At 54.0% G+C, this 67,402-nt stretch overlaps 4 protein-coding genes across 8 annotated transcripts in view; 1 reads left to right on the plus strand and 3 right to left on the minus strand.

The window, feature by feature from the left end:
* The window catches only part of RIOK2 (RIO kinase 2), a 17,277-nt gene extending 8,974 nt beyond the window's left edge, over positions 1-8,303 (minus strand). The window contains exons 1-5 of one of the 2 annotated variants that reach the window (XM_051617195.1): positions 8,183-8,303; positions 6,855-6,993; positions 5,876-5,992; positions 3,830-4,005; positions 2,430-2,518 (exon numbers count right to left, since the gene is read on the minus strand). In XM_051617195.1, the coding sequence (XP_051473155.1) occupies positions 2,430-2,518; positions 3,830-4,005; positions 5,876-5,992; positions 6,855-6,993; positions 8,183-8,248 (587 nt within the window). In that variant the 5' untranslated portion in view covers positions 8,249-8,303. The remainder of the gene's footprint in view (positions 1-2,429; positions 2,519-3,829; positions 4,006-5,875; positions 5,993-6,854; positions 6,994-8,182) is intronic. The other variant, XM_051617196.1, reaches the window with a different exon arrangement.
* Positions 8,304-8,561: 258 nt separating this feature from the next.
* On the plus strand, positions 8,562-17,485 carry LOC127383760 (uncharacterized). Of its 4 annotated transcripts, none has more exons than XM_051617201.1 (3): positions 8,562-9,007; positions 9,536-9,780; positions 9,889-17,485. In XM_051617201.1, exon 3 carries the CDS (start codon positions 11,382-11,384, stop codon positions 13,551-13,553), a length of 2,172 nt encoding a protein of 723 aa, XP_051473161.1. In that variant the 5' UTR covers positions 8,562-9,007; positions 9,536-9,780; positions 9,889-11,381; the 3' UTR covers positions 13,554-17,485. The 4 variants fall into 4 exon arrangements, with proteins under 4 accessions (XP_051473161.1, XP_051473159.1, XP_051473157.1 ...); XM_051617199.1 differs by lacking the exon at positions 9,536-9,780 and having other exon boundaries at positions 9,889-10,137; positions 10,236-17,485; XM_051617197.1 differs by lacking the exon at positions 9,536-9,780 and having other exon boundaries at positions 9,889-9,968; positions 10,476-17,485.
* A 13,988-nt stretch (positions 17,486-31,473) lies between these two features.
* Positions 31,474-38,556, minus strand: FGF5 (fibroblast growth factor 5). The gene is made up of 3 exons (XM_051618210.1): positions 38,268-38,556; positions 35,702-35,805; positions 31,474-31,819 (listed from the first exon to the last, which is right to left on the minus strand). Exons 1-3 carry the CDS (start codon positions 38,554-38,556, stop codon positions 31,478-31,480), a joined length of 735 nt encoding a protein of 244 aa, XP_051474170.1. The 3' UTR covers positions 31,474-31,477.
* A 7,723-nt stretch (positions 38,557-46,279) lies between these two features.
* On the minus strand, positions 46,280-50,318 carry PRDM8 (PR/SET domain 8). The gene is made up of 4 exons (XM_051617857.1): positions 50,196-50,318; positions 48,399-48,619; positions 47,937-48,168; positions 46,280-47,703 (listed from the first exon to the last, which is right to left on the minus strand). The coding sequence occupies exons 2-4, from the start codon at positions 48,615-48,617 to the stop codon at positions 46,310-46,312; spliced, it is 1,845 nt and encodes a 614-aa protein (XP_051473817.1). The 5' UTR covers positions 48,618-48,619; positions 50,196-50,318; the 3' UTR covers positions 46,280-46,309.
* Between the last annotated feature and the right edge of the window lie 17,084 nt (positions 50,319-67,402).

Genomic DNA, 67,402 nt, shown 5'->3' on the forward strand with positions numbered 1-67,402 from the left:
TGGAAAACAGCTTGGCAGAAAAGGATCTGCGGGTCCTGGTGGACACCAAGTTGAACATGAGCCAGCAATGTGCCCTTGCTGCAAAGAAGGCTAATGAGATCCTGGGCTGCATTAGACAAAGCCTTGACAGCAGGTCAAGGCAAGTGATGCTTCCCCTTTCCACAACACCACTGAGGGCACACCTGGTGTGTCCAGTTCTGGTGTTTCCAGCACTGAAGAGACAAGGGAATACTGCAAAGAATCCAGAAAAGGGTCACAAGGATGATGAAGGGACTGGAGCGTCCCTCCTACATGAAAAGGCTGAGAGCTGGGACATTTTAGCCTGGAGAAGAGAAAGCTCAGGGGATCATAGAATCACAGAATCATAGAATGTTAGGGGTTGGAAGGGACCTGTAGAGATGGTCAAGTCCAATCCCCCTGCCAAAGCAGGACCACCTGGGGCAGACCACACAGAAAGGCATCCAGACGGGTTTTGAAAGTCTCCAAAGCAAGAGACTCCACAACCTCTCTGGACAGCCTGTTCCAGTGTTTCATCACCCTCTCAGTAAAAACGTTTATTCTCACGTTGAGGTGGAATTTCCTGTGTTCTAGATTATACCCCTTGTTCCTTGTCCTACTACTGGGGACCACCAAAAAGAGACTGGCCCCTTCCTCTTGGCACCATCCCTCAGACATTTAGAAACATGAATAAGATCTCCTCTCAAGACTAAACCCCCCCAGCTCTCTCAGCCTTTCTTCACAGGCGAGATGTTCAAGTCCCTAAATCATCCTCATAGGTCTCTGGTGGACTCTCTCCAATAGATCCCTGTCTCTCTTGAACTGGGGAGCCCAAAACTGGACACAGCATTCCAGGTGTGGTCTCACTAGGGCAGGGTAGAGAGGGTGGAGAACCCCCCTAGACCTGCTGGACACAGTTTCATGAATGCACCCCAGGATACCATTGGCTCTCTTGGCCACAAGGGCCCATTGCTGTCCCATGGATATAACTAGCTGAAGTGCCAAGTGACAGGACAAGAGGCAATGGGCACAAACTGAAACACAGAAGGGTCTGTTCTGACCAGAGGAAACACTTTTTGCACTGTGAGGGTGACTGAGCACTGGCACAGGCTGCCGAAAGAAGCTGTGGAGTTTCCCTTCTTAGAGTCATCTGGACAGAGTCCTGGACACCCAGCTCCAGGCTGCTCTACTCAAGCAGGGAGGTTGGACCTCCAAAGATCCAACCTCAACCATTCTGAGATTCTATGAAATCATGAAGGTAGACCAGGAAAACCTAACTCTAATTTGGCAAGAACTTTGGATAACCCTGCACTTGTTACAAGAGAGCACAACAACTGTTTACTCTAAGTCATCAGCCCCACACCAGTTTTTCAACTCAGGCAATGGACAAGAAAAACTGCCAACAGGCTCTAGGTGGCCCTGCTTGAGTAAGGTTTTTGGACCAGATGACTGCCAGAGGTCCCTTCCAACCTCAGCTATTTGGAGATTCTCTGAACTTGGCATCTTGGACCTAAGTCTCATCCACTACTTTTTTCCTGAAGGTTAGAATCACAAAACAGGGAGAGCATGGTAAACTTCCACTGCAGATGTCCAGATGGAACTTGAGGTGCTCCATGAAGATGATGGATGTGGAATTATTTCACAACTGAAGGTGAGGAGACAATATAGTGAAGTCTCTTCTGTGTTACTCTGAAACTGTTATACTTTGGGATGAATTGCCCTCTGATTAAACTTCCCAACTTAGATCTTGATTACTATACAAGCTCATGGACTGGCTTGTTCTAGAACTAGACACTTTAAATCTCTGGACTAAACACCCAAGTTCTTCTACATTGTATCAAGTATATAGGAGTTTTGCATTCTGCTCTGCAAACAAAGCAAACCTTCCCTTTACCTACAAACTTCAACAATGTTTAAGGTTTCTAGAGGTTGAACAACTCAAGCAAAGTCTTGCTTGAAGAAGCAAAACCAGATTCCATGTGGTGCTCTATGTAAACACAGCAGAAGTTCTGGCATAATCTTACCTGAATCACCAGAGCAAGGATCACCAGCTGGAGCTCAGAACATCAGGGCTATGAATATTCAACACACTATATATCCAATAACATAGAGAATAGGCAATTTCTGTGGAGAAAACAGCTGCAGTACTAACCTGTGCCACACTGGTCTTTTGATGTAATCCTTCCTTAAAAACTAGTCTATTTTATCATGCTTTTTTGACTCAAAAAAAACAATTTCTCTGAATAAAGAGGTAAGAGAAGGAAGACACTAGTTAAGTAGGATGCTAGTGAGTGTGGGCTAGAAAACATTATTCAGCCTGGTGAAGTCAGAATTCACTGCTAGGACAAGGAAAAACCCTAATCATGTTACCTGACTGGCCCTAACACTGTTGAGGTTTCTGTAACACAGAGAATTCCAACTTCAGTACTTACAAAGGATAGCCATCAATCAGCTCCATCACAACTGCATGCCTGTTGTAGTCCACAGGTTTTGGAACAGGAAATTTTCTGTCGTGCAAAGCCTGGAAAAAATTGAAACACTGAAAATTCACACATAGAAAAATGCAATAGTTAAGAAAACATGACATTGACTGACCAAGTCCCTTCTAAGATAAGCAATAAGTATTGCTCTGGAAGCTGCACACGTGACTCAAATGTACTGACTGGAAACAACAAATCCTGTGCTTAAGAGTGAAGACAGAATAACAGGCATTTGAACTTTCTCTGCAAAGAAAATAAAATTGCTAAGTGTAGGCACCAGAGCACACACACTGCTGTATTTTTGATAGTTTAACTATTGTGCACCTGGAAGAAAAACAGAGCAGAATGGAAAAATGACAGAATTGTATCTTGGATGTTAGCCCAAGCAGTCAATAGCAGGGAACTGGGAATGGGGTGTCAGGCACTAGAAAAAATCCTGCTCTACATTCTGCCTGGCTAGTTACTCCACACTCAGTTGCTGCAAGACAGAAGTTCATTCTTAAATATTAATAATCAGCATTACATCACATTCAAGGTTATCCAAAGACAGGACAATATTTTGAAGCTCTCCTATTTATGTTTTCTAATGCAAATTCAGTCATTCACTTGATCCAGTCATTTTCTTTATGGGTTCATCCCCTTTTTACTCAATTCTCCTGTTACCAGTGAATTTTTCTAAGAGTTCCCAGTTAAAGCAACATAAATACAGCTTTTGTTCCACAATTACTGTCACACTTCAGCATGCAATTAATCCTCCCCCAACTCTCATTTCAGGGAAACTGGCCCCTATGATTACATTCCTACAGGTCCTGACCACAGAATGCTTTACCAATTGGACCAATATAAAGGTTTTAATTTCTAGTAGTAGTTCTTCCTCTTTCTGTCAAGGCAACTGGTAGAACCTATCAAGGTTTTCTAAAATGGTGAAATAATATCTAATGTAGATAGTACTGCTGAACAAGACAAAAGGAAAGAGGAAAACTAATTTTATTATAAATTATTCGTTTTCCACTATCAACTTTCAATCACTGTATAACATCTGCATTTGTTTAAAGCAGGTCAAAAAAAAACCTGGAGCCCTGACAGTAGCAATATATGCTTGGAAATGAAAATTATTCCCACAGGAGAAAACAAAGTGTGCCTTTTAATTTTGTCATGGGAAAGTCCACCAAACATACAGCATTGACATGCCCTGAAATGTGTAATTTAAGTCCTAGAGTAAAGAAAAACCAACCCAACAACCAACAAACCCAAATGTAAACTCTAGCAGTACTGAATAGCACAGAAGACAGTCTGAAAAGTACCTTCCAGTCTCTTCCACCATTGCTGGCACTGTGGGAACAGCCACCTACCTTCATGTAGGCAAACTCCTTCATTGCTGCTAGTCGGGATAGATACAGCCATGACATCTTGTGCCTGTGCTTGTGGTAGTCACGTTTGTTTTTCAGGCTGCGGAAGGAAGTTCTTCCCAGCCTGTGTAACTTCAAGGCAAAGTGCTGCTCCTCTTCATCTGCAACAATGTAAATGTCTGGAAGAGACATAACATACATCTCAGAAAGGAGTTACATCTGATGGCCAAAGTTTTTTGCTTTGTTTCTCACTATTTGCTGCATGGCAAGTTCTAAGACAGTTAGAAAAGACAGCCAGATTTACATATTCTACATTAGAGTTCTGAACAAGACAAAATTATTGTTAAAGAGATCATGATATTCCATTACAAAAATCACAGAACCATAGAACCCTTCAGGTTGGAGAAGCCCCTTGGGATCCCCGAGTCCAACCACCATCCCTGCTCTACCAAGTTCTCCCCTAAACCATCTCCACCAACACCACATCCAAACAACCTAACAACCTTTAAACACATCCAGGGATGGTGACTCCACCACTTCCCTGGGCAGCCTATTTCAGTGTCTAACCACTCTTGCTGTGAAAAGATTTTTCCTACTGTCCAGTCTAAACCTGCCCTGTTGCAGCTTGAAGCCCTTCCCTCTTGTGCTGTCACTAATGACCTGTGAGAAGAGACCAGCACCAACCTCTCTACAATGACCTTTCAGGCAGTTGTGGAGACTGATGAGGTCTCCCCTCAGCCTCCTCTTCCCCAAACTAAACATTCCCAGCTCCTTCAAGGGTTCTTCATCAGATTGATTCTCTAGGCCCTTCCCCAGCTTTGTTGCCCTCCTCTGTCCTCACTCCAGCACCTCGAGATCTCTCTTGAATTGAGGTGCCCAAAACTGGACACAACACTCAGGTGTGGCCTCACCAGTGCTGAGCACAGGGGGACAATCACCTCTCTCCTTCTGCTGGTCACACTATTCCTGATACAAAACAGGATGCCACTGGCTTTCTTGGCCACCTGGGTACACTGCTGGCTCATGTTCAGCGACTTGTCAATGAGAACCCCCAGGTCCTTTCCTGCCACACTTCCCCAAGCCTGGAACATTGCCTGGGGTTGCTGTGGCCCAAGTGCAGGACCTGGCACTTGGCCTGGCTGAAGCCCAGACCACTGACATTAGTCCAATGTTCTAATCTATCCAAGTCTCTCTGTAGAGCCTCCCTATCCTCATGCAGATCAACACTCCTGCCTAGCTTGGTGTCATCTGCAAACTTACTGATAATACACTCTATGTCCTTACCAAGATCATCAATAAAAATGTTTAACAGAAATATCCCAACACTGAGCCCTGAGGAACACCACTAGTGTTATACAAGAAATAAGAAACACTGGTGTGATGTGAAACTGCTTTAGGAGTAAGAGATCTTAAGGTTCCTGTATTCAGGTTAAGACCCCCAGGGCTCTCTGCACAGCAAAGAACAAATATAAGCTATCCTTGAGGGAAGCACAGGGTAGATGCTGGTGGAAAACTCTGATGCTCTGGAAAAGCCTTTTACTGAGCAGACAGACAACTCCTCTTAACTTAAACAGGGTTAACAATTAGCCTGTATTTCATTGCTACCATTTATCCCCAGTAATCCTCTTCTCATTCTTCAATTACACCAGTTACATGCTGCATCAAATGACAATCTATGTGAGTGGAAGAGGAACCAAGATAGTAAAGTAAAACAGGCTCAAAACTATCTTATCATTAAGTGGAGTGAAAAAGTTGAAATTATTGTTTTGCTACAACAGTTCAAAACTCTACACAAAGCAGGAGACAAAAAGCATCTGCCTGCAAAGCACCTCCTAAAGCAATGAACCAAGGATCAGACAAAGTGGATGCAGCAGAACAATGCTCCTATGAATGCAGCCAGAGGCTTCACACAGCGTTTCAGCAAATGACTCTGATGTTTATGTGGCCACCTGGAGGACAACCTACTTTCTAGCAAAACATTTGCAATATTACAGCTGCGTTTGCTTAAAAAAAAAATTATATCTATCTATACATATTTAAATAAATCACCTGATTCTTTGCCAACACCCATCTGGTTTCCAACAGAAGTTATGACCTGTCGGGCAGACAGAGCTTTCAGAGCAAGGTAATCGTACCCGGCGTTAGTTAAGCGGTAACCCTGGACAGCTGGGTAAAGAATAAAAAGCAAAACGTGTCACTCATCATCATCACGTGTTCATTACATCCCACTCATTAAGCCCATCCCACTCATTAAGCCCCCATTCAGTCTTGTTTCTTCTTTCAGCTTCCAACACGCAACACCCAAGTTACCAGGTGGTTCCGCTGGCTGTTATCGGCCTGATTTAACAGAATGGGAAATAGGTTTCAATTCCTGCAAGTTTCATGAAAATTGGGCAGAAGACAAACAGCTTCTCTGCAGTAGAGGCAAGGGGAGTACTTTAAATAGCCTGGAAAAAGCCAGGGATTGGAAGACACACAGAAAGGAGACAAAGCAGGGATCTGGGATTGTTGTGGTGTCCTGACATGACCCAGCAGAGGAGCAACAAATGACTGGGGGGTTGGAGCATCTCCCTGATGAGGAAAGGCTGATGGAGCTGGGGCTGCCCAGCCTGGAGAGGAGAAGGCTGAGGGGAGACCTTATCAATGCCTGGAAGCATCTTAGGGTGGGTGCAGGGAGGATGGAGCCAGACTCTGCTCAGTAGTGCCCAGGATGAGGGGCAATGGGCACAAGCTGGAACATGGGAAGTGCCACTAAATACGAGGTAAAACTGCTTTATTAGGAGGGTGACAAAGCCCTGGAACAGGCTGCCCAGGGTGTGGAGTCCCCTTCTCTGGAGACTTTCAGAACCCCCTGTGGGATGTGGTCCAGGGGATCTTGCTGAAATGAAATCCACACTCCCAGGGTAAATCCCAGAGGACATCAGGCCAGCAAGTGCTCTGCATGGTTCATATCAAGCTGTGGTACTTTGGAAGTACCACTAGTGAGGCACAGAATGAGAGAGGGAGCCTGACAGGAACTCAAACTCACTTTTTGTTCGCTCATAAGCCAGAAGTTTGTGCTTCACCAGCTCTCTCAGTATTTTATGGCAGCCCCCGTGTTTCAGGCTGGCAATGGAGGCAATCAAGCTAGCAGGAACTATCTCATGGTTCTTCATGCCCATCTCCACCTATGAATAAATACAAGCAGTTTTGTTAGCCCCTGTGCTCAACAACAAAATAACAACAGACCCTGCTTGAGACCAAAACTGCTTCTCATAGATGCGTTTACTTTTTTATTACTCAGCCAAACATTTAAGGTGCTTCACTGCTCCTCTGTGTAATTCAGGCTTGAAACTTCTCCAGTAGTGGCCTGAAGAGGAGTGGCTGATTAGACTTTGGGAGCAGACAAAGGAGTTTTTTCCACGTTTCTGCAACGAGACTCACACTCCCCCAACCGTGGCTCAGCTAACACCCCTTTCCCCCAGGGAATCACCAGAATCCCAGGGGTTGGGAGGGACCTGGAAAGATCATCCAGCCCAACCCCCCTGCCAGAGCAGGGTCACCCAGAGCACATCCCACAGGAACGTGTCCAGGGGGGTTTGAATGTCTCCAGAGAAGGAGACTCCACAGCCTCTCTGGGCAGCCTGTCCCAGGGCTCTGTCACTCTCACAGGAAAGAAGTTCTTCCTGATATGCACATGGAACCTCCTCTGCTCCAGTTTGCACCCATTGCCCCTTGTCCTATCACTGGACATCACTGAACAAAGCCTGGCTCTGTCCTCCTGACACTCACCCTTAACATATTTCTAAGCACTGATGAGGTCACCCCTCAGCCTCCTCTTCTCCAAGCTCAAGAGACCCAGCTCCCTCAGCCTTTCCTCATCAGGGAGATGTTCCACTCCCTCCATCATCTCTGTGGCTCTGCCCTGGACTCTTTCCAGCAGCTCCCTGTCCTGCTTGAACTGTGGGTCCCAGAACTGGACACAATACTCCAGATGTGGCCTCACCAGGGCAGAACAGAGGGGGAGGAGAACCTCCCTTGACCTACTAACCACTCCTTTTCTAACCCACCCCAGGATGCCACTGCCTTTCTTGGCCACCAGGCCACATTTGCTGCCTCATGACCACCCTCCTGCCCACCAGTACCCCCAGCCCCCAGGACGGCTTCTGCTTCCCTGCAGCCTTCCTTCCGCCGCCCTTCGCCACGCAAACGACCCGCTCTCCCCGCGGGGAACCTGCCCAGCCCCGCTCCACCGACCGCTCCGTGCTGAGGGCCGGGCAAGGCAAGGCCGGGCAAGGCCGGGCAAGGCCGCGCAGGCCTCCCCGCCTCCCCCCCGCTCGCCTGTCGCCCCCAGGCAGGTCTCCCCGCCGGGCTCACCGCTGTCAGGACCCTGAAGTGCTCCTTGGAGAGGTACCGAAGCATCACCGCGTTCAGCTTCCCCATCGCGCCGCGGTCGTTCCGTCCTCAACCCCCCTCCCCCCCAACACCCCGCGCAGCCGCCGCCGCCGCCGCCTCAGGCCCTGCGGGCGGTTTGGGTCCTGGCAGGTCTCTCGGCGCTTCCATCCTCGGGTCGGATCTCGGTGCGTTTTCCGATTCACCGCGGCGTCGTTATCGTCTAGAAAAAAAAGAATAATATTAATTAAAAAATCGGGTAACAGAACGAGGCGCTATCCCCGGGGGTTGGCTTGGTGGGGGTCAGAAGGGGTGGGAGGAGCGTGCATCTGCCAGGACCCTCCGCCTCAGAGGGAGGCGCCATCTTGGGCCCGGCGGAGCGGCCGCCGCTTGTGGCTGCTGCCCCGGGACGGGCCCCGGCGACCGGCAGCCCCGGCACCGCCCCAGCCCCTCCCGGGACGGGCCCCTACGGCTGCTCCTGCCCGGCCTCCCGGCGTGGGAAGAGCCCCAGGGCGGTGGGATGCGCCTGGTGAGCCCGCGGCGTGGGGCGGGTCTGGCCCGCACCGCCCCCCCGCCCCTGCTCCTCGCGTGCTGCTGCGGGGGGGAGATGGTGAGAGAGCTGGGAGAGCTCGGGATACTGATGCGACGACAAACCCCCCCCCAGCTGTTCCCGGAGGAGGTGGGGATGGGTCTGTGAGAAACGTCTGTCGCGACAGCGAAGAGGCCCACACGGATCCTGCAGCCGGGCACAGGTTATTGACGCTCTTGCCAGAACGGGTGACCTAAACAAGCAGGCACACCCATAGCCAGGTGAAGAACGGTTCATATTCCCTATTCCCAAAGTTCCCTCCCCCGTTTCCCCACGGGCTGGGCACTCCAGGGTTTACAGCCCATCCTAGAAGTTTCCCCCCAACTGTTGACACATCCCATTCCAGCAGGTGCTTTTTACCTTTTAAGGTCTAATTCTGACCTTTCTTGCCCTCTTGGCTGTCTTCCCAATCACCACCATGATCTGCACCCACTGGTGCCATCCTGCCCCGAGGAGCAGGGCAGAAGTGGCTTCGTTGTGTCTGATCTTGGCCATCAATCCTGCTCCATGTTCAGATCCCCCAGATGGAGCCCAATTCAGTCCCTCAGTTTCTTGGCCCATAAACCACTCCTGGTGTCCTTGGAATGTGCAGAGATCTCGCTTCTCTTAAACAAACTATTATATTCCTAACACTAGGATATATATATACATATATATATAAAAAACCAAACCCAACACTATGTTTCTAGCACTGGAATGCAAAAACATTACATTTCATTTCTAACAGTTCTTTTCCCCTGCTCCCCCAGCCCCTTTCAGGAAGAGGCAATGGTCCAAAACTCGTGTGTGTTTACTGGGAGAGGAAATAACTTCTGCTGCTTTGCTAATTCCTTGTAGACTGCAGCAGTGAGAGGTGAATGAGTTTTGTCCCCTGGCACTGATGCAGTGCTGGGCACTCTTTCCCTCACTTGCTTGGAAATGCAGTGATGAAAATATTTCTGGTGAACTTCTTGTCTGCTGCATTTTTTAGATTCGTTCTCAAGGTCTTTGAGAGGTGAGAAAGCTGGATTGCTGTTGGCTGACACCAGTAAATCCTTGATACTTTTTTAATTTTCAGAATTTCAACATTGCTTTTACTTTTTGGTTTTTTTTTCCTTTTTAGGTTTTCAGACCTGCCAAGTCAGAAAGACACTGATTACTGATCAAGCATCTTTGTGAAGACTTCTCAACGATGACTGCAAGGTCTGCGTGGGGGTTTTTTGGTCTGTTTTTCCTGTGATAAGTTGCCTTCAGCACAGGCAGAAACCAGCCACAAAGATCTGAAATAAGTGTCCCAGGCTGTCCAAGCGGTGAGGAAGACAGATGATGTGGAGGAATGGCACCTGCTGTGTTGAAGTCCTGCACTGCAGAGGTGCTTGCACAAGTCTGATAGGAGCATCAGGCCCCTCCCATAAGAGTGCTCCTTGTGCCAAACTCCTGATCACTTTTGCCTTTTTTGAAACCCCACAGATCTTACACAGTTGCCTCATCTCTTGAACACCCACCAGCCCCGGCTCCATACGGAGTGGTGTATTTTACCACAGAACAAGGAGTTGCACTGATCAGCTGCAGGTTTCCAAACACAAACCATCCTGTGGTTCTATGAACTTCTTTTTTGACACCTGTTGTCTGAGCTCAGCAGGCTTTGCAAAGGAAGCCAGGAGTGTCCATGACTTGCCACTTGATGAGAGAACCCATTTTGTCTTTCAGATCTTAAGCTGGAGAGAAATCCTCACTGAAGCAGCTTTTCTCATCAAGTGAGCCACGTATATATATATTTTAGTAAGGACATCAAGCCCAGCCTGTTCAAACAGACACTTCTTCGTGTGCCAGACCCTGCTGCAGTTCCTGAAACTGCCTGCAACGCCAGCACAGCTGCCCGAGAGGGAAGGAGGGAGGGATTGCTGCCTGCCCAGCCTGAACCCAGCCGGCCCAGGAGCTTGCCCAGCCTGCCCTTGCCGCCTGCCCCAGGACTAGAGCCGTGCTTGCCGCAGCTGCTGCTGCCGGGAGGGGTCGCCCCAGTTCCCGGGAATCCCCTCCCCCCGGATCTCCTGCCGAGCCTGCAGCCGCATCCCGGGAACCACGCGCTGCGGGAGGAGGGTAAACGTGCACACACACACTCAGCTCCTGCCCTCCCACTCCACTGATTCTACCCCTCTCCCTCGGAGCCTGCATTTAATAAGACCATAGCACCTTGGAATCACCTTTCTGATTTACACCCGGACAGCCTCTCCTGAACCTTGGCCCCTCAGTTGGTGCTGAGCCTTAATAAAGCGATTGATTCCTCGACTCACCCTTGGTCTCAGTAACAATTTGTGAGTGTGGTGAGGGGGTGTCCTGACCTACCCTCTAAGGTAGGGTCCCGCAGGGGCCGTTCCTGTGGGAGAGGCCACGTGTGACCCTCGGGCTCATCCACAGAGCTCTCCACGCTGGGGGGGGAAGGGGCAGAAGCCCCTGACAGCCGGGAGCCCCGATACCTGCCCGTGACATCTGGTGTCAGGAGTGGGATAAGTGAGGGTCTTTTGGAGTCCCCACACCACGCTCTCAATTGCTAAATTAATATTTGGGGGAAAAAAAAATAATATTTAAAAAAAAAAAAAATCCACCACAATCAAAATGAGCACCAAGAGGACTGATGCTGAGGCTGCTGGTGCAGAAAATACCGAGGTTCAGGATGGGCCATCTTCATCATCCTCTCTGTTCAAGGAGGAACTGCACAAATACACCTTTGGGCAGCCCTTCTGGGACCACCTTAAAAAGCGTCAGCACCGTCCAACCTGTGCACAGTATGTGTGGATTCAAGGGGCCTACATGAGGGAGGAGGATTTTGGGGATTCCTTGGACTCCTCAAGTTCCTCAGACTCGAATAGCACAGACCATGAGCCCCAGGAGTACCTTAAGACAACAGAAAAATGCAAGCCCGTGAGTTCACCCCGGGTGCCCTTCCCTGATGAGTTGGTTAAGAAACATGTGTCTTTTAAAGACAAAACAGAAGAACTCAGTCCTGCCCTTTGGAAATCAGTAGGGCAGCAGTTAAAGCAGCGGGGCCCCACGCAGCCGCTCCCCTCCCCAGCCCAGAGCAAGCAGGAGAGCTCAGCAGCTGAGATAAAGGCACTGTGTGAGTTCTTCATTAAAGAACTGAACCACCTGAAGAAGAAAATCAACGAACTCTCTGTTAGGGGGAAAGGCATTTCAAGCCAATCCTCTTCTTGCTACAGTTCTGAGGATGAGGAGGAGGGAGTGGAACATCATAAACACCAGCACCGGGGTGTGAGAACTTCCTTTTCTCACAAAGAAAGTACTGGTAGGAAAAGAGATGTGGTAATTAAAGAAGTATCTTGCACGCCTCTAGAATTGGTCAAGATTAGAAAACTGTTCAGCAGGCTTCCCTCTGAGACGGAAACTGAATATGTGATGAGAGTGTCCCTCACAGGAGGAGACCATATCATGCTAAGTGAACAAAGAGCTAGAGGGTACTGGGGACCTGGGATTATTCTAACGACTGAAGATGAGTCGCACCCCTGGACCCTAACCCAGCGAGCAGCTTTTTATGTTGGTTCCATTGATCCCATTGTCAGGGGAGAGCCGAGGGTCCTGGGAGGGGACCTCTCTAATCTCCTGGCCAACGTCCACAAGGCTGCTGCAATTCAAATGATTTATGACCGTGATTTAATACCGGGTCAGGATAGTCCTGTGACTCTTCGAGTGAAACCCGAAAGACTGAATGTCCTCATCAGGGGACTCCCTCTGTCACTTAGAGATATCGTCATCCAAATTAAAGAGAAACTCCAAAATGGAGATATGCAAGGATATAGGTGGTCTGATTTGGCCAGAGAATTGCTAACTTATAGAAGGGATTATTATGCATCTGATTTGGAATCTTCTCGCAAGCCTTCTCCAGTCAGACAAGTCACTCAACCTTCGTTGAGGAACCCCCCTCCTCCTCAGCAGCCAGAGAAATCACGGGGTGACTGGGCAGTTGTGAGTAGAGGTAAACGAAACAGAAAACCAAGCAGCACACACAGAAACCAACACCCTGAAAATCAAGGTGCTGCATCAGAAGATGACATGGGGCCGTATGCTAAGCTTAAGGAGGAAGCCAGGCGTGTGGGCATCCCACCGAGGCTTTTGTCTCGGAATTATTCTTATCAGCACCTGAAAGACCTAGTAGAAAGTTGGCCTAAAGAGCCCAGGTCAAGGTCTAATTCCAGGGAAAGATCCTGTAAGTCGGATCTTCTGCCAAGCCCTCCTTCTGCCGAGAAAAAGAAGTCAAGAAGAAAGTCAAAAAGACAGCAGGGGGAGGAGGAAAGACCAAATCCCGATGCAGAAAACAAAAATGGTCAGCAGGACAACGATAATGAATCAGGCCCTGAAGTTTCCAGTCCTCCAAAAGATTGGCAAAATGTACTAAGATTAGTTCGAAACAAAAACGGGGACTTGGAGCTCACCTGTGCTGTTGGGCCAAGACGTTACCCTGTGACATTTGTGGTGGACACAGGAGCCCAGATTTCCACGCTGAAAGCTGAGGTGGCTGAACGATGTGGCGTCACCTTATCTCTGAAACCAATGTTTGTCAGCGGGGCATTTGGTAACTCTGCTTTACAAAGAACAGCTCGAGTCACTTTAAACCTACCAGGAGAGGAAAAACCCATTCAGACTGAAATGATTGTGGGTCACATTCCTTTCAATTTGTTAGGGATGGATGTTCTCATGGGCCGAGCCTGGAGGGATGAAGAAGGCCAGTGCTGGAGTTTTGGCACACCCACACCAAAGATGAGATTGTTATAGTGTGCTCTGCACCTGCCACAAAGCAGGGTGACCAGTGTGAGACAATATTCCATCCCAATTGCTGCAAAGGAAGGCATTAAAGAAGTAATTTCTGATTTAAAACAAAAGGGCATGACTGTGCCACCATTTAACACTCGATCTGGCCCGTAAGAAAAACCAAATGGTAAATGGAGAATAACAGTTGGTTACAGGAAATTGAATGTTAATACAGACACACTCACAGCTGCTGTACCTAACATTGCTGATGTGGTGCTAGAAATCCAGGAAGCAGCACACCCAGTGCTGGCCTCATTGGATGTAAAGGATATGTTTTTCCAAATCCCTGTTGATCCTGAGGACCAAAGATATTTTGCCTTCGCTTGGGATGGGGTGCAGGACACTTCACAAGGTTGCCCCAGGGATATAAACACTCACCCACACTGGCCCATCACACGCTTGCGTGTGAGCTGGAAAACATTCCAGAAATCAAAAATAACCCCAATGTTAAGGTCTGTCAGTACATAGAGGATATTCTGATAGGGGGCCAGAGTGGGAAGGAGGTAAAAGCAGTTTATGATGCTGTAATCCCCACATGTGTGTAGAGGTCTCTGAGGAAAAGTGGCAACCACCTTCCCAAGAGGCAAAATTTCTGGGAATAAAGTGGAAAGGGGGAACCTGGAATATTCCTTCTGATGCTTTGTCCCACCTGAAGGAGATAAAAGTGCCCTCCAATAAACAAGAATTGCAGGACGTCCTAGGAACCCATCAGTACTGGAGGAAGCACATCCCCGATTTATCAATCATAGCACGTCCTCTTTTTGATTTATTGGAAAAGAATCATCACTGGGAATGGGATAAATCTCAGGACGAGGCCCTTGAGTTACTATTATTGGAGGCACAGACCTTCCAAACTCTGGGACCTCTCCACCCAGAAGATCCAGTAATAATAGAATGAGGGTTCTCAGCCAGTGCCTTATCATGTCACTTTTGGCAACGAGGGCCTAACGGGAGCACTCGACCAATTGGCTTCTACTCAGTCATGTAAGGATTCAGAAAAGTGATATTCCATTCTGGAGAAGGGATTGTTAACAGTGTGTGCAGCACTGGAAGAAGTCAGCAAAATCATTAAAAAACAAAGGGTAATTCTTCAAGGCCCTTTCAAAGTAGTTAACCAAGTGCTGTCTGGAAAGGCCCCTCCAGAAGGAATATCCCAAAAGGGTACAATCAGAAAATGGTGTAGTCAAATTGAGTACTACTCTGGACTATTCCAACTTGAAGAAGGCCCAGATAAACAAAAATTCAGGAAGAAATTGGATCTGCAGATGAGAAGGATTTAATAATGAAAACTCCCAGTCCTATTAAAGAGGCCCTGGAATACAAGAGTGAAATGGTTAATGCTTGGTTCACAGATGCTTCATCCTGAAGAGAAGGGAAAACCTGGTTGTTCAAATCTGCTGCAATTAAACCCTCCACAGGTGAACAAATAATAAATCATGATAAGGGCAGTGCCCAAGTGGGGGAGCTGGATGCTGTTGTTTAATGTTTTTGTGAAAGAAAAAGCCTCCAAGGAGGCTGTGGACATTGACACAGAATCCTTTGCAAGCCTTCAAGGGCTGTGTGGAGGGGATAACTTTCTGGCAACAGGATAATTGGGGAATTAACGAGGTGCCAGTTTGGCATAAGGAGAAATGGCAGCAAATACTGAAAATTGCTAGAGAGAACCCTAATTTTCATGTAGGATGGGTACCTTCACACCAAGCTGCTCTAAAGGATGAAGCTAGTAAGTGGAAGAACTATGTTGATGAGCTAGCTAGGATTGATGTGAAGGAAATCCGATCAGCTATCACAGAAGGAGAAAATCAGGAATGGAAAAGATGGCTCGAATGGCTTCACTGTAAAAGAGGCCATTCAGGAATCTTGGATCTATACAAAGAGGCACAAGCCCGGGGGGGGGCCTGTCACCCGCCAGCAGTGCAAAACAGTTCTTTCCTCATCTGATCTTTGCAAAATTAGCCTTGGGGAACATCCCCTAACAACTGACCCTCTGCAGATCAGGGAAGGAAAACCCTTGTGGTCCACATGGCAGGTGGAACACATCGGTCCCTTCCGAAGATCAGGAAACAAACAATGTATCCTTGTGATTGTGGAGGTGATGTCAGGATTGACCTGTGCCAAAGCTGTTTCTAAAGCAAATGGGGAAAATGCAGTTAATTTCCTGGAAAAGGTATTTGGGGTTCTGCCTAGACCCACAAATATCCAGTCTGATAATGGAACTCACTTCACCTCACACCTTGTACAACAGTGGGCTAAGAGGGAAGGTGTCAAATGAACATCTCATGTCCCATACTACCCACAAGCTAATGGGATAGTAGAACATGCTAATGGGTTAATTAAAAGTCTTGTCCACCCACAGGACTCAAAATGGGATGAAAGATGAAGGTGTGCAGTCACTGCTATAAACAACAGGTGGGGGGTGAATGGGTCCCCTCGCCTCAATGCCTTTTCCCTACATCACCTACTCAAGATAATGGCCAGCACAGAAGACCTTACAGTAAATCCAAAACTCCTCTCCACCCTGGACAGACTGTTCTGGCAAACCTGCCAAACATTGGTAAGGTCAAGCTCACCTTACAAACACCAGTGAATTCAAATACATGGGTTGCATCTGATTTAAATGACAACTTAAAATCAGTACAAAGTGGGTAATTCATGTTGAGTCAATCGGTGTTTCAGTTTGGTCTGTATGTTTGGATCTCTGTGTATTTATGTATAATGATGTTAATCAATATATTGCAAAGCATGACAGCTTCAAGAGCCAGAGACATCCCGGTGACAGGATCAGGCCTGATCAACCTGCTGCTGGACTCAGGAGGAGTTACTTTGTGACCGCTGTGGGACTGATCACCCCGTGGCCTGAACAAGCTGCTCTATGACATTGTCTCCTTCTATACTGGCCTTTGAGTTGTTGTTTGCAATATATTGTATTGAATGGGAATAATTAAGGGCATTGTTACAGAACTCACTGAAGTGACAAGAACTTGATTCAAATTTGGGGATTTCCTAAGTGATCTGCTTTCTTTTCTTTGTCTGACAGAATTGAAAACTGAGTTTGTGTTATAATAACTGCAGTTATTCTATTCCTAATCTTGTATCCGTGTGTAGCCACTGTTTGTCCTTTTTGGGTGAACTGTGCTTGAGTGAGACAACCTCACCAAAGACTCCCACGAGAACAAGTACCTCAAGATCCAAGGGTAAATGAGAATGCAGATGCTCTCATCCGGATCTAAGAATAGCAATCGAGAAGTCTGATGATTGTTAGAAGTAGTGAGAGTTTAATTTAGATTCAATTATTTGTAAATTTGGATGTTTTCAATGTTTTACTGATGCTGCGTATTAACTTATTTGTTAAAAAAATAATACTGATATATGGAATTGTTATTATGTATTATGTTTGGGAATTCTTCCCTTCTTTCTTCATGTTTTGTCATGTTTCTTCCAACTAACACCTGAGGAGGGGAAGGATCTAATGTGAGCAAAGGGTTTGGACAAGAGCCTGGTTGGCACATACACTGATGGACAGTGAGGACACCACGTTATTGCTGCCTTAAAAGCCACGGGGTGAGATGTGGGGAACGATCCATCTTCTCTCCCCCCACATCAGACTAAACAAAATGCCTCTCAAGCCAGCAAAGCCAGAGTGGCACCTTTTTGCTGATTGAGCCCGGGAACCACGCGCTGCGGAAGGAGGGTAAACGTGCACACACACACTCACACACACACTCAGCTCCTACCCTTTCACTCCACTGATTCTACCTCTCTCCCTCGGAGCGTGCATTTAATAAGACCATAGCACCTTGGAATCACCTTTCTGATTTACACCCGGACAGCCTCTCCTGAACCTTGGCCCCTCAGTTGGTGCTGAGCCTTAATAGAGCGATTGATTCCTCGACTCATCCTTGGTCTCAGTAACAATTTGTGAGCGTGGTGAGGGGGTGTCCTGACCTACCCTCTAAGGTAGGGTCCCGCAGGGGCTGTTCCTGTGGGAGAGGCCACGTGTGACCCTCGGGCTCATCCACAAACCTCTCCACGCTGAGGGGGGAAGGGGCAGAAGCCCCTGACAGCCGGGAGCCCCGATACCTGCCCGTGACACCCCCAAACGAGCCTGGTGTCTTGACCCTAGAACACAGGACTTAGTCTCTCTTGGGGAGTCCATAACACTGGTCAGGTGAGTCTGGTTTCAAGCCCCCAACATGCAGGTCTTAGTCTCTGTTTCTGAGCACACACAGGAGGGACTTGGTCTCTGCTTCTGGCCCCCCCAGGGCAGGACTTAGTCTCCACTTCTAAGCCCTGTCACTGGCCAGATGAGCCTTGTTCCAAGACTGCACAAGGCAGGACTTGGTCTCTTCCTGAGCTTGCTTTTGAGTCCCCCCAAAAGGCAGGACTTTCTTTCCAAGCCATGAGCAGCTGCTGCAGTTCCATGTGCCTGAGCCCCACACCAGCCCCTGACAACCCAGGACTTGGTTTCTGTTTCTCAGATCCAGCCCTGACCCAATGAGCCCAGCTTTGAGCCCCCAGAATGCAGCACCTGCTCTCTCTCTCTGAGCCCCAAAACTGCCCCAGGGAGCTGCTTTCCAGCCCCCAGAGCTCCAGGACTTGGTCTGTTTCTGAGCCCAAGCACAAGGCTTTGGTTCCTGCCTCCAGCCCCAGCTGGGGGAGGCAGGTTGTGCTTTGGAGCGGCAGCACTGGGGCCCTGTCTGGGCCCAAACCTGCAGGATTTGGGCTCTGCTTCCAAGGGGTGACCTCGTGTGTCCTGCTTGGATCCGGCAGCTAAATCCCAGCAGCTGCTCCCTCTCTGTCCCTGGGGGACGGGGGAGAATCAGCAAGGGTGGGTTGAGATGCCAGCCATTTAACCACAGAGACATCATCACCACGACAATCCCACCAGCAGAACATCCCACCAGTGGTGCCAGCCCAGCCCTGCCCAGAGGTGCTGGAGAGAAACCTCCCAGCCCCGACCTGGGAAGCCAGCACGTCCTTCCCAGCCATCCCTCCCTACCTCGGATGGTTCCGTCCCACGGAACATCCCCCGGGACACCCCGGAGGGGGGAACACGGAGGGACAAGGACCCACCGTCGGCAGCCGGGGCTGCTCCGTGCCAGGGGCACTTCTCGCTGCCTCCTGGGGCTGCCAGCGCTCCAGGTTGGGGGGGGAGCAGGGAATCAGGGGGTTTCCCTGGGAACACGCAGCACCCAACCCCACCCTTCCCGTGCCAGAGACCAGCCCAAGCCCACTGGTGCAGCTGAGGGGGCTGTTGGGTGTTTTTTTTTTGGGGGGGAGGTGGAGGGGGGTTTACATGGACTGCGTTTGTGTAGGTGATGAAGATGGGCATTTCGGCAGGTCGAGCTTGGAATTACATTCCTCTTCCCCCAGGGAATCATAGAATCATAGAATCGTAGGGGTTGGAAGGGACCTCGAAAGATCATCTAGTCCAACCCCCCTGCCAGAGCAGGGTCACCCAGAGCACATCACACAGGAACGTGTCCAGGTGGGTTTTGAATGTCTCCAGTGAAGAAGACTCCACAGCCTCTCTGGGCAGCCTGTTCCAGGGCTCTGTCACTCTCACAGTAAAAAAAAATTTTCTGGTATTCACCTTGAACCTCCTGTGCTCCAATTTGTATCCATTACTCCTTGTCCTATCACTGGTCATCACTGAAAAAAGCTGAACTCCATCTTCTTGACACTCATCCTTTATGTATTTGTAAACACTGATGAGGTCACCCCTCAGCCTCCTCTTCTCCAAGCTCAAGAGACCCAGCTCCCTCAGCCTTTCCTCATCAGGGAGATGTTCCACTCCCTTCATCATCTTTGTGACTCTGCACTGGACTCTTTCCAGCACTTCCCTGTCCTTCCTGAACTGAGGGGCCCAGAACTGGACACAACACTCCAGATGTGGCCTCACCAATGCAGAATAGAGGGGGAGGAGAACCTCTCTTGACCGACTAACCACCCCCTTTCTAATGCACCCCAGGATGCCGTTGGCCTTCTTAGCCACAAGGGCACATTGCTGGGAAGGGACACAGATGTGCTCGGGCTGCCCTGAGCAGGTTCCAGCACACCCCCCAGCCTGCTTCCCCAGCACATCAGCTCTCAATACACACACACACATACTTATATATCCGTATAAACATCAGCCACCTTGGTGCAACGCTCACCCCCTGCTCGCTGCCGGCCCAGATTTTACAGCTGCTGATCCCCACACGTCCCTTAACAAGCTTGGCTTCTTTATTTTTCAGTTGCTGAGAGAGGAAAGCAGGTCACCAGGGCACAGAAGGAGGCAGAAATGGGGTTCTGACCCAGGAAGGACACCCCATGTCCCGCTGCAGGGGCACAAGGCTCCCCAAGCTCCCAGCACCTCCTCACCCTGCTCCAGGGGAGCGGTGCAATGGGAGCCACGGAGCTGGGGCTCTCCCGCTGCTTGCAGCAGTGCTGGGGGGCAGAAATGGGGAGCAGGGCCCCCTCACACCCCAGCCCAGGCTCGGAAGAGCTGCCTGCCCGCGGGAAGAACCCAAAACTCCAGCCAAAGCCACCGCTGAGGACCCACTGCCCCGGGGATGCCAGCAAGTGTCCTGGCCATCCCAGCTGCCTTCCCTCTGCACCCATCACCCAGCCCAGTTGCGGGTCCTTTGGCACTGGGAGGGCCCAGATCTGTGGGAAGGGGGTTGGGAGCCAGGTGGGGAAAAGAAGGGAAAAAAAAAACAAAACACCAAACCATCAACAAAACCAAAAATCAAACAAAAAACCCAACAGATTAAAAAACGGGCGGGGGGGGAGAAAAAAAGGGGTGTAACAGGAGAAGAAGAGAAAGAAACAAGGTGAAAAGACAGGTTAAAAACAAGGAAGAAGGGAAACAAGGGGAAAATGAGAAGAAGAAAAGAGGAAAAAAAAAAAAGAATGAAATAAGATCCCAAAGGCCCAAAGTGCCAAGCAGAGGTGCAGCAGGAGGGAAGTGAGCAGCAGAGCCCCCCGCCCCGCAGCCGGGGGGGGTAACGCGGGTGAAGCAGCAAAACTGACCCCGCAGGGAAAGGAACCAAAGACACTGGGGGAAACTGTTCTTTTCTTCCCCACAAAATGCCTTTTCAGCCAGCGAAGGCCTCTCCTGATTCTCCCCAGCTAAGGGACTAAAACAGACTTGTTTCTCAAGGACAGCTGAACCCAAAACAACAGCTGTGGCCCGGGACAGAAAGGATGGGCGACAAGCCACCCTGTGCCCCTGGCAGTCACCGCCCTAACCTGGGGCTCAGGGACGCTCGTTGGCTCTGGGCAGTGACACTGACTGGACAGGTGGGTCAGGGGGGCTTCCCCCTTCCTCCCCTCCTCCCTTCAGTCCTTAACCCTCTCCCTTACAAGCACCGGACCTCTTGCATTGCCTCCCGAAAGGACACTTGCTCACTACACACATATTTATAGCCCTGGTCCCTAAACATCATCCCTCGGTTTGTGTTCACCTTTCATAAACCGATTAGTTGGTGGAGTAAACCTTGGCTTTAGAGGCAATCTCTGAGCGTGGTGGGGTGGCGGGGCTTTCTAACTACCCCCCTGAAATACGGTCCCGCGGTGGCCGTTCCTCCGTGAGAGGCAGCGCCGCGTGTGACCCTCGGGCTCATTCACAAACCCCTCCCCATCGGGACGGGGAGTCGCAAAAGCACCTGACAGCCGGGAGCCCCCCCCCCCGCCCCCCCTTTGCGACAGACACAAACAAACCCTGCCAGAGCAAGGGAAAAAACAGCAGGAAAAACGTCCTGACCTGCCGAGAAACAGCAAAAGGGGAAAGCACCACACGGCTCGGCCCCAGAGCCTGTCAGAGGGGGCCCGTCCTGGGCTGGGGTCTCTCCGGGCCCCCCCCCCCTGGGGACTGGTAGGGTTGGGGAGCAGGGCAGGTTGTCAGGGTCTCGGGTGCCCCCCCTGCTTGGGGGCTGCTGGTGTGGGCTTGATGGGGTTGGGAACAACAGGATGGTGAATTAATAAAGCAAAGGTTGGGGAGGGCATTGCTGTGATGGGGGGACACGCGTTGTTGTGATGGGGGGACGTTGTTGTGATGAGGGGGACGTTGCTGTGATGGGGGGACGTTGCTCTGATGGGGGGACGTTGTTGTGATGGGGGGGACGTTGCTGTGATGGGGGGGATGTTGCTGTGATGGGGGGGACGTTGTTGTGATGGGGGGGACGTTGCTGTGATGGGGGGGATGTTGCTGTGATGGGGGGACGTTGCTGTGATGGGGGGAGACATTGTGATGGGGGGATGTTGCTGTGATGGGGGGACGTTGCTGTGCTGGGGGGACGTTATGATGGGGGGGAACGTTGCTCTGATGGGGGGACGTTGCTGTGATGGGGGGATGTTGCTGTGATGGGGGGGACGCTGTTGTGATGAGGGGGGCGTTGCTGTGATGGGGGGGAGGTTTTTGTGATGGGGGGACGTTGCTCTGATGGAGGGGGACGTTGTTGTGATGAGGGGGGGGACGTTGCTGTGATGGGGGGGACGTTGTTGTGATGGGGGGACGTTGCTGTGATGGGGGTGGACGTTGTGATGGGGGGACGTTGCTGTGATGGGGGGGACGTTGCTGTGGTGGGGGGACATTGCTGTGATGGGGGGACGTTGCTGTGATGGGGGGGAGGTTTTTGTGATGGGGAGGACGTTGCTGTGATGGGGGGACGTTGTTGTGATGGGGGGACATTACTGTGATGGGGGGACATTGCTGTGATGGGGGGGACGTTGCTGTGATAAGGGGGGACGTTTTTGTGATGGGGGGGACATTGCTGTGATGGGGGGACGTTGTTGTGATGGGGGGGACGTTGCTGTGATGGGGGGAGACGTTTTCGTGATGGGGGGACATTGCTGTGATGGGGGGACGTTGTTGTGATGGGGGGACATTGCTGTGATGGGGGGGGACGTTGCTGTGATGGGGGGGACGTTTTTGTGATGGGGGGACATTGCTGTGATGGGGACCCACCTGCCAGCCCCTCTCTCCCACATTTTGGGGTGCCCTGTCCCATTCTCGGGGCCGGGCAGTCCCGCTGGAGCTCTGTGGGGGCAGCCAGCTTAAAAACCAGCCTGGTTTCATCCAGATGATTCCCTTCCACTGGGGCAGCACAAGCGAGTGGCACGAGCTGTGCAGGGCAGCCTTAAATCCCCCTTCAGTGTGAATTTCTTCCATCATTTCCCATTCAGAGCAGAACAAAAACGCCCAACCAAATCAAACCCAACAAGCCAACAACCCCAACCAAACCCAGAAGGAACCTGGAACAGCAAGGCTGAGCCTTAAGCTACATTTTATTCACACCCATGAAGTCATGAGGGCTTGTAAGCTCAGGAGGGTTGGAACTCTTCCTGATCTGGGCAAAAGGCTCCACAAAAAAAGCTTCAGGAGCTGGAGGAACAAGGGAGGTGCTGCAGCTGGAGATGGGTACCCTGGGATGCTGTTCAGTGCCTGGGTGTGCCTGAGTGTCAGGGCTGAGTTTCAGAAGGGCTTGAACACTTGCTGCTGTTCCCAACCCCTGCAGCAAGAGCAGCCCCTGCATCCCACCAGTGCTCAGCCTGGAGTTTGGAATTCCTGGAGTTAAACAATTGGGCAGGGACCGTGACCAAGCTGCGTGGGGCTGTGCCTGTCCCTGCCCACAGTCACACTGAGCTCTCATCAAGACCAGTCACTGCTGAAAGGACCAGCAGCAGCAGCAACGACCCCAGGGGTGGTTGTGTCCCTCTGCTGCTCCACCCCACTGCAAGTGGATTTGGTGCCCCCTGGGAGATCTTCTGCAGTGCTTTACTGTCTTGATGGGGAGCAAGTTTCCCTCCCTCGGTTTAGGTGGTGCCCATTTGCCTTCATCCTCTGTGCTGGCTTTGGCTGGGCCAGAGTTTCTGCAGAGCAGCTGGTGTGAGGCCACCTCTGGGTTTGTGCTGAGGCTGATGCTGGTAACACAGGGATGTCCGAGTTGTTGTTGCCAAGCCACGTTGACATGAAGCCAAGGACTTCTTCAGATTCTCACACTGACCCTGTCCTGCCAACTGCTGCTCTGCAAGGAGCTGGGGGAGACACAGCCTGGGCAGCTGAGCCACACTGGCCCATGGTGACCTCCACACAGTGTCATGGCACAAGTTAGCCAAGGGGTGTGATCACTGCTTGGGGACAGGCTGGGAACCTGTCAGCAGCTGGTGAGCAGTTGCATCACTTGCAGGCTTCTTTTGTTGGGTTTTGGTGTGTGTGTGTGTGTGTCTGGTTGGTTGGTTTTTCCTTGATCTTTTTTTATTTTTATTTTGTTTATTTGTTGGTTGCTGTTGTTTTTTTTTCCTTATCGTTGTGTTATTTTAGTATCATTGTAACTATTCATCTTAGCAATCTATTTTATTCCAATCACAACAGCATTCTAATCTCAACCCACAAGTTCTCTTCTCTTTTTCCTCCAAGTCTCTCCACCCTCCCACCATGGGGTGGGAGAAGATGAGTGAGCCTGGTGGGGTTAAACCACAACAGCCTTTTTCTTAGGCGTCCAGCAAGGGTCTCTTGAAGGGCTGAGATAACCACAGCTCTGACCAAAGTGAGTGAAAACACACCAGTTCTGAGTGCTCACCCTGGTCAGCAGGTTGGCTGTCAGAGCTGGGGGATGTCACACCTGTCATCACACCTGCCTGGCCTGCTGGTTGTGCTGCCTGGCAGCAGGACACGGGTGGGCTCTGCCGTGTGACACCCGTGGGGCGACCCACCCGGGATCTGAAGCCAGCGCTGCTGTCACCTCCTGCAGTTCATATTTACAGCCCGTACACTGAGGAGACGAGCTGAGGAGGAGACGTCTCTGAACCTGGGGTGCCATCTCCTGGAAATCATTCACAATAACACTTCTCATCTGCTCCCTCCTGAAGCAGGAGGCTCCACCTTCACCAGGCTGATCACAAGATCGCTGGAGAGTTCTGAGGGGTTTTTTTGGCTCTCCTTGGGATGTCGAAACCCGCCTGCTCCTGCTGCCGTGAGCCAGCACCTTCCTGACCGTGGTTCACTTCTTCTTTGTCATCAAACAGTGCAACAACCCGCAGGTGGATAGGGTAGAGAAGGTTGAAGTGGGTCTGGACTGGCAAGATGAAGGTGGTCCCATGCAGCCTCCATCAACTAATAAAAAGATGCAACACACAGATGAGCTCGTGCTGGAGGGGTTAGAATTGCCCGTGGATGCTACTGCACAGGTTATCCAGGTGAACTATCCAGGTGTACTTCCACTGCAAGGAAGTAATTCAAGCCTCTCTGGTTTGAAGGCTGAAACAGAAACCTGGCAAGGTCTGGCAGGCTGGTTGTACCACACTGCCACCCAACCACCAAGGGCCGTGTGCTCACAACGGTGGGAGAGGCTCACTGGGTGGCTGGAAACACATCCCCTGTCCCATATCACCACCCAGAACACTATCCTGAGCCTTGGAAACACAGTCCCCCAGCAAGGACTGTCATGCTCAAAGAGTGGGTCCATCACATCCCCCCCTTCCTGCACCAGCCTCCAGAACACGGAACGAAGCAATGACTGAAGCAGGAGCAAGGGGTGGTGAGACCTGTGAGCACTGGGACACACACTTAGCAAAGGCCACCTGGTGAGTCAACACCAGAGGATCTATTAATTGAGCTGTGCCTGCCCAGTCAAAGCTTCCACGTCCTTCAGAAGGGGGACAAGTCCCTGTGATGCACATGTTAGGGAAGAGAGTCCAGCATAGTCCTGCCTCAGGCAAAGGCAAACCCTGTCATGGGAAAGTATATATATATATATGTATCAAAATAACTAAAGTAATGGTGACTAACTGGAAAGTCGAGGCCCTGGGCATGACATAAACAGCATGGAATAAAGGGTGGATGATGTCCTGGGTTTGCCTGGGGTAAAGTTAATTTTCACAAGGGGCTGGGAGGAGACAGAGCCAAGATAGAGGGCCTGAACTATATGATGTTCAGTATATAAACTGGGGGGGGTTGGCTGGGGAAGGGGAATTGTGGCTTGGAAGTGTGGTGGGCACTGGGTCCTGGGTGTTGAGCAATTGTTTTGTGCATCACCCACTCTTTGTTTTCTTTTCTTAACATTCTGTTATTGCTATTTCTTCTCACCTTGTCCTAGCCAACTGTCCTTACCCACATCCACGAGATTTACCTTTTTTTTCCAATTCTCTTCCCCATCCCACCATGCCAGGGAGGGGTGAGCAAGCAGCTGCAGGGTTCTTTTTGCTGGCTGTGTTTAAATCATGACTTCTTACCCTTCACAGAGCCTGGGAGGTGCCCTACTGCTGATCTGTACCGGGCATCAAAACCCCACACATCTCACTGCCCTCAGCTTGAGCCCTGAGACATCAGGGAAGGACTCAGTCTCCATGTCCAACGTCCTGGGGTTCAGGCTTTGCCATCCTCCTTAAGGAAACACACCAAGGGCTCTCACAGCCACCTCCACAATCATTTTTCCAGCTGTATCCAGTGCCTCTGAGCTCCTGCTCCACCAGGGATGGCAACTTGGTCTGGTCTCTACAGTCTCTCCAGTGATGATTCTCCGTGGGGCCCTGACACCCCCAGAAACTTGGAGGCTGGGTGCTGACTTTCAGTTTTCTAGAGGCCAGTTCAAGCTTCTTACTGGGTCAGCAGTTCAGGAACTTGGCACCGGAGGGCTCGTGAACACGCAAAACGCCTGAACGAGCCAAGACTCTGGGCATAATTTTCCAAATTCCTCTACTTTTATGTGGTTAACCAGGAAGATTTCAGAACTGTAGTCAAAAAAAAACCAAACAAAACAAACCAAAACCAACCAACCAAAAAGAAAAACCCAGAACAAAACACAGTAAGAAATGATTTCTTCTTTATCAACTTTTCTTCCTTTTTCTACTTACACATGTAGTGGTACCAGCAATCCCCAAGTGATCATTGCCCTGAGCATTGAGTATGGACACAGCAGGAAGTCAAGACCCTTGAAGTCAAGCTCTCTGTGGGAAGTGTTTGTCCTTACCCCCAAGCCCCACCATTTCTCTCATCAGTCCCCTGGGATTTACAGCAGCCTCGTCCAAACCCACCTCTCTCCACTCAAGTCTGCAGCTCCATGTTTCAGCCCCTTGGCAGCAAATCCCACCTGCTGTGCTTGGGGAAGGAGCTGCACGCAGCCACTGGAAGGTTCTTCTTCATTGCCAACCAGCAAGAAGTAAGTCAAGCATTGCTCATGAAAAAAAAAAAAACCCACAACCAAAAGACATTCCTGAGCTGCACAGTAAGAATACGTGACCTCCACTGAAGTCCACTTCTACAGTAGATGACAACACACCCATGGAAAACACATCATTGTGTCCAGCACAGATCCCAGGACACCTCAGAGCACTCCCTGCCCTGGGGTCTGGTCATATTCACTCTTGGCACACAGGGAGTCACACGTTGAAGCCACAACCCCCCTGGACTCACAGACAGAAGCCAAGAAATAAAGGGAATTAAAAGCTCTGAACACTGAAATCAGCAGAAATCTGAATCTGTAACTGCAGGAAAACCTTTGAGCAGTCTGGGCAGAATCTAGACCCACTCATTTCTCCTTCCCTGCAGAGTAACCTCCACGTTAATTTCACTGTAGGTGAAAAGAGGGATGAGTATGATCTCTAAATTGGAAACCTCAAGTGCAATTCCTGAGATGTCCATTTCTAGTCCAGAGAGAGAGAAATCAGATGTCTCAACCTTGATGGCCTTCCCTGCCAGGCCAGCAGCTCCTGCTTCAGAAAGGCTCCTTTAGATCCTGGCTCACGTTTCCCTGTCCAACAGAAAGAACTTCAGGCACACCCGTGCACCTTGGAGCCACCCCTCTCAAAGCTCCACCAACGCTGGGGCTCCCTCTTTGCCTTGACGCCTGAGGGGTCCAGCGTTTCTACACCTGCACCCCCCAAGTCTTGCCAAAAATTCAGCTCCAAAAATGTAAAGCCTGGGGGCCATCGCTCCCAAACACGAGGTACCAGGCCTGAAAGCTGCTGCTGACCCTCCCCTTCCCCTGCCACCCCTCTCAAAGCCCCTCCAACCCCCTCCAACCCTGGGGCTCCACCGTGCAGCTTCTTTCTCAGCTCCCCACGGGACCTCTGCCTCCTCTGACAGAGGCAGGTCTTTTTTTTTGGAAAAGAAGGAATTCGGGAACCCCCTGCTTTTTGCTCCCAGCTTTTTCTCCCCGGCACCACGGTGGTGGAAGTGAAAGAAGAAAAACAGAACAACCAAACAAAACACCCCCCAGAAACTGGAAAACGACACACCCTGCCATCCCCCCCCCCCCAACCTTCTCCAAAAGTGCAGTGTTTAAGCCAGTTTTCTCCCCGTTGGGGGACGAGTTCAGCTTGGAGTTACTCCGTGGGGGGGAAACACCAGTGACCTGCCCGTGGTGCCCACCAGCCCAGCCTGCCTGGGGAGCTCGTGGCTGGGGTCAAACACCAGCTTTGCAGAGCAGGAGTCAGGTGTTGCCAGGAGAATTCCTGTGTATTCCAACACTTGCCAGCATTCTGCTCTGAGCTGAGCTTCCAGAAGCACCTCAGCTCTCCCCCTGCTGACTCAACATCTGAGACTCTTTTTTTTTCTATCAGCAGAAGCCTGCAGGAAAAAAAGATGACTCAGAAAGCAAACGCAAGAGGAAAAGAGGGCAAACTTTAGGTAGCAGGTCCACACGGTGCAGTTGGGCTGGTTTTAGCCTTGCTGACAGGGAGCTGGGAGGCACTGAGCTGGTGTCCTGCCATGGTGAACTTCATACGTCCCCCTGGTATCTTCAGACCTCCTGGCTCCCTGGATGCCACCCACTGCCAGGCTGGGCCCAGCCCTGCTCTCAGCTTGTCTGCTCTGTGATGAAAACTGCCTGAGGGTCTGCTGGTCCCTCTCCAAAGGCCACCTACACCACCCTCCTGCCTCCCCACAGCCCCCAGAGGCAGAACCCCTTCCCCAGCATGACCCACTGCCTTCAGCATCCCAAAAAGAGGGGGGCCAGGAAACACACACACCCCCCCCCCCCTTGATTTTCCCAGAAGGTTTCTCTGCATGAAAAACTTGTGTAAACTTGTGAAAATCTTGTGTGAATGAGATTTAAAGACAACAGGAAGAGCTTTTGTGGGAAATAAGTACAAAACCTGTTCAAGACTCTGGTAATTATTGCTGTCGAAGCCAAGAGGACAAACCCAGTCGGATAAAGCAGGAGTGGCCGAGAGCACAGTTTATGTCAGAGATGGAGCTGCAAAGCCAGAGCCTTTCTTCTTTTCCTGGACAATTTTCCCAGCAGTTTTCCACCCCCTCAAGTTCTCTTGCTCCTTTTGATTCCACAGGGAGCAACACTCCACTGGGGTGGAAGGCTAAGTGCTGCCAGCCAGCAGGAAAGAGGGAGGAGAGGCATTTTGGTCTCACACCTTTTCTCCCAGTAAAGCCCCAGTGGCAGAAGGGCAGGGACCCCCTCGCCTGGGAAGCAGGACCCCCGGGAGGCTCTGGGCTGCTGCTGCTGCAGGCTTTGGGCTCCTTGTCCTGCTCCTGAGCAGCTGGTACCTGCAGTGAAAGGTCTCAGAGCAATCGACAGCTGTAAACAGAAGTAAACCAACACCAAGACCCACTTTTGAAACGCAAGAAAACACCCTGAAAAGTTACCTTTACTCCTTAAAAGTCTCTCAGGTTGTCCACAGGCTATTTTTTTACATCTAGCAAAGGTATTTACCCATTCTTAAATGCCTCCAGTCTCCTCCTGATACACAAACCTATTCAAATTCCTTGCAGACCAGTGGCCAGAAAGGAATAGGAAGGGGCTGCCAGCCCACAGGGCTCAGATAACTGGTGCTAGCCTTTCTGCTGAGCAGCACCCTGCCTTCCTGGGGTGAGCCCCAAGAGCAACGTGCTCCATCTGTGTCCCCCCTGCCCTCCTGTCCCTCCCAGCAGCCACCACAGAGAGAGCAGCACCTTCAGGTCCTGGCTGTGGCAAACACTGGGTGCTGCCCATCACAGCTCAGGTTCAGTTTTTGCCCAGAAACACATGGATCAAAGCTTTTTTTTTTTTTTTACATACAGGCTACTTATTGAGAAAAAAAATTCCTTACAAGATTTTTTCCCTCTGAGGGAAAGTAGTGGGGCAGGGGACCAGCACATTTGCTCCTCTCTCACCTGCCTGAGCAGCCCCAGGCACCCCGGGCCAAGGCTGACACCCTCCTACAAATGGTTTTAATTAGTCCATTGAGGTGGCCCCACGCTTGGCAGAGCATTAGCTACACATTCTTGTGCCATGGCTGCTGAGGAGCAGCTAAGCAGGGTTACTGGAATCTTGCAAAAGAGGGTGGTCAGGCTGGAGGTGGCCAGGGTGCACAAGGCACCTGTCTTTGTCTGGCAGGCCCAAACAGCCACCCCAGCAGGTTTGTGGTGGCCCAGGGTGGTGGAGCATGGCAGGCAGGGGAGGCACGGGCACTGTTTTTTTTGCTCTGCTCCATCCTGTCACCCCCGCCAGGCCAGCCAGACCCCCTGGCAAAAGGAACACACTGAGCGGCCAGTTGAGCAACGCCCGCTTGTCTCCTTCAGGGAAAGAAAACAGACAAGCCACAGGGACAGCAGGCAGGCAAGAGATCACATCCCCAGGCGATGAAGTGCAGCACAAGTGTATTTGTTGCCAGCATCCCCTCCCCATCCCCACAGGCAGGGCTCAGGCCCCTTGCTGAAAAGCATTTGCTGCCACGTGGAGCAGAAGGGTCCAGCCTGGGGTTGCCCAGAGGGACAACGGGCCAAGAACCAGGATTTCCATGGGAACAACCACTGGTACCAGGAAGAGGTTTGGTGCCAAGTGCTGCCTGCCCCCGTTATTGCTGCTCCGCACCAGCAGAGCTCAGGCTTTGGGGGGGGTTTGGCCAAGGCCAGGAGCCCACCTGAGCTCCTGTCAAGGCGCAAGCAGTGAGGTTCCACGCAACCCTGCTCTGTAGGTACAAAACGCAGCCGAGGGCTGTTTAAAAACTATGTCACCACAAAATAACCTCACCCACTATAAAACAAACCCCTGCTCTGCCACCTCTGCGAGCATTCTGAGTAACAAGACAACGCAGCAGCACAAGCTGGCGGAAGAAACCAGGGGGGCCAAAGGTGTCCCCGTCCCCAGGGAGCAGGGGTGCAGAGGAGCTTCCTTGGACCCCCCCCCTGTGCAAGCAGGAATGCCACGGGGCTGGGGTGTAGGTATTTTAGACACAGACACGGAATCCATACTTTGATGGACAGGAGGAGACCCGTGCCCCCAGCTGTCCAGGGAAGAATTAGAAGAGACCACCAGGAAGCAGGGCTGCAAACACCTGCCCTTCCCAAGCCTGCAGCCCTAAAAAAAACCCCATAAAAATAAATCTATTATTGCCAACAACGAGTTTTAAGACCCTCTTGCACCACAGATAAGGTGAATCAATTTGTTGGGTTTGGTCTTTTTGGTGTGTAAAAAGACAGGGAAGGGCCTGGGTATACAGTGTCTGAGGTATGTTTGGAGGGAAAAAAGTGCAGCAAAAAGGAGAGGGGAAAACGAAAGAGAACGAAACAAAAAAAGGAAGGGGGAAGCAGCACTTAACAGGTTGGCTCTGAACGTGTCTCTTGTATGGAAAAAAATAATAAAATGATTGTCGAAAGAGCCACTGGTGAAAACCAGGGAGAGAAAATATCTTTGCTGCAGAGGTACCTTCCGGCTTCTTGCAGCAGCAGAGCTTGAGTCCGAGGTCCACCAGCCTGGTTTCCCTTCGCAGCTCCCTCTGGAAAGCCCAAGGCAACGTCGCTCCGGCGCGCGCCTCCGGGGATGCTCGTGGGGTGAAGAGCAGCGCCCGGCCCCCAGGCTCCCTGCCTCTCCCGGGGGAGGAGGAGGAAGAGGAGGGGGACACGGGTCTCCTGCAGGGTCACCCCAACACCCTGCCAGCCCCTCGGTGCCAGGACCCCCCAGCTCAGGGCGTTACCCGAAGCGAAACTTCAGCCGGTACCTGATGGGACCACCCGTGTTTTTCCCAGGTGGGGACAGAGCCACCTTGGGTGGTGGGGAGACTTTCTTCTTGGGGAGGGTGACGGTGAAGGCGAGTTCGGGGGGCTGGGGCTGCCGGAAGCGGGGTAGGAAGTGTGTGGAGACGTGCTGGGGCCTGGCACGGGGGCTGCAGCCCCTCTTGGCTTTGCCCCGCTTGTTGAGGGCCACATACCACTGGCGGCCCGAGCGCGGGCTGCGGTGCACGGCCGAGGCGTAGGTGTTGTAGCTGTTCTCCTGGAAGCGCTCTCGGAACTGGCAGTCCACTGTGAACTGAGCCTGGAGAGGGGGGAGACAGAGCCAGGGGAGGGGGTGCAGAGTTAGCCAAGGGTCGCTTGGACCCACACACCCACACCCACACCCACACACATCCCCTGCCCCACGGCGCTCGCCGGGGGGGTTTTAAAAAGTTTCCCCCCAAAAAAAACAACCAGGCTCCAAGGGGTGAGCAGCAACACCCTGCCGAGCGCAGCCAGGCGTTTGGAAAACCCCCAGCACGGGTGCATTGAAGAAGCTGCTTGCCACCCACTTTTTGGACTGGCTTGGAAAGCCCAAGGCTCGCCTGCCTCAGCAGCACCTTTTCCCTGCCGCCCCAGCTCTCCTCCTGCCCTTCCCACCGGGGAGGGAGGAGGCAGCTTCCTGCCCTGATCAGCACCCTGGGGTTGAGCCCCCTCCCCATCTCCCTTCCCACCCCTTGCTTGCACCCTGGATCATCCCTTCAGAGCCTGGAAAGGCAGTTTGCAGGCAGGGTTTCATTGCTTCACTGAACGTGGCTTTGATTGTATTCGATTTTTGGTATTTTTTTCTTTTCCCCCCTTCCTCATCTTAAACGAACTCGGGGTGCTTTGTCAACCTGAAAGCAATTTACTTGCAGCCCAAGAGCCTGGCCTCTGCCAAACAGGGCTCCCAGACAGTGGGGGGAAAGGCTTCCCATGGCCCGAGAGGATGGGCTGAATGCTGCCCACAACAGCTCCTTCTTGTCGTCAAGAGGGAGGAGGGAAAAAATGACCTACAAAAATAAAAAACCTGCAACACCCCAGCTGTGAACCCGCAGCCCTGGGACACCTGCCTGCAGCCTCCAGCAGCCCCTCCAAAATCCTCCTCACCACTTTTAGTTTGACCAGGACCGCGGCACATGATGCCCTGGCAGCAAAGCAAGGCTCCCAAAATACTGACGTGCCCAGGATGCTGAGCCCAGAGAACACAGCAAAACCTCCAAGCAGTGTTTTATCACAACACAGGAGGTCCAAGTGGCTGGGATAATTTTGAAGCTCCTCATTTAGCTGGAGCTGTGTCCTGCAAGACAAGTGACAGAGTCTCCAGCGTGCCATGCATTATTTTTTCCTTGAGTCAAGTCTCCTTTTGCTCTTTGCTTGACAGAAACGCCACTCAGTGACTCAGTTTTGCTTTCCCTGTCTCTTATAGGTCCTCTATGCTGCGTGTCCCATGTGTGGACACTCACCTTCCCAAGGCAGGGCTGTGCTGGGCCCCTTGTTGCTCTCTGGAGCCCCAAGACATGCTCATCCATACCCCTGCACAGATGGATAAGCTCCCTGCCATTTTGCTCATGGACCAGTGGTTTTGGGCCAATGCCACCCTGCAAAGGGGGGGGGGGGAGGAATGCAGAAAGAGGGTTGCCCAGCTCCCCACCTGGGGCATCACCAGAGAAGTTCCTGCTTCGATGGGTTTTGGGGTAAATGCTCCCTAAGGGCCAGAGCAGCATCCCTTCCCAAGTGGGATGTGGGGAGATGAGGAGGGAACGCGGAGGACACGGAGGGAAGCCCTCAGCCCTGGATGACAAACCACACTGAGAGGCACATCAGCTGCTCCTTTCCCACCTCTCTAACAGGCTTCCCCGTATCCCAGCCTCTCAGTTCAGTCTCTGCACCTTTTCAGCTGGGGAAAAGGCTTTTTTTGGTTGGTTTTTTTTTCCCCAGCACGGGGCAGGTGGCACAGCCACAGCCTGGCCACTGGCTTCACTCTGCAGCAGCTCCAGGGACAACCCCAAGGAGCAAACCTGAAGTCAATGACGTTTCAAAACCCAGTTCAACAAGAGATTTGCCCCGGGGAGGACTGGGCCATTCAGCTGACTCAAAACAACTCCTGAGAAAGGAGAATTACCTGAGCCCCCTGTGAGCAGATCTCTCCCCTGGAGCTCATGCTGACCCCTGCACAGATCAACTTCAACCCCCCTCCTGCCCGTTCTGTACTTAAAAAAATGTACAAAACAGGGGACCCAGGATTTAACAATGAGGAAAAAGCCATCTGTGCACACATAATTGCTGGGATCACTGTCATTTTTTCTGAAGCTGGTTCCTCTAAAAAAAAACCGAATCGATTGGTAATTTAATTAAGTCGCCATGAATGCAAAAAAAAAGGAAAAAAGGAAAACAAAAATAATAAAGATGGATGCCTGCTGGAAAGCACTGAGCTGGGATAAAGCAGGGCCCTAAAAAGCCTGCTCTGAGGGAGCCTGAGTCCCTGCAGGAATGGCTTTTATCTGGGGTGCAGCACAAAGTCACCGGCGTGACTCCCGCATCAAAGCGCTGCCCTGAGTGACGGGCACAGGACACGCTTTGTGCTGCTCCAAACTCATTAGGCCATGAAATAACTTCACCCTGCCAAGGAAGGGAAGAACAACAGATGCCGGGTTCGCCTTATCGAGGTTATTTAGCCCAGCAATCTTTAGACATTTGGGTCAAGTTTCTCCAAATTCATGGCTTTCACCCGCGCGGGGCATCGTGTGTCCTCACCCCCGGCTCTGACCCACCTAATTGAGGTCCCTCTCCAGCACTGCCCTTTGTGTGCCAACAATTAGCCATGCAGCAATGAGGTTTGATTCAATTTCTGCCTGCAGCAGAGCAGAAATCAAGGCTCCAGCTCAAATAAGGGGCCCATTGTATGCCACGAGGGAGGGGAGGCTCTGGGGGGTCCAGGGGTCATGCCCCACCTGCTTCCCTCTCCTACATCCTTTACCTTTCCTCTGCCCCTCTGCCTGTTTCTTGCCCCATCTCCTTCCCTCATTTCCTAAAAAAACAAACCAACAAAGCAACCACGTGCTCACCCTTGCAGCACCATTAGGTTTCAGGAGCAACACTCCACTAAGACCCAAGGGAGACAGAGGACAGTGCACAAACCTCACCTGAAGGCAACCTGCAGGCTCAGGCAGCACATCAGGAGCGACCACGCTGGGACTGGGAGGTTTGGCACTTGGCTTTTCCCTCTTCCAGGCTACCAGCCCTGAACAGGCTCACTTGAGAGCAAACCCAGGTGACAGCTCATCCCAGAGGCTGCCTTAAAAACGCCCATCTTGGCACGTTGCTTTTACACCCCCCCCCCCCCCCCCTTTAAAAGGCTGTGACTTTTATGTAAGCACAGCAGTTACTATCATTTGTTTGGATGGTCTCTAGAACTAACAGGGGACAATCAGGAAGCAGCATCTTAAAAGTCACAACAAGAGGTGAAACCCGCTGACAGGACTGATGCAACACGAAAAGCCTGGACAAAGCCCTAGGAGACCTGCAGGAGAAGCCAACCTTCAGGAGCACAGCCCACAGGAATGAGAATGAGTGGGATTTTTCCACTCCAGCTGCAAGGGCTCCCGCATGGGCTGGACCTCACCTGCCCCAAACCCCCATGGGCACCCACTGGCTCTGCCAGGGGAACACCTGGTGAGGTGTCCACCTGAGGGGAGGGTCCGGAGCTGCAGCCCCCTCCCCCGTGGGCGGGATCCCGGCCCCACGCACTTCCCTTGCCGGGAGACATTTGGTCTGCACGATCTGCTGCAGAAGTCGCTAAAAATAAACCAGCAACGCTCATAGAACAAGTCCTTGCGATGCAGACGCCCAGCCAGAAAAGAAAAAAAAATAATACAAAAAGCCAGCAAAAAAAAACCCAAAAAAGCAAGCACTTTTCCTGATTAAACCCGGTAAGTAAGGGTGTTGGATTTGGGATTTGGCTCCACTTTTCCCTTATCTGCTGATGCCACCCAGCAGGGACCCTCCCCAGCAACCCAAGGGGCTTGTCACACTGGAGCATCACTGCCACCTGCACGTGAATGTGTCTTTAAAAAAAGGCCTTTAAAAAACACACACACACACACTAATAAGCAGGGGGGCGGGGTGGGGGGTGGGGGTGGGGGAGGGGGGGGGTGTTACTTACACTTGCATGGAGTTTTCCTTTTTTTGACATCGCTAAAAATTTGTTGCTGAAAACTCCTCGTATTCCTACAATCCCCTGAGACACAGCAAATATTTCCAAAATACCTAGGATGACAGAAATCCCCAAATAAATCACAGGTCTTTTCACATTGGCGTGACAAAGAGAAATAATAATAATAATAATAATAATAATAATAATAATAATAATAATAATAATAATAATAATAATAATAATAATAATAATAAAATAATCGGTCTCAGAGGTTTGCATCTCCTCTCCACAAGCCTCTGCTCCACTCAGCTCTCCTGCTCTGTCCCTCTGCCCCACAGTCAGACCTGCATCAATTCTGGGATGGCTGCAGGGTGGTGTTTGGTTTGTTTTTTTAAAACCTGCATTTTAGAGGAGAAGTTTTGACTTGGCCGCAGCAGAGCAAGTTCACCCCTGGGGAAGGCCCCTCTCAAGGGTGGGAAGATCCCCCTGTGCCTACAGGCCCTCCTCCCAAGATCAGCCCTGCCTGTCCTCCTCCCATACACACCAGACTCTGGAAATAAAGGTGTCACACACACCCTTTGGGGCTGGAAACACCACGAGGAGTTCCTTCGCTTCCCCCCCCCTTCCTGGCAGGAAGACCCAGGGAGGAGGCTGCTATGCAGCCCAGCCACAAGAAAACAAGTCTTTTCCCCCTTCAAATACGTGTTTTCTGAGCAGGATTTGGCTCGGGGCCCCTGGTGGAGCACGTGTGGCCTGAACCTGACCTTACAGAAGAGCTTCAGCCTCTGAGCATCGTTCAGCAACCCCGCAGCGTGTGTGCGCGTGTCCCAGGCAGGGCAAGGGCGACAGGAAAGGTCAGGGAGCAGCACCACATCCCCCACGTACCCATCCCACCCCGGGCAAAAAGCCTTGCAAGCCCCAGCTGCAAGCCCTGGGGTGGCCCCAGGAGGATCTCAGTGGCCCTGGATGGAAGGAGCCTGCGAGGACATCCCGGCCGGCCCCAAGCGGATGAACGTGCCAAGAGCAAACATGAAGCCGCCGCTAAATCCCTTGAGGCCCGGGGATCAGATCACCACTTCCCATGTTTATTTTAAGGAGGAAGCACAGATCCCAGAGGCACCCAGGTCCCAGCACCAAAGGCCTGGAGGGGCACTTTTTTTGGGTGGCTGGTGTGGGCCACCCCTCCCGACCTCGCTTGACCCAGTGGGAGCGACTGGGGAAGGGCTTGTAGAGCCCCACAAGCAACGAGGCATCTCCCCTCCCCAGCACCCTCCCTGTCCACGGGGGCACCTCAAAACCTGCTGGCCCTCAGGGGGGCTGGCCATGCTGGATGGAAGACCTACTCCTGGTCATCGGGGTGCCCTGGGTCAAGCCCAGTTCCCCAGTCAAGGCCAGAGGGTGGGGTGCCCCTGCCAAAAGCCAACTTCTCCCCCACAAGGGATAGCTCCTTGGAGCAGCACCTGGCACAGACCCACCCCCTGCCACCACCAGCACAAGCCCCCAGCCAGAGCAGGCTCCGCTCCCAAGTGTGAAGCTGGTGCTGCTGGTGCCTTTCCAGAGAGGAAATCTCAGATTAAAAGAGGAAGGAACTTCACACAACTCAGGTCCCTGCCAGACAGCTGTGGCCTCAAAAGGCTGCACACACCTCACAGGGTAGAAACCCTCTGTGGGACAGGGTACAGGGGGGACATAGTGCAGGCACCCCCCCCCCCAAACTCACATAACATGAAACAGCATTCCCATCCATCCATCCATCCATCCATCCATCCATCCATCCACTAACACTCTCCTGGCCATGCACCTGCAGTGCTCCTCAGGACCCCAAGCAGGGCTCCAGGCCTCCCAGCATCCTGACCCACCCCGTTCTCCACAGAGTCATGGCACAGACCAGGGCCCAAATGACCTGGTCCAGGCCAGACAAGGCCATTGCTCCCTGGGCACACCACGGGTGCTGCCAGGGTCACCTCAGGCCCAAACCCTCAGGCTCTTGAAGTGATTTTTTCATCCCTGCCTGCCATTTCATTCCCTCTAACAGGTTATCACAGCAGCACCGACCCGGAGGATAAGCCGTGAGTTAGCACAGCTTGCTCTCCAGGGAACGTCAGGCTCAGTCCTATTTTTAAACTGAACACATCCTAGCACTGTGCTGGGAGAATGAAAACGCAGAGGGAAGGATGGAAAAGTTACACAGGAAAAGGATGGAAAAGGGGCAAGAGGGAGCAGCATCCTGCCCCCCCCCCCCCCCCCCCCCCCCCCCCAGCCCGGCGAGGCGCGATGGTGGGAGCATCAACCTCGCACTTCCACATCCATCCCCACGGAATTGCTTCCTCGAGGAGGGCGAAGCCTGCGGGGCAGCATTCCCAAAAGGGAGCAGGGCAGAGCTCACCCCCTCTCCCCCCGGGGCAGCAGCCCAACCGAGCCCGCAGGGCGCAGCACCCTCAGCTCCCCCCAGGCACCGAGGGGCTCCCGGGAGAGGGATGCCGCAATCCCGGGGGAATGCCCCCCCGGATGCCCCTCACTCTGGGACACCACCAGGAGCTTCCCCACCCTTCCCAGGCCCCCTCCCGGCACTCACTCAGCGGGCTGGCGTCGTGGGCGCCGTCCACCCGGCCGTCGGGGTGCAGCTGGAGGTGGAAACCGATGCCCACCCGGCAGTAGAGCCGACCCCGCCGCCGCCCCGGGCGGCTCCGCGGGAAGCGGTTCGGCCCCGCCGCCGCCGAGGAGGAGGAGGAGGAGGAGGAGGAAGGCGCAGGGGCGTTGCGGCCCTCCGGTCCCGGTTGCGCCCCGCCGGGCACCTGCTCCCGCCGGGCTCTGGCTGGCAGGGCCAGGAGGAAGAGGAGGAGGAGGAGGAAGGACGGGCACATGCTGCCGGCGGGGAGGAGGGAGCCGCGCAACATCCCGCTCCGCCGCCGAGCCCCCCGGGGGGGGGCGAGGGGGGGGACGGGGACACGACACCGGGCACGCGGGGGGACCGGGACGCCCCTCCCCACCACCACCAACCACCACCACCGCCGGGGTATTTATAAGCGGGCGGCGGCCCCGCACCTGTGGCCAGCCCCAGAGCACCCCCCGCAGCAGATGCTGGGCCTCTTGGGGGGGCGAATAAATCTGGGGAATTAACTTGTCCGCCCCGCCGAGACGGAGGCGCTGGGGCTGCGCCTCGGGTTACCGCCGAGAAATACCTTGTCAGCGGCTTCACCCACGGCCGGGCAACGGGGCTCAGCGGAGCCCCGGGGAAGGGGAAGGGATTGGGTTGCAGCCCCCCAGGCCGGGGGTGCCGGGGGCTGTGGGACGACAGACGGCAGCTGCACAGCCAGCCTCAGCCCCGGGACTGGGGAATGGGAGAGAATTTGGGGCTTTGGAGGCAGCAACCCCAGCAAGAAAGCTGCTTTCCCTCCCACCACTCCGCGCTCTGCCCCAGAGAGCAGCCCTGAGGGGGTCAGCAGTGGGTGCCCGGTGTTGCCACCACCATCAAGCCCCAGGGTACGTGGGGAAGCACCGGAACCTTGGCTGGGCACAAACACCTCCTCGGGGCTCCTGGGCGGAGGGACGGCAGCCCCTGGCCTCCCGCTGGCAGCCCAGTAACCCTGACATGTGCCCAGTAACCCTGGCATGTGCCCAGCAACCCTGGCATGTGCCCAGTAACCCTGGCATGTGCCCAGCAACCCTGGCATGTGCCCAGCGCCCCGCCAGCACCCTGCCCGTGTTTCCTCCCAATTACCAAGACAATCGCCGCGCAGCACCCACGGCACGGGAGGACAGCCTGAAGGGACAGCCCATCCATCACCCCGGCACAGCACCAAGTCTATTTTGCTTTTCTGCTCTGCTGGAAGAGAAGCTCGAGGGCTCCCTGTAACATCTCCCGAAGCACCGGGAAGAAAATAAAACCAAACCAAACCACAACAACAAACCTCACCCTTTCCAAAAAGCCAACACTGGTCAAACTCCCCCTGCCCAGACTCTGCACCTACATGTCCTTACTACTCTGGCAAAGCTGCGTTTTCCTCCCTCGGCCCTGCCCAGGGATCGGGTTCGGCAGGAAGGAGGCGGGGCGGGTGGCACGTCGGGGGGTGACCTTCGCCTTCCGAGGAAGCTGGAGGTTGGGGGCACAGGCTGAAGGGGGCCATATCCAGCCTGACTGACACCTGGTGTGGTCTGGTGTGAACAGCCATGAGCCCACAACAACATGACTGCAGTTTCAAACTATGTATCAGCACATATATATATATACACACACACAGATATAAATACACACACATGTTTATATATTAAGCTGTATATATAGACAGCTCTATATATAGATACACATACCTGGAAGAGGGTTAAGGGCACTCAAAATACTATTGACTTATTCCAGCTGTAGTGGTTGGCCTGGTAAAATCTAAGACTTTCACCTGCCCTCCACATCTTGTTTATTTAATTACACACGCTGGCTCTAAATCCAGATCCACAAGCAAGACAAGGACCTAAAGGGGTTATGAAGCTCTCCCAAGATGTTTGCCCTGGACCTTATGTATCAGTGCAGCTGAGGCAGACTCAGAGGCACACAGCCAGTTCACTCGAGGAGGATGTCCCCTTTTGCATCTTGCTTTAAAGGCTTCAGCTGCCAAAAGATCAGTCCCGTTTCTGCCACTGTAAGTTAAGGTGAAGGTGAAAGCATTTGAAGCCTTCAGCATGGGGGTGGCTGGGCAGAGCTGCAGCAGGAAGGAAGTGGATGCAAGCCCTGGGGGGAGATGCCCACCCAAAGCCCAGAAGCTCACCAACGAGCCGAGCCTCCCAAATTTTGTCCCTACTGCCTAACTCCACAGCTCCCACCAGCCCTGGGCACTCTCTGCACACACACACACACTTCGGGAGCAATTTTCTCCCCAGCGAAAAAGTCCCTGAACAAACCAATCTCCTGTGGGATGAGGCCACTGGAAAGGCTACCAAGAAGGTGAGGCTTGCTGGGTGGGCTTGCCCTGCATGTTCACGACCCTTTCTGGGGCGGGGGGGGCGCCGTGAGACAACCAAGAGCTTTCAGGTCTCATCCGCCGCACTCGGCGCTTTTCCTGACTGCGGGATGGGACACGGGACACCCGGACTGAGAGGTGGGGGCTCCTGCCCAGCCGTAGGATGCCACCGCCCTCCTCTGGGGACCGCTGTGCCCCAGCAGGGTCAAAGCCCAGCCAGCAGCACTGGCAGAGAAACCACACGCACAAGACCCTGTCCTTCAGGCACGTGGTGTATTTTCATCTTCACAAATCAGGATGAAACTCTAAGACAGAAAAAAAAAACCACCCAAACCAAACAAAGCTCAGAAGGAAAACTCCTAACCAGTCCTTCAAGCACAAACTATTGCCTTGGGCTGTTTTCATTTGAATCTGCTCATTCATACAAACCACTGCTTTAAAATAATCTGAGGGCCCATATAGCATAACTCAGGAAAAAAACCCACAACATTAGGCTCCAATCTAAATAACTAAGTAGATCCAACAGTCAACTTCCTGGAATAATTCAGTGTAGTTGCCTTGGCAGTGGCAACCCTTACATACCCACCAGCAGCTTCTGGAAGCCTGGTGCTGATGTTATGGTACCTAAATTATTCAGGGCTTTGGTACAGAGAAAATTTCCAGCAAACAGAGTGGATAAATGTGGTTTCAAGTGCAAAATGTCTCATTAGGAAGAGAAGGGCTCCTCTGAGCCTGTTTGATCTCCTGTGCAGCACAGGGCCACGCTTGGCATGGCAGGAACTTCTCCCCCTCCAAACAGGAGCCCAGCAACATTTCATTGCCCCTCAAAAATATGCAAGGAAAAATGTGAGGAGACACAAAGCAAAGCCTGTGAGGCTCTGCTCAGCAAGCCCACGTGTGAAGCTGTAGCCCTGGCCACAACCAAGCAGCCCCACATGTACAGGAACCAGCCCTGGTTCCCACAGGATGTATGTGCATGGATATGGCTGAGCCAAGCCACGCCAGGCTGCAGCAGGGCAGAGAAAGCACACCAGGCTCTCAACATCTCTTGCTTTTTCACTCATGGGAAGGGTTATTTCACAGGATGAGCAAAGTAATAGCACGCTGGGTTCAATCAGCCTCTCTGAGGACTGCAGGGCAACACTTTCTCCCTGTGCTTGTGAAGGCACAAGGGTGCCCTGGGGCCAGCTGCTCCCTGGGAAAACACACCCCACCCCAGGAGCTTGCAAGAAAGCTTTTGCACTAAGGATTTGTGGCCTGAAGGAGAGTCACCTGCACCAGGACAGCAGGGTGGATGTGCCACAAGGCACCCTGTGAAGGCAGCCTGGCCCATCCCTCTGATAGGTGGGACCCCTGGGGGGAGGTGTGAGCTTTGGCCAGCCAAGCAGCTAGTGACAGTCTCGCTCAGACACCTCTGTCCAGACCTAAAGGGGGAAAAAAAAAGACACACCTCTGGCAGAAAGCAGCTCTGCTCAGCCTGCATGGTGGGGCTCAGCTGCCTGTGTCTGACTGCAAGGATGCTGCCACACAGCTGAGCCTGCTGCCGTGTGGGGCCAGAGTTCAGCAGGGGCAGGATCAGGCCCCAAGGCTGGCAGCTGCTCTCAGCTTCAGCCTGGGGACACAAGAGCTGCCCATGCCCGTGGCCACCTGGCTGCTGCCTGTTGTGTTGGAAACAGAGGAAAACCAGACCACTTTTGCTCACGTGCACCCACTGACGTGTATCAGAATAAGTGCAATTCAGACCTGCTTTCAGGTAGATCTGACTGGGGCTGCAAGCCTGCCTGCTGCACCCTGCTAACAGCATCAATAGAAACATTTGCTGGCCTTACTAGCATGATTATGGTTACTACTATTTGCCACGGGGTCTGGCCACAGACAGAGCAGTCTTACCGTGAGCACTGCTGGGAGCAGGCCAGGGGCTCCCCTGGCAGCCCGGGGTCAGGCTGAGGCTGAAGGCTGGCCTTCCTCACTCCCAAGGCACCCCGTTCCTCTGCAGCACATTGAAGAGACACCTCCCGGGGTGGGTGTTGGTGGTTTTGGTGGCAGGTGTGCTCTGGCACTGTGTGGGCAACCACCCCTGAGTCCAGACACCCCCACAGGCAACGTCCTGGGGGCTCAGCACTGTGCCTGCAGAGAGGCTTGAGATGGAAGAGGGAAGAGTAGGGTGCTGGCAGAGCAGGGCAGGCCCCAGCCAGCTGCAGGAGGACGTGCAGCCACTGGGCTGTAGGAGGCCATGGAGTATTTGGAGCCATGGGGTGATGTACCCACCGAGGTGCTGTGCACTGGCTCCTGCAGGACTCGCCCGTGGGAAGACCCAGGGGCCAAAGGAAGTGAAGCAGCAGCTCTTCCTCCTGCAGCACTGGGACCTGAAAGCCAGTATACAAGCACATGAAGCCAGGGACAGCATAGAATCATAGAACCACTGAGGTTGGAAGGGACCTTAAAGATCATCAAGTTCCAACCCCCCTGCCATGAGCAGGGAACCCAACCACTACACCAGGCTGCACAAAACCTCGTCCAACCTGGCCTTAAAATCCTCCAGGGATGGGACATCAACAACCTCTCTGGGCAACCCATCCCAGTTCCTCACCACCCTTAGAGTGAAGACTTTCTTCCTAATATCTAACTTAAATCTCCCCTCTCTCAGTTTAAAACCATCACCCCTTGTCCTATCACTGTCTTCTCTGATGAAAAGCCCCTCCCCAGCTTTCCTGGAGCCCCTTCAGGCCCTGGAAGGTGCTCTAAGGTCTCCCTGGAGCCTTCTGAACACCCCAACTCTCCCAGCCCATCTCCAGAGCAGAGCTGCTCCAGCCCTTGGACCATTCGTGCCTCCTCCAGGAGCTCCCCCCACCCGGGGTGTCGGGGAGGTCCCGGGGCTGCAGGAGAAGCGGGACAACCCCGAGAGGAGCCCGGAGCACCGTTGCAGCCCCCAGGACCAGCCCCGATGAGGCAGCCCAGCATCTCCCCCCCCCGCCGCCCTCGGCCCGACGGCGGCCCCACTAGATGGCGATGGCTGCCCGGCCCCCGCGGCCCCGACTGGCATCCCGGGAGGAAACCCCCAAGATCTCCCCCCGCCTCCCTCCAGCAGGGAGCCACAGGGATGTTGTTACCTTTGAGGAAAACCTCCGGAGGGGTAATTAAGGCCTCGCCCCCGCCAGTCATTGCAACCCGGTGGAGGAGCCGGGCGTGGTCCTGCCCGACTGCCCCCCCAGCCCTGGGCAGAGCACGCCCTGTAGAGCCCGGGGGCTGTTGCCCTCAGGGTTCCGGGTGCCAGGCCGGGCTTTCGAGGGCAAGGGTGCTGATGGAGGGGCCAGCATCGGGGGGAAGCCGCGGGGAGTAATTCCCCGCGGGAAGTAATTCCCCGCGGGAATTACTCTCCCCACCCCCGTCGGGGGAGAGTGACCTGAACCGAAAATGTACTGGATGGGGTGAAACCTCCAGATTCTGGCCGTCGGGTGGATACCAGGGCCCGAGCTGTGATCTCCTGACAGGTGAGAGGGCTGGTCAGCAGCCTCAGCTCTGCTCTGAAAGAGACAAGAAGGCTCAGGAGTTTGGAAGCATATTCTGTCCGAAGCTCCAAGACGGCTTTGCCCAGAGCTGCAGGGGCTTGGAAGGAGCTCTAGGTGCTTGATGGCAAACCCCAAAAGACACACAGCAGACACTGGGGGTGCCCGGAGCTCTGTTTGCACGACGCTGCGAGACTCCCACGCTCTGCCTGGTGCTCCTGCCTCACATCCCTCCTCCTCTGGGATATTTTCCCTTCCAGGGACCCGCCGAGCCACTCAGCCCTGTGACATCCAGCCCCCAGCAGAGCCAGGCGTGGAAAAGGCTTTTCCAACGTGTCACCGAGCTGCTGTGTCACCCTGGTGCACCAAAACACATCGTTCTGACACCAAATGCACCTGCTGCAGGTACTGCCTGTGGGACCAGGCTGTCCCCCAGCCCCAGGGAACACCCCTCTTTCCTGAGCCCTCCCATCTGTCCCTGGCTCTGGTGCCATCACCACAATAAACCACCTGGGGCAGAGGGGACCCACCACTGCCCCCCAGGTACTCCCTGCCCCAGGACACCTCCTGGGGGCTCTTCTTGGCGCTGTCACCCCAGGTCCTGTGTGACCTCCGGGGGTCCTGCTCATGGTCAGGGCCCAGAGTCTGTGAGCCAGGGACCTTGGTGAGGGGGGGGGACAATAAAGGCTCTTGGGAGGGGGGAGGTGGCATGGAGCAAAGGGACTGGGAAGGAAGAGGGAAAGAGGAAGGGGAGGGGGAAGAGGAAGGGGAAGGGGAAGGAAGAAAGAAAGGGAGAAAGAGAGAAGAGAGAGAAGAAAGATAGAGAAGAATGAGAGAGAGGAAGAGGGAAGGAGGGAAGGAGGGAAGGAAAGGAAGGAAGGAAGGAAGGAAGGAAGGAAGGAAGGAAGGAAGGAAGGAAGGAAGGAAGGAAGGAAGGAAGGAAGGAAGGAAGGAAGGAAGGAAGGAAGGAAGGAAGGAAGGAAGGAAGGAAGGAAGGAAGGAAGGAAGGAAGGAAGGGAGAGAGAAAGGGAGAGAGAAAGAGAGAAAGAAAGAGAGAGAGAGAGAGAGAGAAAGAGAGAAAGAAAGAAAGAAAGAAAGAAAGAAAGAAAGAAAGAAAGAAAGAAAGAAAGAAAGAAAGAAAGAAAGAAAGAAAGAAAGAAAGAAAGAAAGAAAGAAAGAAAGAAAGAAAGAAAGAAAGAAAGAAAGAAAGAAAGAAAGAAAGAAAGAAAGAAAGAAAGAAAGAAAGAAAGAAAGAAAGAAAGAAAGATGGGGTGAAACCAAGGATGAACCGATGGAAGGACGGAGGGATGTACGAGAGGCCGAAGTAAGAAAGCAAGAGGAGAGGAAACAGGTGGGTCTGTCTCCTCCCGCCCCGGGGCCGCCCCGCTCCCACCGCCCCGACGTCGAGTAACGTCCAGGTGCTTTGAAGAAAATAAAGTCATTTATTGTCAAAGCATCCAACATACTCAGATAAACTATAAAGTTTAATAAATCTTCTCGAGAAGGGGAGGAAAAATAAAAAACAACGACAAAAAAAAAAAACAAACAACAAACAAACAAACAAAAAAAACCCAACAAACCAAAACCCAAATCGAAAAGGAAAAGTAACACGGAACTACCGAGACTCCATTTCACGGGCACCAAGTGACACTCTGTAGTAAAAGGGAGGCGAGCGGAGGGGGCCGGGCGGGCGGGAGGAGCCCGGTGCATGCAGGACCCCTGCCCAGCGCCCCCGCCGCGCTCCTCCCGCCTTTAGCTTTATATCTAAAATAAAAATTTACCCTGACATATAATTATTATTACATCTAAACCATAAGTGCTTAATAATTTAAGTAGAAACGTATGACAAATGCATCAATATGTTGCAATATATGACATTTTTAAAAATGTAATTTTTTTTTTAAGTCATTTGCTTTTTTCCTTTTTTTTTTTTTTTTCCCCTCCCCACCCCGGTGCTATTTTTTTTTTAATTTATTTTTTTAATTACTGCTTTTTACCTCTTCTTCTTCTCCTCTTCTCCCCCGCTGCCCTCCCCGCCCCTTCCCCGGAAAGTGAAAATGCGTGCATCGAAAGGACAGGGAAAAAAGCGGCGGGTGGGCTCTCCCCTCCGCGGGGGGGGGGGTGTGCGGGACGGGGCGAGATGGGGGGGGGGGTCCCCGCTAATTGTGCGAGGTCATGTGGCGGGAGAGGTGGTGGCGCTCGCGGAAGGACTCGTTGCAGATGGGGCACTTGAGCTTCTCCTCGCGGCGTCGCTTGACGAGGGGCTCCAGCGCGTACTCCTTCTTGTGGTGGGAGCGCATGTGGTAGACCAGGTCCGAGGTCATGCGGAACGAGGCGTTGCACTTGGCGCACCAGTTCTGGGCCGGCAGGCACAGCGAGGTGAACGACGGCGGCAGCAGCGTCAGCGCCGACGGCAACTGCAGCTGCAGCGGCCCCGCCGCCACCGCCGAGCTCTTGGGCCAGAAAGCGGTGGCGTAGAGGAAGGGGCTCTGCTTGGGCAGACCCCCTCCGCCGCCGCCTCCCCCTCCGCCGCCGCCGCCGCCCCCGCCCGCCGCTTCCCCGCCGCCCGGCAGCTTGACGGCCAGTGCCTCGGCGGCGAAGAGGCGGGCGGGGGCGGCGGCGCCGTCGGGGCAGGGTTCGCCCAGCCCGCCCAGCTTCTGGCCCAGCACCAGCTGGGGGACGTGGGTGAAGGAGCGCGCGGGCTGGGAGAAGGCGCTTTTCCGCTCCTCCGCCCCGCCGCCTGGACCACCCCCCAGCTGCGGGACGCTGGTGAAGGCGCTGCCCCGCGCCGGGCTGCCCCCCTCCAGGCGGGCGGCCAGAGGTCCCCCCGGGCCGCCTCGGGAGCACAGCCCCGGTTCCCCGCCGCCCGCCCCCGGGGCAGCGGGGGAAGATCGCTCCTGGCCATCCTCCGAGCCGGGGCCGCCGTCGGGCTCGGGGCCGCGGGCCGCCTTCTTCACCTCCACGAAGGCGCTGCGTTTGGCCTCCCCCGTCTCCGGGCTGGGCGGCCCGAAGAGGCGGCCGCCCTCCTCCAAACCGCAGTAGGAGCCGGCTGCCCGGTACTGCTGCTGAGGGGCACACACCGGCTCCTCCTTGGGCACCGAGGGCAGCCCCGGCCGCTCCGCCGGGAAACGGCCCCTCGCCGCCGCCCCGGGGCCCCGCTCCTCTTCCTCGGGGTACCGCCGCTTGCCGTTCCCGGCCGCCGCCTCCGGGCCGCCCTCGGGGGGAGCCGGCCGTCCCGGGGACCCGCCGTGGCCGCCGCGGGAGTTTTCCAGCTCCCGCGCCAGGTTGTGGAAGTCCGTGGAGGGCTTGCTGCTGGCGGCGGGGCTGCCGCCGTCGGCCCCGGGAAAGGGGTGATGGAGCGGCCCTCCGGGCTTGCAGTACTTGCCGGGCTCCTGCTCTTTGCCGGCGCCGTCCTTGCCGCCGGGGGTCTCGGCGGCGGGGCCGGTGTCCGGGCCGTGCAGCCTCTTGGGGCAGCGGAACCGGAGGTGGGCAGCGAAGGGCAGCTCGAACTGGAAGCGCTGGCTGCACTCGGGACAGGCGAAGGGCGGCGAGCCTGCGGCCGGGCACGGCACACGCGGGGGGGGGACACACACACAGAGACCGGTACACCGTCAGCCGGGGCCGGTCGGCGGGGCTTCCCCGCGGGATTAAGGGAGAAGGGATGAGGGGTACCGACGCCGGCCGCCTTCCCCCATCCCCCTTGTGCGGGGGTCCCCCTCCGAGCCTCCCCCCGCCACGGCGGCCCCCGGTCACCCGCGGCGGCAGGAAGGGGCGCGGGGCACCCACCGTTGCTGCGGGCGGGGGCCCGGGCGGGGCTGAGCAGCAGCAGCTCCGTCAGCTCCTTGCCGTACCACACCAGCAGCTCCTCGTCCTTGGCGATGCGGCGCAGGGAGCGGTAGAAGAGCTGCCCGCTCTTGATGTAGGCCTCCAGGTTCTGCTCCTCCCGCTCCCGCGCCGACTGCACCAGCCGCAGCCACATCAGCCCTTCCGACGAGCCATTGGCCGCCGACGTGTCCACCTGCAAACGCCGCTTTCGTCAACGCGCACGGACAGACGGAGGGACTGACCGACCGACGGGACGGGGCCGGGTAGCCGGCCGGAGCGGCGGGGGAGCGGCTCTGCCCTCGCCGGCGGCGGGGGGAGCATCCCGGCAGCGGAGGGTCCGCATCCCGGCGGGGCTGCGCTCGGGCACCGGCCGTCGGGGCGTGCGGGGCGGGCGGCTGGTCGCGGCGTTTGAGCAGCTCTTACCCGGAATATGTAGGGGACGGTGCGCTTGTCGGTGGACTTGAGGGCAATGAAGGCAATGCTGTCGTAGAGGGACGTGTGGCTCAGGACGCAGGGGCCGAAAATGGCATTTTCCGGGATGTCGCAGGTGGTGTAAACGCTGGTGAAAATGTCAGTCAAGCACTGCTGGACCGTCTTGGCGTCCCCGTCCCATATTCCTCTCTGGACGCCGGCGTCCTCCATGCCTGCGGGCGGAGAGAGGGGCAGAGCGGAGGCGTTACAGCCGCGCTGCGCGGAGATGCGGCCGCGACCCGCCGGAGAAGACAAAATTGAAAAAAAAAAAACACCACTGTTACAAAAAAAAACCAAAAAAACCCACAAAACAAACAACAACAAAAAACCCCAACCACAAACAAACGAGCAAACAAACAAACAAAAAAAAAGAGGCAGGCGAGCACTTTCACAGGTCTGGGGGGAAAAAAAATAAAAAAATAAAAAAAAACAAGAAGGAGAGGAGCTCGGCGAGCGGGGGCCGAGGTGCGGGAGGGCTGTGGCGATGATTTATTTATCAGCGAGCCCGGCTGCGAGCGCGGCGGGAGCCAGCACCGGGCGGGGGGGATCCCAGCGGCCGGATCCGCTGCCGAGCAGCAGCCGGACAAAAAGGGATCAGCTGCTGCCCCCGACCCAGGCGGGAGAGGGGGTCCCGGCTGGTCCCCCCCCCCCCTCACACACTCTTCTCCGGGCTCCGGGGACCCTGAGAGAGAGAAGCCGGGCCCCTCTCCGGGCTGTGACAGGGAAGCAGAGCGAATGGGTTTCAAGTGGCTTGTCATTGTCGCTGATTGCATGTCAGCTCACCTCCCGCTCCGCTCGACAAGAGGGAACGTATGTCTGCTCATTACCATAATCCAGCACTTTCCCTCCGAGACTTTAATTAAAAGCAGCAAGCAGAGGTAATTATTATTATTATTTATTTTTTCACCTCGACACGCTTATTTCTGGAGGAGGGTGAGCCCCGGCTCCCGTGCGGTGCGAGGGGACGGATGCAGGCGAGGCGGGCACCGAGAGGGCAGCGGGACGGCAGCCGAGGAAGGAGCTGCTCGCCGGGCTTGCGGTGCCCTTGCCCTTCCCCACCCCATTCGTGTGAGGCTGCCTTCCCCCCCCCCCCACCCCCATCTGCCATCGACATCACGCCTTGGGGGTTCGCTGGGGAATCAATCCCCGTGTCTCTCCGGGGCGCCTATTTACACCCGAAGCTGCTCGCACCGGGCACGGCCCCGCCGAGACGCCTTTCCCCGCCGCTTTCGGGAGACAAACAAGGGTCCCCGGCATCCCCAGGGACTTCGCCACCCAGAGTGGCGGGGGGTCCCGTCCCCGCCCCCCCCCTGAACGGGGGCCGCGGGGAGGGCTCGTTGGCTGCTTCCCCGCCGCCCTCCTCGTTCCGGCGCTGCCTGGCGCATCCCTTCCCCGAAGGGATTATTTCTCCAAACGAAACAAACAGCGGCGAGCGACCCTCGCCAAACTTTCCACCTGCCCTCGCCGGGCCCCGCAAGGTTCCCCGTGGCCCCGCATCTCCCCTTGTCGCCGGGTCCCCCTTAACCCCGCGGCGCTGCCTCTTCCCGGCCGCCTTTTGTCCGGGCCGGGCGGCGCCGGGGCCGCTGCCGGAGCCTCCGTTACCGGGCATCTCCTCCCGGGCAGGGCCGCCGCGCCCCGGTACGACCACCCCCCGGCATTGTTCCCTCCCCTATGGGGTTCCCCCCCCCCCCCAACAGGCTGGGCGCTGGGGCCGGCGGCGGAGGCGCGGGGGGGATGGCGGGTACTCACCAGGGAGAGGGCGAATATAATCCTCCTGCCCCGGCAAGTGGCACAAAGGCGGGTTCCTGCCTCCGCTGTCCCCGGCGCTATTGTATCAGTGCCGCCCCATGGCCGGGGCCGGGCGGCGGCCGGGAGCGGGCGGGCGAGGCGGGGGAGGCGGCCGGGGAGGCGAGCGGTGCGGACGGACCCAATGCAGTGAGTGACTGGCACACAAGACACACACTTTTTGTTTGCTGCACATAATCTACCCAATGACGCGTGACAGCCCACGTCCCCTCCTTTTAACCCCTTCGGGGGCTGCCCGCTCCCTGCCCGCCCGCCCGCCCCGCTCCTCACCTGGCCCCGCCGCCACCGGGCACCTGCGGGGGGGGGGGGGGCGGGGGGGGAGGGGACGGGGGTCAACCCCCCACCCACCCTTTCCCGTTGGTTTGGGGGTCTCCGCTACCCGGCGGGCGGTGCGGGGCAGGGAGCCGTGGGGAGGGGAGGGCTCGACGGCCGCAACACCCGGAGGCCGGCATCCCGATGGCCGTCTTCCCGCTCTGTCTCTCACCTGCTGGGCAGCGGAGAAGGCTCAGATGCGCGGATTAAAACAACAAAAAAAATCCCCTATCGCCGGGATAAAAGCAGGCAGGGATGACCGCGAGGAGAGGGATTAACTAGAGCTGCCGGCGGCCGAGGCGGGGAAGGCGCCCGACGGAGCCTCGACGTGCGGCCGGGCAGAGGAGGCGGGCGGCTCCGGGGGGTCCCACCGGAGCCTTCCCCGGGGCCGGTGTTCCCCCCCCAAGGGGGGCTTTCCCTCCCCCGCACACCTCGCCTGTCCCGGGACGCGGAGCAACGCGCGGGCTCGCATCCCCGCGCCCGCGGGACTCTCGCGTTGACGGACACGCGCGTAGATTCGGGAAGGAAAAGTATCCGCCGATGCTCTGAGCCTAAATGAGGGGTTTACCGCGCGGGGAAGTGTTCAGCGGGTCCTCCCTACGGCCGTCATTTTCGAATACCACACGCATTTTATTATTATTTTTTTTTAATTAAAAATACAATTTAACCCCCCTAAACTAAACAAAAGAAGAGACAAAGCGATTTCCCAGAGGCGAAGGGAGCGTTGTTTGCAATCAGAGAGTGGGCTGATGTTTGGCTTATCCTCTACATAATTACGATTTTCCTTTGCATTAGGATTAACCGCCGCACATAATGTGCTTTCAAGATTTATTTTATTAATTCGACAAAACCCAGCATCTCCCAAAACACTAAAAATATGGGAGTCCGTAAAAATTTGGATCTCAGTTCCTGCTTCAAAGAGGGTTGGTTTTTTTTTTCCCCTTTTACTGTTTTTTTTTTTTTTTTCCTTTTTACATTTTTTTTAATGCTGCAGCTCTCGCTGTGTGATATAAATTGTCCGAATGACTGTAATAGAGGGGAAAGAACAACCTGTGCGTTATTTTTGCTCACGAGAATTTTAAGGGGCACCAACGCTACGTGAACTATCTGGAAATCGCTTCGACATTATCTCCGCTACCGAAATTCCCCGGTGCTAAGAAGGACCGAGGCGGCATTTATTGAGCGTTTATTCAGCCTCGGATGCTGCCGTCAAAGCGAATCCCAGGCAACGGCGTCGCCTCAGCCCCGCAGAACATCACTTCTATGTGCACGGACTCTTTCCTTTTAAGTTCCCTCTGCCAAGCGCCAGGGCCGGGGAGAACCCACAGGACTTCCCCGCCTCCCCCGGGACCCCGAGCAGCCCCGGGGCCGATGTCCCAAACGCTGGAATCCCGTCCAGCAGCGCAGGCGACAGAGAAGTCGGTGGGTCTGGGAAGCAGCTGCTCCTCGAAACTCAGCGAAAACGTGCACCGGGATTTTGTTGTTCTGTTGTTGTTGGGTTGTTTGGGGTTTTTTTTTTTTTTGGGGTGGGGGAAAGGTGAAGGTGAACCCGGGCCCCATCCGGCTCCAGCCCCAGGTGGGGCGAGGGGGTCCTGGCCCTGCCCGGGGAGTGGGAAACTTCCTGGCGAGGCCTCCAGGGGCTCCGCGGGTGCCCGGCCGGTCCCGGGAAACCACCTACAAAATAACCCCTTTTATAAAGGCATTTCACGTAAGTCTGCTCTTCCAGAACACCTCTCGCTGAGAGCCAAGGGCTGAGGAGCCTTCAGACCCTTCCAGCCCCGCCAAAAGCGCAGCCCAGGCCCCGCAGCACCCGGCACCCCCCCGACGGCACCAACCCCTGCCCACAACCCGGGAACGGGGAATTCCCGGCAGTGACCGGCGCGGAGCTGGACTCGAAGAGGCCGGGAAGACCGGCCCCAATTCTAGGGACACGGGGGGACTGGCGACCGTCCAGCCCCGGGGGAGGGAACGGCCCCAGCTCTGCTGCTCCCCGGCTGGAAGCCCGATGGGGAGGTGTGGGGGCTGCAGGGGCCGGCGCGGGGGTGATGCTTGGCCACCACTATCGATTAACCTCTCGGAGGGAAGTGCCCCTTTTCTGCCCGCGAGGAGTTCCCATGGGGATGGCTTCAAAGGGCAGCGGATCTTTCTCCCCGGGAACGTCGGGGCACTTTTCCCTGCCCTTCTCTTTCCTCCCCGGATCTTTCCGAGGGGGGAAAGGGGCAGGTGAGGCTGCAGGACCCGCCCTCAGAAACACTCCTGCACCCCTTGGGAAAAGCTGCCTTCGAGTTGTGCCACTCGGCAGGCCTACAGAGGTAGGGTTACTCCTCTGAGGAGACACACACAGGCAGCCAGGAGTCAGGTCCCAGGGGACTCTACGTAAAGTCCCCCGGGGAAATAAGATCGCTGAGAAAACAGGCGAGTTCCCAGAAGCACACAAGCCCAGCCACCGTCAGGCAGGTTGTGTCAGGGGACTGTGGGGAGGTGGGATGCCCAAAGCTGCTTCTCTCCCCTCTCTGCCTGCTGCTGCCAGTGGCAGGGCTGGCACAGAGGAGCACGGAGGTGGAAGGGAAAAGTGACTCAAACGGCGGAGCCACAGAGCTTTCCTGGTGCTTGGAGAAATGCGGTCAGAATGGTCCCGGTCCCCTGAGGCAAACACAACAGCAGCCAGGCCTCTCTAGTGGAAATATATTGGGGCCTCAGCTGAATGACAAGTGTTCCTTTCTGCGTGTAGCTGTGACCAGGTTGATGCCTTTCCTGGGGGGGGGGTCCCGTGCCAGGGCCCGGCTGCTGCAGACCAGCAGCACAGTGCAGCAGTGGCCCTCCCACCAGTCGTCTTCCCAAGCAAGCACAGGGATCCTCCTGGGACCCCACAGCCTCACAGTCAGCCCTTACCCCATCACCAGTCCCTGGCCAGGGCCAAGGCATGCCAGCAACACCTGTCCCCTCTCATTTCCAGCTCAGCTCTCAAGCCTGTGGCCTCCATCCCTTCCTACTTCCACTGACCCTTCAGCCCATCTCCCTGGTACTTGCAGCAGTGCCTGAGACACCCGGGTTGAAGTCACCACCAAGTTGCAAAACATAAAGTCCTCTTCTGCCAGACACCAGCTTGGGCTGTGGTTCATCCCAAGAGGGAGCAAACACTCTTGCTCCACCTGGAGCCTCAGGCAGCCACAGTGGGACTCAGCATCCATTCCCTACCTGTTCCCTCACAACTCAGAGATGCCATAAACACCTCAGCTATTTCTTCAGCCCCTGATGATGCTTGCACTTCTCCTGCACTTCTTTCTGAGCAAACACAGAAACTAACAAGAAATATCAATTGGTATAATCACCAAAGAACCACAGAAATATTTTTATAACTGACCAGAAAACAGACCACTGAATGCAATGCAGGGTGGTTGCTCTACATGGTTAATATATAGCCCCAAATCACTTCTGAGTTTCTATCTTAAAATCAGTTTTCTCAGCCACAGCTTTCTGTTTCTCCTCCTTACTTGACCTGAGAGTAGCACCAAGGTTTGAAACCTGGCAAGCTTTTTTTTAGCTTTCTTAAAGTGTTTAACAGCCTGATGAGGATGTTATGGGCTGTACAGGACGGGAAAGGGAGAGACGTGGAAGAACCTCTCTGGGACTGAAATCTCCTTCTGCCTCCTGTATGTCCTTGGACCTTTCTGTCTCTGTGTGACCGCCAGTGTCCCTGGCTAGAGCCAGAGCCCACCTCTCTGCAGGGTCATCCTCCAGCTCGGGTGTGAGGCAATGCAGAAACCAAGCATCTGTGGCCAACAGGCTGTGGCCAATGGTCAGGGCTGAGCTTCTTGGGGGGCAACCAGGAGGCAGTGCAGAGAGCTGCTCCAGGGGGGTATGGTCCCCCAGCCCTCAGCCTGGGTGCAGTGGGGTCAGGGAGTGTTGTGCTCCCTCTGCTTTGAGTGATCTGTGCAGCCCAGCCTGGTCTGGCATCTCCCTGGTGGCCGAGGTTGTCACACAGAACCCCCCAGCAGGACCCTGGGTGGCTGCTTTCTAGGTTGCTGATGGGCAAGGCTGGGCAGGAGCTGATTGCCCAGCACATTCCCATGAGGTGGATGACACCCACATCTGGGGATGGTCTTTTCCCTTTCCACACAGCCTGTGGGGCTGCAAAGGCCTCTGCTGCTCCAGGGAGTGACAGTATCTAAAGTTTGCAGAGGTTTGTTAAACCCTGGCAGGGAGGGGGTGGGGAGAGCAGTGAAAGGATGGACAGACAGAGGGGGAGGAAAGAAAAAAAAGAAAGATGCAGAGGATTTCAGCTCCAGCTCTGCCACAGTGACTTGACATGGAGTGTGTGAAGGAGCTTGAAACTTAAAAAGATTTATTTTCTCTAGTCATAAATCTCATCCCGTTGTTCCTCTGACCAACCAAGCATGATAAAGTCCTTTTCCATAAAGTATTCAGTATTAAAGCCACAAAGCTCACCCAATCAGTAGCCATCTGCTTCTCCCATAACTGCTGCTCCAGAAGCAGGGAAAAGCAGCCAGAAGAGAAAGGGCACCACTGTTACAGCTCCGGGACAAATGAGGAGGCGCTGAATAGCAGTTGAAACCTTTGGTTTGCCTGTATATCTGTATCTATAGAGACAGAGGAAGAAAGGAAGCATTATATTGATACAACAATTGTAAAACAAAAAAAGGAAGAGGCATCTAAAGGGCAATAGAGCCGGCATCAGAGGGCCCCACGTTAAAAAAAAAAAAAAAAAAAGGGATGCTAACAGATTTATAGAAACCTTTGATTGGTTTTCAATCGAAGGATAAAGAGACCGGGGGGATAAGCCGGGAAGAGAGGCAAAGTGATCCGCCTTACACCCGTGCGTGGGCGCCCGATCTCCTGCCCCCAGAGCGTTTCTTATTTTGAGATGATGCCCCGGGATGGACCACCCTCCCCCCCCACCCCTTCCCGCGTCCCTCCCTGGGAGCATCGCAACCAGCCCAGCTGCGCTGAACTTGACTTCCCGGCCGCCGGGAGGGAGGGAAGGAGGGAGGGACCCTTCCCAGCAGAAGCGGGGAGGGGGCAGCAGACAAGCGGGTGACTTGGGAGGGTGCACAAGGACAGCAGGTCCCCCCTCATCCCCTCCGCCTCCCTCCCCCTACCCCGCAAGCACCGCCGGGTAATTAGAGGGGAAATGACCGACTTGTCTGATGCCGTCAAAGAGCGCAGCGTTTGGCCGAAAATCCCCATCCCCGCGGCCCCCGGCCTCGCCCCCCTGCCTGGAGCGGGGACCCGACGGGCCGGGATTAGCGGCCGCCCGCTGGAATGCCGCTTCCCGGGATTATTCCCGGGATTAGGAGGCAACCGCGGGGCTGGGAACCCGGCCCGGCTCCCTCCTACCTCGGGGACCGCTCCCCCGGGGCGCTGCGCTGGAGGAGCTGGGCGGGGAGCCCCCCCGGGGAATTTGGAGGAGTTTCGGGGTGCCAGGCGTTTCCCCCCACCCCCCTGGATGTCCCCGGGGAACTGCAGGGGAACTGCTGCCTTCCCTCCGATGGAGGGCAGGAGAGGAAAGACCATAGCCGGAGAGCCTGCCGGCGGCCAGATCCGCAGCCCGGGCACCCTTCCTGCGGCAGTCGGAGCTCCCGGGGGGTGGGAATGGGAATGGGGGGGTGGGAAGGGGGTCTGCTCTCCCCCATCTCCGCCCTCGGTCCAGCCCCTGGCACAGCGGGGAGGGCGAGGGGGGGGGGAACGCAGGCACCAGCTGGAGCCGGCGCCCCAAGCACGGGGGGGGGGGGGGTGGGGGGGGGAAAGGGGGGATTTTTTGTTCATTTTATTTTTATTTTTTTTTCCACCCCCTCCCTCCCCCCGCCCTCAGGTCCCGCCTGGCAGCAGAGGGAGGCCAGCAGCGGTGATTTACGCAGCGGTTCGGCAGCCGCCGGGCGGGGAAGCAGGAGGCAGCGCCGCAGCATCGCCCTCCTGGTGCAGGTTTTGTGTCTCTGCTGCCCAGCCGGGAGCGAGATTAAAGGCTGCGTTGTAAGGCGCGAGTTGCCACCCTGGCTTTTCCCCGCCGTGTCCACCGTATCGTGGCAAAAAAAAAAAAAAAGCCTGGCACGGCAGCCCGTGGCACATCTGCTAGGTGTGGATGACATTCATTAGCCGAGGTTCTCTGCTAAACGGCCTGCCAGAGCATCGGCAGCAGTGCCCAGTGCCAGCCACTCCTCTGCTGCCAGCTCCAAGGCAGCCCTGCTCCAAGGATGGCTTCTTTCCATGCTGGCAGGAGAAGCAGGGGAAACAATGCCTTTAGACGTTTTGGGATGTGAGCAGAGTGGCACGTGGGAAGGGCAAGCAGATGTAGCAGAAGAGGAGATGAAGTTGTGAAGTGTCATTTAATAACCGCAGCACACGGGGAGGTGTGCGGGTCGAGGTGTAGGAAGGGAAAGGCTTGGCCCCTTTTCCTAGCCACGAGGCAGTGGTGGGTGCTTTTTGAAATGAAGGGTGGTAAGACTGATCCAACAAATCACCAGTTTGTGCCCATGAAGGAGACACACCAGCTTGGGCACAGGGAGAGGGCACATCAAGGCAGCCTGGAAAGCCACCCGTGCCAGTGAAGGTGTTGGTGTCACAGCTCTTGCCACCCATGAGCAGGGGTTTGGAACAAAAGCAGTGAAGCAGGCAGGGTGAGCTTTGAGATGCCATTGCAGCTGAGCTGTGGAGAGGTTTTCTTCCTTGTCTCAGTGGCTCGGTTGTTTGGGTTTTGTGTCGTGTTTTGTTTTTGGTTTTGTTTTTTTTTAAATAAACCCAAGCAACTTTGAAGGAGATTTTCTGTGTGTGAGCTCTTCTAAACACCACGAAAGGGGAGGCAGGGTGAACCTGCAGCACACACCTCACCACTGGGTGCACCAAGCCCAGAATTCTCCTCCTGTCCAGCCAGAACACAGCAATGAGCTGCACTGACCTGCTCAATAGCCAACCTGACTCAGGTTGTCCTTCCTCTCTGGACTTCTACCCACTGTCATCTGGACAACCTCCCTGCTCGTGACTTAGTGGGCTCAGTGCTTGTTTTGACATCTTGGTTCACAGCCTAAAAAGGGCAGCTGCACAGTCAGGGCAGGCTGGGCACTCACCACACTCTCCTTTGAATGATGTGGGGGCCAGGATGCTGAGGGAAAGGAGCACCTGCTTGGCACTGCTGCTGCCATCCTTCTCTGGGAAGAGAGGCTCCATTTCCTTCTGCTCGTAGGTCCTGCAAAAGTTCTTGCTCCTACAAAGGAATTAAAACATCTGGGCATGAGATCGATGCAAAGATGCTCATCTTCCCCTCTCATTACTTTCATAAAATTACAACCACCTGATGAGGTTTGAATTCGAGCCAGTATTTGGTTTTCAGTGAACCCAGGAAGCAACCTCAAACTGGTGCTGAATGACAGCTTCCCTCACCCCTTTGCCTGCCACCCTTCAGCTTCCACTCCTACTTCTGTTTCCATCCATTCACTGAAGTCGTGGTTCATAAAATGTGTCAAGTGCTACCTACACACAAGAGCTTCCAGCCCTTGCCTCACAGCTGAATCTCTGTGACAGCCTCAGTAGCTTGAATCTCCCACCACACCTTGCCCAGGCTGTGGAAGGCCACTGGCAGCTGGCAGTGCCTTTTCCATCTCTTTCAGCCAGCCAAGGAGTTAGGAGTTTCCCCCCAGTGTTCACCTCTCTGCAACTACCTGTGCTATTTAACCTTCACTCACACCCTTCTGCAGCTGCCCCCAGCCCCACGTCCACGCTCCCCCATCAGGCTGTGCAGTGGGTGTGTCCATCTCTAACACTCCACCTGCTCCACCCAGGGACTATTGGACAACACTTCCCAGTGTCTCTACCTGGCCAGATGTGGTGCAGGTTCAGTTGTCAGTCCTTCTCCTTTCAGTCCTCTGCTCCCACCTCGCTGGCAAGTCGCTCTGCTCTGGCTGTGTTGAGCATGGAGCCTCACCCACCTTCTGCTCCTGCTCTGGGTTTCTCTCTGTTCTGGTTAGCTGGTTGGCCTCAATCAACTAGGCATCTGCAAGTTATGAGATACTTCTCCAGTTTCCTCATTTTGGTGGCTTAACACCAAGATGCTTTTGGCACAGGCTGTGTGACTCCCATCACATACCCCCCTCCAGCACTGGAACGGGGTGGGCTGAAAGAGCAGGATCCAGACCTAGAGGCAGAGATGTGATGCTTCTCCCCCCCCACCTCCAAACCTTATACCTTTGCTCAAACATGCAAGTAATCCTATTTGATCTACCCTGGTGCTTAAAGCTAAGCCTGTCAGCTGTTCACAGGGCAGCAGCCTCCGTGCAGAGGAGTCTGAAGAGAGCACCTCAACATCACTCAAAGGAGAGTGTGGTGAGTCTCCAGGAGGGGAGAGTGGGGAGGGGAGCTGTGGAGGTGGGAACCACTGCCTTGCTGTCCTTACCCCCAGGGCCACATCCTCCTCCTGCTGCTCCACAGCATGGGCATCGGGGTCCCCTCGAGACCTGGAGTTCCCTCTGACATCAGCTTTGCCAAAGCAGAAGTGCTCAGGGCTCTCAGGATGGAGGGGGGGGGGGGGGAAGGCATTTTCAAACTCTTGTCAAAACAAAAGCCTGGTTTTCTTGCTGAACTCCAGGTGGGACTCGGTGGTCACCGTGTTTGAAACCGTATTTTGTTTGATTTTTCAAGGTGTTTATCACATGGCTCATAAAAAATTGTGTTCGTTGTCACTATTTTCAGGCAACTATGTGGGAGAGAACAGAGTTACTGCTGCTCCTACAACGAGGACTGTGTGCAGAAAAGGACTCATGCACGTGCTTCCTTCACTCTCAAAGGATTTAAGCATGTGCTTACATTTCAGCCTAAGTACATTTTGGAACGGGGAAGGTCTCTTTAAAACTGGGACCCAGTTCAAAATCTGTACATCCACGGAGCTCTGTCTCTTAACTCCTTGCTTTAAGCACTAGAAAAATCTCCTGCCCCAGCCGTGTAAAAACCACGTCCTGCCATCTGATCCACTTCTTGCCCAGTGCACGTCCTAATTCACAACACTCTCCCTTTCTAGGATGCTTTTCCTCGGGTGCAACGTGTTCTGTTTCACTGTACACACTACTCCACGCTGCTTGCACAACATTTTGCAGGATCCTTTGTTCAAAACTGCAAAAAAAAAAAAAAAAAAGGGGGGGAAAAAAAAAGAAAAGAAGTCTAAATAAAGACCATAGTGTGTTGCATCAGTATAGGCATCAGCTAACGTTCCCCATGGCATATGGTACTTCAGAAGCCATATGTACCACTGTTTAGTGATTCTGGCAAAGAGGCACAGAATGGTGAAATCCAACTGCCAGGATTTCTGAAAACAAATATGTAAATGCTCCAGTGCTTTTGTTATTCATAACATACCTCTAACACAGCACATACAATATGCTGTTCATTCTGTAACTAGCATCCTACTAAACTATATTTGCTTCGGCTCTCGTTTTTAAATGTATTTCCTCCTCCGCGTGTGATTCCTCCATCCTTTCTGTCCCAATCAAACTGCATTTCAGAGAAGGGGTTTTTAGCTGTTTTAAAGGATGCACTGGGGGGGTGAGGGGGTGGGGGGAGGCGGGTTGTGCATCTATGCGAGGGTCTTGTAGCAGAACAAAGGCAGACGTTATCCCAGCAGCCCGAGAATGCCCGTTATCACTCGTGGAATGAAAGCAAGAAAGGCAGCCTCGTGCGAGGAGAGAAGCAGTTGTGCAGAGAGAAGCCTGTTCAACCAGGAACAAACCTCCCCGGGAAAACCGGTTGGTTGGCCCCCGGGGCTCACCAATTCGAAGCCAGCAGGCTGGCAAATCCCTTGGGAATAGCTCTGGGAAACAATAGTTGTGAAGGGAACAGATGATGAGCAGACACACGGTGGAAGGTAGAAGGCAGCTGCCCGGCTCTGGGCTGGGTGGGTCCCAGCCAGCAGGGGCTCCGTGGACAAAGGGCAGTCTCCATGGTCGGGGTCTCGCCCAGGGACCCCCAATTTTGCCCCCCACCCCCTGCAGCAGAAGCACTGGGAGCCAGAGCAGAGGTGCCAGGGCAGCACACAGCCCTGTGCTCACTCCTCCAGGTGAGTGTCACCTGCTGAGAGCCTGGCTCAGAGCACAGGCACCAGTAAAGGCTCTTCAGACCCCACCTGGTGAAAGCAAGGCCCTTCCCGAGCCATTTGTGGGCAGGTAAACTGGACCAGACACCTGAGCCCCATGAACCACCTCTGCCAGCCCTGCTGGGTGGTTTTCCTCACCAGAGAGACCTCTCGTCTCACCTCAGATTTTGCTATGATGAAGCATTGCAGAATGTTGCTGTTTCACATCCAGCTTGGCCCTTCACAGCTAAAATTTTGCAGCTTCCAGGATTGCCTCTGCCCTTTGGTTCATCAGTGCACAACGGAGGCTGAAATGATGGGGGAGGTCAAGCGCATCACAGGCTGTCCTGCAGCTCCTTCCTGCCCTGTCTGAGGCAAGGCTGCTGGGAAGCACCATCAGAGCCAGCACCCAGGACCCCTCTGGCAGCACCAGCCACCAAGCAAAGCTGGAGCTGCCTGGGCCACCAGAGGAGGGAGAAAAATATCGCTGCCTCTAAGAAACACTTGCCTTCTCAGGCATCACAGAATCATAGAACCATCCTGGTTGGAAGGGACCTTGAAGACCATCAAGTCCAACCACAACCTAGATCCCCCTACCATAACCTAATTTACCCCTTCAGTGCTTAAATCCTGTCCCTAAGCACTATATCTACATTCCTTTTAAACACTTCCAGGGATGGTGGCTCCACCACCTCCCTGGGCAGCCTGTTCCACTGTCCAACCACTCTTTGGGGAAAGAAACTCTTTCTAATCTCCAGTCTAAGCCTCCCCTGGTGCAGCTTCAGGCCATTTCCTCTTGTCCTGTCATTACTCACTTGGGAGAGGAGCCCAACTCCCACCTTCCTGCATTGCTTTTCTTACTTATCTTGTCCAACCCAAACAACAAAACCATTACTCCCCTCCACACTTTTTGAGCAACATACTGTCACTCCACAAGTTCTGGGAACATTTCAACCATCTGCAGACATGACAATATTATCCAAGACACCCTGATACCCTTCCCCAAGAGACCAAGGACTGGTTTTCCTTTCTTGGCCAGTCTTGAATCACAGCATCCCATTTCAGCTACCACAGCCTCCCTCACTGGGGGTCTCATGCCCACCACAGTCTCTGTTTAAATTTCTTTCTATGGACCTGCTCATTACCTAAAATCTTCTGTCAAGTTCCCACTACGTTATCCTGAACTACAAACAGTCTGGGGTGCTGAAGCAATTCCTTTTTGGTAAAATTTCATTCTCCCCCCCCCTCCCCTGCAATGTTAACCAGGATCCTACTTTCTTCCTCTGAAGTTAAAAGAAATTCTCTCTTACAAAGCTTAAGCTGGACCTGTGTGTGCAGCCAGGGCTGCTGCCTCTAAACACTCATTTATTTTCTATTCTATTGCAAAGGAAAACCTTAAAAATTAAGCTTTGTGTTTTCCTACTTCCACATATCCCTAAGCCAGGACTTGTTTTTTTCTACTCTGTTCCAGCCAGCAGGTGATAAAAAATTGCCATGAGAAACTTTGGCTTTGAGTGTTGGAAGTGCCTGAATTAGAAAACCAGACAATTAGAAAGTGAAAAGTGGCAAAAAAGCTTCTAAAATGCCAAAAAAAACACACACAAAAAAAATCAAAGAACAAACAAACACACAATCTGTCTATCAAAAAAAAAAAAAAAGCTACTTTTTTCCCTGTCTACAGCAAAAAAAAAAAAGGAAAATCAATTATGCAGCCATCACAGGACCAAGATGTGAAAGATAAGCAGCCTGTGAGGAGAGGGAGCACACACCACCAGCAGCCACCCCCCCAGGGACACCAGCATTGACTGCAGAGCAAAAGTCACTCCTGTGCCACCCCTTGCCACCCCCTCCTGGATGAGCAGCCTGGTGACTTACTGGGCTCAGAAGGAAGGTTTATCCAGATCACACTCTCAACCCACTGGTGGAGGGTTTGTTTCTTTCTGCTAAGGTGCTACACGTGTAATAGTTGCTCACTTATTTTAAGAGTAAACGTGATCTCTGCTGCTTATCAGACTACGGGCTGGTTGTTTTTTTTTTTTTTTCTTTAAAGCAATCGGTAGCACAAAAATCAGCAGAAAAAACTGCCTCCCTTCAAGCTGCCTGAACAGTTCAGGGGGTGGAGGGGAGGGTGAGGGGAGAGCTGGGAGGTGCATCGTGTGGCTGCTGGCACATCGAGATGGTTTGTCACACCTGTCAGCTCAAGAGCAGCAGAGAAGCCCCCTGACACTGCTACCCAAGACAAGGGCAGGTAACCCCTCCCTCCACAGACACCCTGTGTCTTGAGCCAGGTGAGCACCCCACAGCCCATGCCAGGACAAAGGGAGGGCCACCCAGAGCTCCCAGCTGCAGCCCCCTTCTCACCACGGCAAAGCTGGGCTGGTTTTGAGGGAGAAAAGAGTCCTCACATGGGATATAAACCCCTCAGCAGACTTGCTCCCTCCGTCATCGCCCTTGATTGCACAGCAACAGGGGGAAAGGGAAATGGGAAAGGCCATCTGGAAGGTGCTGTATTTCCAAAACCACCTCTTTGCACCTCTTCTACCACTGATTTTCACCGAGGTCCTTCTCTCTGCCCTCCTGGTCCCTCCCTCTGGAGCCTCTGGCTGCCTGGTCGGGAACTGCTGGGTTATTTTTCCCCCCCTGCAATTCCTTGGAGGTTGTTATGAACTTTCCCATACCCAGCATCATTTTATTTTACAAGATCCAGCAGAGTCTTCAGACCCTCTTAGACCCCTGAGCTTTCACCAGCAGCCCAACAAAAATAAAAATAAAATATAATAAAAACAATATTAGTAATAATAATAATAATAATAATAATAAAGGACTAAGTTCCCCATGGTTCTGGATGGGAGCAGAGGGCAGCTACATGTACTCTCCTTTTCCCTTCCTGCTGCCTCAGGCAGACCCCTCTGCTGGGCAAAGCTTTCTTCAAAGCTGTCAGAACCAGCTCCCCCACTAGTTTGGGGTGCTGACACCCCCAAACCCCTCTGGCTGCCTGGGCTGCAGTGCAGCTAAGGCACCCGTGTAAGGTCTGGGGTAGAGGGAGTCCCAAGATGTGCTCCTGCAGAATGAACCAATAATTCCTCTTCTGAAGCTGGTGCCAGGGCTTGCTCTCTGCCAGTTGGCAGAGGGTGCTGCTTCCTTTTCTGAGGAGCACGGGACACCCACCTTTCTCCCCACTGAGGGTGCCACAGGGGTGAGTCCTTCCAGGCAGCCAGGTGTCTACAGGAGCTACAGCCTTGGGGAAGGAGGAGGAACCCAGCAGAAAGGAGATGGTTCTTGCTTCAGGTGCTCTGCTTAGCTGAAGGAGAGCAGTTGGCACGTGTCTCCTCCTTACCTGGGAGTTCCAATGGCAACACACAGAAGGGCTCCGTGACAGCAAATTTTGGAGCAGGCACGTGTGTGAAGAAACTTCTGATATAATATTTGAGTCCTCAGATGTTCAACCATTTGCACATGCTGCCTGAGTGGCTTATTTGCATAGGATCTGTATTTGTTGGTGTTCACATTCGCAGGAGAACGCGTACGTTAGATTCATGGCATCACAGTTGATGGAGATCAGCCTGTGCCAGGGTGGCAGCTGGAGGACTCCGGCTGCACTGGGTGCCCTGTGGCAGGTTGCAGCCCCTCCTGTCCTCCCCCCCCCCTCCCCATCCCAGGAAGGGCACAGCAGGGTTCCCAAGAGCCTGGAGAGCTGGTCCCAGGCTGCAGACCTGGGAACTGCCACACTGAGCCTGGGCCTGCTGGGCCACCCCATTTATGGGGCTACATGGACTTCTCAAAGCAGAGCAGCTTAAAGACCGTTGGGAGCAACCGGCCAAAATTACTCAGCCCACATTTCCATGGGTGAACTTCATTAAACTCCTTGGGTTTATTCTCCTGTATTTGCTTAGGTGGTCTCATGTCACACTCCCTGCTCACATCCCTGGTGCCTACGAAGGGATGTTCAGCTGTGAAACTGTCCAGCTAGGTGGTCCCATCTTGCAAGACCACCCTTCCCTCAGTAAAACGGGGGTGGTTGTTACTCACTCCCTGGTTTACCACAGCAGCTGTGTGCTCTTGTCTGCTAGACAGCTGGAAACTGTCACTAGAGATGCTGTTCTCACAGAAGCGTTGCTAGGCTCAGTCAGATACTGTTTATGAAGCAGATGGAACACCTCAGAAGAACAGAAATGCCACAACAGAAAGCTCATTTGCTGCTAGGAAATCTTGTTTTATTGGGCAATGTTTCCCTCAGGTGATGTCACATCCCAGCAAGCCTGCATATCAGGACAGTCTAATGACAATTTTGTTAACCTGTTTCCATTCTCGCAGCCCTACAGGTTTATTTCCCAACACTGTCCAACACCCCAGGTCACTTTACAGCCTCTGCACTCCCTGGGAGGGTGGCACAGGGAGCACCTGAGTACAGGGAAGCTCAGGACTCGCAGCCCTGTGACAGCCAAAGCTCACCTGCCTCTGTCACCCTGACAGCCTTCCCACAGAAGACCTCTCCATCCCTGGGCAGCCACTCACACACCAGCCTCTCCTCTTGGCTTTGGAGTTGCTCTTCACCTGTGGGACCAGCTGGGTTTCCCTCAGACACCACCCCCAGCAGCAGCAGCTGGCAAAGCTGCCCCAGCAATGGGATGTTGCACTCCCCAGTGAGCAAGGACATGGTGGGACTGGCTTTTGGAGGGTGCTCAAACAGCCAGAGCAAAACCAGATCCCTTTTGGGGCCGTTCCAGAGGAACTGAGAGAGGTCAGCTGGCAGGACAGGTAGGTTCTTGGTGAAGAGCTGCTGTGGTTACTCAGTTTTCTCCATCGCTGCTACCACCGTGCGTGGCATTATGATGGACTGCAGGGCTTCTCACTGGTTTTTGAGACCTCCACATGGCTGTTCACACCGCAACACTGCTCTGCCTTCTCCCTCAAGCCGTGTGTGACAAACCCCAGCTGAAAATACCCTCCCTGAAGGCAGCGATTATCTGCTGCTGGAGGGAGAGGCACAGCCACAGGCCGAGAGCCAAATCCTGCGCGGGCAACGACACGTTGCTGGGAAATGTCTCAATCCTGATGCTGCAGCCAAAAGGACGTGGGGGGGAGACTCCGTCTCCCAGTCTGTATTTTCATGGATTTCACCCCTTCTCCAGTAGCTGGCCAAGCAGGACCCTCCTGGCAGCCATCAGCTGGGTGCAGGCCACCCAGCTGCACTCCAGCAGAGCGCAGTGAGAGCAGGCAGGTTGCTCTCTCCCCCCCCCCGACACAGGCACAGCTCCCCCACCCCACAGCAGAGGTCCCATCCCTGCTGCCTTCAACACACAAGGTTACTGTGTCACCAGGAACTTGTCCAAGGCAAAGCCATGCCCATGATGAACATGCCTTAACAGACTTGATTAAGTTACACCTCTGGCAAGCAAGAGAAAAGTCCTTTTCCTATTTGAGTACTTCAGTGTTATTCTCCAAGTGATTTATGCACTAAGAAACCTGGGGAGAAACTTCCAAACTGTAATCAAAATCCTTAGATATTTGGGAAAATTCTGTCCTTAAGTCTTTGTGTAATTAGCATCCTTGTGACAAATGGCTCCCTATTTTTTCTTTTTTTGTTGGTTCCTACTTCTCACCAACATCTGTCACTATGATTATGCTCTCTAATGAGCTTCTCATGCATTCTGCATTGATGAGCTACATTCAGGAACTAACTGGCTCACCCTGCAAGACATGGAACTCTTACAACCAGGCACTGAAAGCTCTCGATGCCCTTAGCAAAAAAAAAAAAAAGGGTGGGAAAATGTTTGTTGGCTTTTTTGTTTGTTTGTTTCGGGTTTATTTACTTACACATCTTATTCAGGGGAATCCGGACACTTTAGGAATGAGAGAGAGAGATTTGAGCCTGCCTGCTTCACACACTGCAAAGCTTTACATAAAGCTGGGGGGGGGTTTCTCTGGGTGCACAGCAGCAAAGAGGTGGCCTGGACTCATGTGAAGTGGAGGGACAGCAGGGAAAAGGATAAGACAAGAGAAACTGAGCGTTATTTTAATGTTGGCTTCAAGCTAAGGATGAAGGGTGATTTACCTGGATACTGGGAATGCTGTACTGGCCCAGCTCCCTTGTCCTGCCAGGATCCAGCACGATGCTCCACACACACACACTTTGCTCCCCTAGGGACCACACTGGTAGATGTTGGCATTAGTGCCACTGGAAAGGTCAATATTAACCAGCAGTTTGTTACCTCGGCTGTAAGGAGCTGGTTTCACAGCTGTGATCACATAACCCTGCAGATGTGTTGCCTGCCCCGCTGGCAAACGTGGATCTCCCCACCCCAAGTTCCTGTTAACCCGGGAGATGAACCTGCAGCACCAGAGCAGCCCCTCTCTGCTGCCTTGCTGGCCCCTCCTGTGCTCACCCAGAGCCACATCTTGCACCACTGGGACCTGCCCTCCCTGGAGAAGGGGGTGCTGTGTGCTCAGCCTCGGGAAACCAGGGAGGGATGAAGGCTGGCTTTGTGTCAGGACACAGAAAGAGTTTTCAGCAAGGTGATGAGTCCCTGCTGGTGACTCAGCTCTGGCTGCTGCTGCTGCTCAGTCAGGTTCCTGTGACACAGCACAGGGGAGTAGAGATCGGTGGGGGCTGATCTGTTGGACAGGATTTATGGGGGTTATTCCCTGCTTCCTGTAGATAAGGGCACGTGGGGTTGATAAGCAGTTGCCACAAGCTCAGAGTAGCTGTGCTTTCCTTGCAGCTCCTGTCTAGGGCCACCCTTCCACCTTGCGTCTGCAAAAAACA

The sequence above is a fragment of the Apus apus genome, chromosome 4, assembly GCF_020740795.1.
Source record: "Apus apus isolate bApuApu2 chromosome 4, bApuApu2.pri.cur, whole genome shotgun sequence".
Lineage (NCBI taxonomy): Eukaryota > Metazoa > Chordata > Aves > Apodiformes > Apodidae > Apus > Apus apus.

Bases quoted from the DNA above. Each gene is read 5' to 3' on its own strand.
- LOC127383760 (XM_051617201.1), top strand. From the start codon at position 11,382: ATGAGCACCAAGAGGACTGATGCTGAGGCTGCTGGTGCAGAAAATACC.
- FGF5 (XM_051618210.1), bottom strand. From the start codon at position 38,556: ATGTGCCCGTCCTTCCTCCTCCTCCTCCTCTTCCTCCTGGCCCTGCCA. The intron at 35,806-38,267 runs GTGAGTGCCGGG...CTGTCATCCTAG, and splicing joins CCACGACGCCAGCCCGCTGA to GTATTTTGGAAATATTTGCT. The intron at 31,820-35,701 runs GTAAGTAACACC...CCCCCTCTCCAG, and splicing joins AAGGAAAACTCCATGCAAGT to GCTCAGTTCACAGTGGACTG.
- PRDM8 (XM_051617857.1), bottom strand. From the start codon at position 48,617: ATGGAGGACGCCGGCGTCCAGAGAGGAATATGGGACGGGGACGCCAAG. The intron at 48,169-48,398 runs GTAAGAGCTGCT...CGGCGTTTGCAG, and splicing joins CCGTCCCCTACATATTCCGG to GTGGACACGTCGGCGGCCAA. The intron at 47,704-47,936 runs GTGGGTGCCCCG...GCCCGGCCGCAG, and splicing joins GGCCCCCGCCCGCAGCAACG to GCTCGCCGCCCTTCGCCTGT.